The following is a 72,089-nucleotide window of genomic DNA, read 5'->3' as shown; positions in this document are numbered from 1 at the left end:
GAAGATCTTCACCAACCAAACAATGGACAAAGGCCTCATATCTAAAATATATCAACAGCTCAAAAAATTGAATCACTCCAAAACTAATCTCCAAAGTAACAACCATCCCATTAAAAAAATGGGCCAAAGACTTAAAGAGAGTCTTCTCTGAAGAAGAAACAAAAATGGCCTATAGACACATGAAGAAATGCTCAACATCTCTGGTCATAAAAGAAATGCAGGGGCCGAGAGTTTGGCCAATGGTTAAAGTGCTTGCCTAGCATGCATGAAGACCCAGGTTCGATTCCTCGGTACCACATACATAGAAAAAAAAGCCAGAAGTGGTGCTGAGGCTCAAGTGGTAGAGCTCTAGCCTTGAGAAAGTCCAAGGACAGTGTTCAGGCCCTGAGCTCAAGCCCAGGACTGGCAAAAAAAATAAATAAAATAAATAAAAAAATAAAAGAAATGCAAATCAAAACAACTCTAAGATTCCACCTCATTCCAGTTAGAATGGCCAGGTTCAGGAAAACGAATAACAACAGGTGCTGGAGGGGATGTGGCCAGGAGGGATCACTACTACACTGTTGGTGGGAGTGCAAACTCGTTCAACCACTTTGGAAAGCAGTATGGCAGTTCCTCAAAAGACTAAACATAGAGCTCCCCTACGACCCAGCAATTCCACTACTTGGCATTTACCCAACCATCCAGAAACTAGGGCATACTAAATCCATTACCACAACAATGTTCATTGCAGCATTATTCACCATAGCAAAAATATGGAACCAACCTAGATGTCCCTCAGTTGATGAGTGGATCAACAAGTTGTGGTATTTATACACAATGGAATTCTATGCTGCTGTCAGAAAAAACAACATCGCCCCATTTGTTAGGAAATGGAAAGTCTTAGAAAAAATCATATTAAGTAAGTCAGACTCAAAGGAACATGGGCTCAATGGTTTCCCTCATTTGTCCTAATCAGTAGAATCCTTGGGCTCTCCTAGCAGAGATTTACAATAGAACAAAATCTAGAGGCATTAGGCCAAATAGTATGACACTAAATGTAAGGACCTCCAGGATAAGGAAACAAAAGCCATATAATGAATGATTGTTGTCCTTAATGTACTATGTTATCTCTCATCTCTTTTGCTGTCCCTTGGTTATCTCATATTGTTACAGTATCTCACTTTGTTATCTTATATATTGGATTTATTTGTAATTGGTTATTTGAAATTGGATAGGGAAGAGGGGAAAACCAAGACGGGAGGGAGGGAGGGAGGGTAATGGGGACCAAGACATGTGAAAGGGAATCAATGTATGTGAATTAATGCACCTTCTATCTGGCAAATATCATGTAACCCTTTTATTAATTACAATAAAAAAAATATATATATATATATATATAAAAGAATGAAAGAGGAAGTAGACTTTCTGGAGAGCTCAAATAGTGTAATTGTTTAACAAGACTAACTCAGAGCCCAACAAAAGAAGTACTAGAAAATGAGTACTTGCAAGAGGGTAGTGTGGGGCGAAGGGGAGAGAAGTAGAAGAATGAAAGTGAGCAGTTGCAAGAATTCAGGAAAGAATTCATTGTGTATACCACACACCACAGAAATGAGAACTACAAGGGACAGGTAGGAAAAAAGAGTGGTGAAGATATTGTAATGACACATATCAAAGTGTATTATATATGCAAACTGCTTTGATAAATGACAAAAATATATACTCTCAAGTTAAGTAACAGAATGGATGGGTTAGGAGGGGGTGGGTGAGGATGTTGAAAGAGCTGACATTGATCAAGATACACTGCATTTATAAGCTGCCTTGTTGAATGGCAACTCCTTTGTACAACTACATAAAGATGATAAAAAAAATTCAAAAAAGAAAAAATAATCTAGTTGGTGTTCCTACAGGAAGAAGTTAAAAGTGCTAACATATTGTGTAATTATCCAGCAGAGAGGAAGAAGCAGACAATGAGACAGAGGTAGAGATTAGTGGCAAAATCTGAAGTTAATAAAGCATATGAATCTGTACATAGTCTACTTATTTATTTGGTTTTCTTTTTTTGTGTTTTAGTTTTATTTTGTTCATTTGTTTTCATTGATATTATAGAAATACGCAAGGCTGAAATTTCAAGGAAGCTAATTCTGAAGTTCTTAAGAGCTTGACTAAGAGGAAATCATATCCTGCAAGTGAGGTAGCAAAGAGAATATACAAACTATGAGGAAATTATTATGGAGGAAAGTAGATTAAGAAAACGATGACATTACTTTGCAAGGAGAAACTAAACTAAGTAAACTAAACTGATGATTTATAATTTTATAATGACACTACATGAAATACTGATGAAAGCATATTGCCTTTACTGACAGGAAGATGTGGATTTAAGTTTTAAACCACAGTGTTACATTAAGAAAATTAATCGTGTTCAGACTCTGATTTTTCATCTGTACAATTGGAACTACTGGGCCTGTCTGCTACAACTGTACAAAAGTTGCTTTTGGCAGACAGTACCTATCATTTTTTTTGCCAGTCCTGGGCCTTGAACTCAGGGCCTGGGCACTATACTTGGGCTTTCTCAAGGCAAGAGCTCTACCACTTGAGGCACAGCACCATTCCTGGATTTTTGCTATGTATGTGGTACCAAGGAATCGAACCTGGGTCTTCGTGCATGCTAGGCAAGCACTCTACCACTAGGCCAAACTCCCGGCCCCGTGTACCTATCATTTTTATTTTACATTATTTATCCTTTGGATGAATACACAAGTACATACCACTCCAAGGTTTAAAAATTGTTGCTTCTCCAAAGTATTGAAGTTGTTTTATTTTTTCCATATAATTAGAAATTAGCTGTCACTGTTTCTCAATGTATGCTCTGCAGAAATAGTAACTTCATGATGTTACTCAAGCAAAAAACAATTTAAGTAGTAAGATATTTAAAGAATATTGACATTCACATAACAAATGTATGCCTTTATTCAAAGACGTAGCAGTGTCTTTAACATTTCAGTATACATTATGAATTTTCATAAGAACTTAGACTGTGCAATAGCATCCAAGAATATTGGACTCCAGTTTCCTTCTCTCTGTGAAAAAATACAAGAGATTAGTGTTCTGCAGAAAAATTCAGTGACGTTTCCTTCTGGTTATGGATAAAGTATTGCAACAACCAATAGACAGATGCTTCCAGGCAGCCTCTTGACACTGAGAATCTCTGATGTGAATCATTAATTTATTTACATGTTTTTCCCATGTTTATTATTTCATATTTTCTCCTTTGCACATCTCCTTGGTGGTTTACTGGAGCTAGTTCACATCACCTCATGAGAGATCATTACTAAATTTTTAGGAATTTTGCAAGCCAGATACCATTATGTTGATACCTTGGAAAGAACTGTAGCAATACAGAAACTGGCAAATCCTATTAATCTGAGCTTCCTTATTTGGGAGAACCAGTTGCTGAATAGTTAACAACAGGCTTCTAAAATCTGTACTTGGAATGTATGATATATGAAGGCAAATCTATCATGTTTTCTGAATACAAGGAGCTAGCTTTAGACTTAAGAAAGCAAAACAAAAGACTATAAAACATAAATATTCTTAATAATTACAATAAGTAGAACTTATTAACCAACTTGTTACATGTTGGGCATTACTCCAAATGTTTCTTGTGAACTAGCTAACAAATCAAATGAACAAGCCTTGAGGTGGTAGATGTCATTAAACTACCAGAGTAGTAGATTAATATCTCCACTCTGTGGAGTGGAGAAATGTTTTCTCAGTGTGCTGTTAGGTGTTGGCATTCCAATTCTAACTATGACTACTTAAACTCTAGAACTCAAGCCACCAACATTTTGCTTGATCCTTTTACCCCCATGCCTTAAGTTAGAGAGAGTCAAATAAAATAGTGTTGGGTGGGTGTTCTGATGAAGGAACATGACAGCCTTTTGCAATAAGTAAAGTCAGTCCCTCACCCTTTGTCCACCTGCACTCGTTCCTTATATCTACCCAAGCACAAAAAAGTATGCTGACAAGAACCATGTCATTAGAGGCCTAAATTACAATTGTCCTTCTCCCTGGCCTGGAGCCAGATCTCTGCTTCAGTTCATGTCATTTTTCTCCAAAGTATGCATAAAGTAGAGGTTACTTGTGTCACATCTGTTCCTGCTTTGTGGGTTCACTGGGAAAAAAATCACTGACTTTATTTTCCAAGGGAGACCCTTTGTAAGAAAGACCGGATGCAGGGTGGCCAAGAGGGAAACCTGTGCAGGTCCTTAAAAGCAAGTCATTCATAAAGCATACCTTGGCATATGTGCTCAGACTCTAATGACTCCCCCTGACCTCTGTCCAGGTTTAGAATTTCAGAAACGTCACACTGCATTCCTTCTCTGCAGAAGAAATCCAACCCCTATGTCTATAATATATACTCATATGCAAAAATCTTCGACTTGGATAGGACTTTCTCTGGGTTTTCAATGAAACAGATTTCAATTTTTAAAAGCCTCTGTATTTTATTTTTTGAGTTCCTTTTAACAAAAAGGTTTTCTTCTACTAGGAGCCCTTGTTTGAAATAAATAGTATGATTAGGCATCATTATTTCTATGATCATTTCATAGCACCTTGTCTGTTCCTCCTTTGAAAATACTTGTGGAATCCAGTGAGAGAGGGTTATAAGAGAATTCTACATAAAAAAGCATACTTGCAAGAACATCCTTTGAAAAAGGTCAGGCCATTCTCAGGACATTATGCACAAGAGTCTTTGAGATAGGATATGTTGGATGTAATTTTACTTTTCCTATCCCATAATGATAGATTAGTGATGATTTGATTAGTAAGTTAACGGGAAAAATTAAAACCTCATAGCTGCGTGCACCAAGGCTATTGCTTGGATGAGCTAAACATGAAGTGTCAACAGTGTGACCTATAATTTTAGGATGTCTTCTCAGAAAATTCCACAGAGAACCAGATGATCAGTACACCCTGGAAGTGGAGATCAGAGAATGGATGTGTAAACTGAACATTTGTCATATTTATCATCAAATGAATTAAGAGTGGAGACTGATCTTCCTTACGATAATTTTTTACTAGCCCATGTGGGTTGATAGGCTCTGTGCTTTGAACATATGGAGAGGATGTATTCTTTCCTTTAGATTTCATGGCCTAATTCTTTCATATGTCATGTCATGTTTCCTCAAATATTTACTGTATGCTTTGGGGAAGTAAAACCTATGCTTTCAATTATACACAGCCTCTGTTTCCCCCAATACATATTTGAACATATTTGATTACTATATGATGAACATATTTGATTACTATTTAATTATTCTATAATGAATAACGATACCTCCCAACTTCTTTCTTCCTCTCTCTCTCCTATCTTTCCCTCTCCCTCTCCCTCTCTTGTCTTCCCCCCTCTCTTTTCTGTTCACCTATTTCTCTATTTGTCTGTCTCCCCTAATCTTATCATTTAGACAATCTATACTGGCCACCACTGATGATCTGGTAGGCAACACCAAGTTTTCTCTCTACGTTAATTTCTTGAAACCAGTCCATTTATTGGAGGTCAAAAAAATGTCCTACATTTCTAAGGTTCTATTTCTAATGCTGTGGTCATTCCTTAAGGATGTAGGTCAAAATATTAACTGATAATCTCTACAGATTCTCATCTATAAAATATAAGTATTAAATAGACTAGAATATATGCACAGGACTTACAATAGTACCTGGTGTAAATTAAGCATTCATGAATTTAATATTCATTCATTTTTCAAATTCTTTTATCTGCTTTTGGCCTGTCTCATCCTAGCTATTTTAATACCTTTGTCTTTTGGCATCCTCCATTCTTGGTCCCATACCAGGTAATCAAAGCAAAAAAGTACAAAGCAACAGTAATTTCATTTCAAAGAAGACATGCTTGGTTGGGAAAAGAATGATATTTTCTTCATGTTTTCCTATTTGACTATGACAGGTGATTACAATACATTGTGTATCTTCATTTACTGGGCCAGTTATTTAGTCATGTTTATGTCCTACAGCAATTCATTTGAAAACAAATTGATCTCCACTAAATGGGATACTATTTCCACAACGAGGAAGCTGACTGAAGCACGGGTTATACAGTATAATCTATCATGCATGCATTATGTACTTCTAGATCAGGCTAATTCCAGAGTGCTAATAGGAGTTTATTTATTGCACATAATTCATACCTTTACAGCTTCTGGTCAAAAGTGGGTGTTGGCAGGTAGTTTAAGGTGAGGGATATTGTCTTTGACTCAGAGACATCAAGTACAGAAAACAAATCTGAAAATTGAAAAGAGACAGGCCCAGTGCAATGGTTCGTATTGTTCTGAGTGAACAATGCCATTTACCAGTAATCGATATTGCCCAAGGATGAGGGAAGGTGTAGGACTGACAGTGGGGAACATCATACAGGCTGGATTCATTCCCCTGGATTCAGAGGAATGAAGCAAAGCAACTCCCCTTATAATAAAGGGACTGAGACTTTATACCCTGCCCAAATTAGTTTCTAGATGCATGCTGTACCAGGCCAGAAATCAGTGATGAAGTCCTTTGTGTGATCATGTGAAACCTGAAGGGTTTTTTTTTTTTTGCTGGTGAAAGCTATCTACTGATTGTATTCCACACACCTGGGTAGCACACCCTTCCTTTAAGAGGAACTGGATGGCTCCTCTCTGTGCCAGAGAAGAACTAATGTTTATGTGCCATGTATTGCATTAAGGTATTTTATATACATTGTCTTTGATGTCTTCTCAACGGATCGGGATCTTCTGCAAAATTCACTAGCCCATTTCTTCACAGCCAGGGAATATCAGGAGAAAGACCATCTTTCCTGGGCCATCCTGTGCAGTCTGATGACATCTCTAATGCCATTTACATGGCAGAAGAGGAAGGGGCATTGAATCCGCCTTTGATACCAGGAGGGAGCTCAGAAAGACTCCCGGCCATGGCATTCATGAGACTCTTTTATTATTTATATTTTTTTTTTACCAGTCCTGGGCTTGAACTCAGGGCCTGAGCACTATCCTTGGGTTTCTCAAGGCTAGAGCACTACCACTTGAGCCACAGCACCACTTCTGGCTTTTTTTTTCCTTTTTCTATATATGAGGTACTTAGGAATCGAACCTGGCTCTTCGTGCATGCTGGGCAAGTGCTCTATCACTAGGCCAAACTCCTGGCCGGCCCCCTGCCATGGTATTTTTAATGAAGTTCTTCCATCTGAATCAAATCTTTCATGTTTGGGTAGGTTTAACAGTCATAAGTGATCAGTGAGTAAACAGACATATTTTTGCATCCGATGTATTTCCTATGGTTAATCTTGGCTTTGGCATTAACTCTAAGCTTGGTGCACCCACCCAGTCTTGCCAAAATGTTTTTTCTCTTCCATATGGAAGATAGTCTAATATCTAAAAGGGCTAAACAAAACACCTGTGTACATGGCACTGATCAAGTCATTTTGATCAGTGCCTTTAACATTGTGCTTATACTTTAACTGTGGGGATTGGGATGAATAAATTCCGATCAGTGTCTTCATGTAAATGTAACATTTTGCTTATAAAAAATTACCAAGACTTAGAAATTCATTATGATTATGTCTGCTTGTCTCCCAAATGGAAAAAAATGCAATGAATCCAGGCTAATGAACTGGTCTCTGTTTATATCTGAATATTTCTGGGATACAGATATCCTATATTCTATGAGTCTATACAAATATATACATATATATATATACATTGTATAGAAGAAAAATTAGGTTGCTGTGATTATCTTATTTCCATCCCCCTCTAGGTCAAGTCATTGGGCTGAAATCGCCAAGTACTTCCCTAACTTATCGGGAGTACTTCATATTATGGATTTTCTCCCTGGAGGGAAAACTGCTTCAAACAAAGGTATGCATAACTTCTGTTTAATGGCAAGGGATATACATACCGTAAAAGCAGAACTACTCAGAGACAATAGTCTCCACACTTCAGAAATAAAACTGCATGGTAAGTATTCACTTCTGTGATCTGGCTCTTGGGTAATGAAAGTAGGACTTGCAGAAAAGTAAAAAGAAGGAAGGAAGGAAGGAAGGAAGGAAGGAAGGAAGGAAGGAAGGAAGGAAGGAAAGAAGGAAGGAAAGAAAGAAAGAAAGAAAAGAAAGAAAGAAAAGAAAAGAAAGAAAAAAAGACTAATTGGGTAGTAGATGCATTGTGAATCAGTGTAATAATGCAAAACTCCACATCTCTTCTCTATTAAGAAAAGCTAATATTCTTAAAACGAAGAATGAAATCACAGAGAGCACAGAGCGCCTAATTGTAAAGCTAATGCCTGTTCTATTAGCTGCATATGTCAGAATGCTCTGATTCATAGCTCTGTGAGGCACAGAGCTATCTTTCCCAAGGGACAGCAATAGAAGAGAGACAGAAAAAAAAGAGGTTTTGTTGTGTCTTTGTCCAGCCCTAGGCATGTGGAAGTATTTGCTTTCTTCGTATAAGTTGCAGTGTTTTCCATCTGCTATCATCTATGTATAAACATGCTCTTAGGACATGAATGTGTTTCCTTTTGGGGGCAGAAAAAGTTCTTGTTTCTTGCCTCTGGGGCATATCTCTTCCCTTACCTCCTCCAGACTAATCTTCCTCAACTCAGGTACTCAGAGACCAGTCACCTCTAGAACTACTTGAAAAAAATATAGAGAGACAGATTCCAAGATCAGACCATTGGGGGCCGGGAGTTTGGCCTAGTGGTTAAAGTGCTTGCCTAGCATGCACGAAGACCCGGGTTCGATTCCTCGGTACCACATATATAGAAAAAAGCCAGAAGTGGTGCTGAGGCTCAAGTGGTAGAGCTCTAGCCTTGAGAAAGTCCAAGGACAGTGCTCAGGCCCTGAGCTCAAGCCCAGGACTAGCAAAAAAAAAAAAAAGATCAGACCATTGAAAACCCATGTTCCATATAGTTTGACAATGAGATTGGACATTTGCCTATAGAATTAGCTATTTCATTTATTATGCATCTGGGTTGTACTTAAGCAGGTTCTCAAAGATCTATCATTTAGAGATTCGCATTATTCTAATCCAAATTATACGAGTTGTATGGTTCCTATTTAGTCTCATGAAACACCTATCACAAATATCTTTTTTTTCATGAGATTATACAAGAAATCCCTTTGCAGTAAATATCTTTTTTTCTTTTGTAAATGCTTTCCTGAAAATTTATGTAGTGCTAAAGAAGAATACAACACAACAGGAATATTCATTTAAAATAAACCCGCTGGATGTGTCTCTTCTTTGGAAAATCATTCTCTCACCTTAGTCCTTTCTGGGTGAATTTCAGCCCTTTTTGTCTACTGTTCTTAAAAAAAATGTCTGAATTCTGGGTTAACTCTGACCCCAATGATTCACAATTAGTACTAACTTCCTCATGATACTCAGGAACTCAAGCCTGACTTCAGTTAGAAAGTGCATTATAAAAAAAAAAGCAGCTAAATGTTGGTAGTGCATGCTTATCATCCTAACTACTAAGGAGGCTAAGATTTGAGGATGACAGTTCAAAGCCAGCCCAGGAAAGAAAATATTGTGAGATTCTTCTCTCTAATCACCAAAAAAAAATGCTGTAAGTGGAGCTGTGGCTGAAAAGGCAGAGCACTGTGGTTGAGGAGGAAAAGCTAAGGGATATTGCTTAGGGCTTGACCAGAGCAAGTACACACACACACACACACACACACACACACACACACACACACACACACACACGCCAAATTATGTTGTCTGTGTTTGTCATAATTTTATAGGTTTTCCTACTTCCCCAACTACTGCTCCTCCATTTTCTACCCATCCTTCAAGCACCAGGTAAGATACTGCACCTCCATGATGCCATGGTGTCCCACTGTTTACCATGTGAAAGCACCCTCTTCACTTCTGAAAGAATTCTATTCTATCCATGTCCCACCCATCGGGATGTTATATTAGTGCCCTCACCATTAAACCATAAGCATTCTTTATTGCAATGCATTGCAATTAGCATACATTCTATTTTAGGAGCTGCATAATATATTCTGTATTAAATGAATAGTCTTACTAATGGGAAATGTAAACATTTATTATATTACATTGGTAACATAGCTTTCTGTGATTCAAAATGACAGTAAAACAGTTCTCCTGACACTAAAACTCAAAAAATAGGTGGCTTTTAAAAATGACAGGAATCTGAATGTGGAAACTTAACAAATCTTTTTTTAATATGTCACTGCCCTCTATCATTTTACTCTACATTTCAAAGCATCAAAGACCGAGGGTTGGAAAAGCACCTTGCTAATAGACTTATAGTGTAGATCTCCAGATGTTCTGCTGTGAATGTTGATAATCTTGTTGAACAATTCTCATTGACATACTCCAAAACCCATGGTGCTTAATTGAAAAAAGCAACTAGAGGATATCATAACTCTGCTCAAGACTGCTGGGAAAAGGTAGATATGATAGGCATGCAGCTTTATACCCTTGTACTTCAAGCCCAAGGTACTTTTTATGAAATCCTCGTATGGATACAACCTAACTCATCAGAAGCAACTCTGAATGAATTGGATATAGAAGCACCCAAGGCTGACCTTTGATGAATGCTTTGAGATAATTCCTCAGAATCCAGCCAGCTTTTTATTCATGTGATTCAAGAACTTGATTTAGCATGGAAGAAATGATACTGATGAGAACCCAGATTACAAATGGGATGGTAGATATTTTAAGGAAACTTGAGATGCCTGTGCCATATCTAGCCTTATTTGTGAAACATCAGTGCAAATATCCAACTGGATTAATTAAGTCAGGCAACAAGCCAATGTAAGAATAAATTGTCTATGAGGATGTGTAGGGAAGCGAAATTTGACATTTGAAACCAATATTTCCTTCTCAAGAGAGTGGGACCCTTCAGAGTATCTCATTTCCTTTAGCTATAGATAGATAGATAGATAGATAGATAGATAGATAGATAGATAGATGAGTAGAGCTGAGATCAGGTGTAGGAACCATAATGATACAATTCACCCAATCCTAGAGAACACTGTTCTTATCCAGATTGCTGCGCTTCTTATTTTTCTTCTTTGTGGGTGTCTTATCACAAGTCGCAGGATGTGCTTTATTATTTCTGGACCACCATAAGGAAGCAAGAGAAGTAGGAACATTATTTTAGGCTTCAGACAAACACAGTAAAATTTGAAGTTCTTGCTCGAACTGGCTACTACAAGAAAGTCTCCTACAAGGAAAAGTCTTCCTTTCTTGGGCAGTAATTATCTACGATGTGTCCTCTCTAATGATCTCAATAAAAGCCTCTGCTTTGTGCACAGGGATTTAGTCATGGCTGAACGCACTCTATGGAAATTGTGGTGGTGTTTTTTCTATACTTCCATTACCATTTATCTTTTCTTTTACTGCTCTGAGAGGTTGCTAACGTGACTTTTAGTGAAAGGGCAATTTTTCTTCTCTGGGTTTAAGTTGTTAATGCAAAAGATTAGGGTGGTGTTAAATTATTTCACTTCTTTAAAAAAATGACACATAAAAGGGTATGTCACATGGCAGTACCAGCCAAATCATATCTGCCCCACCCAAGTAGTGACATTTATGGCTAAACAGAGCTATTGTTGGCTGTCTGCAGAGAGGAAATTGTCTTTTTCATATAATTGATATTCCTAAATCCTATAAACATCATGCTTTACAGAGAGTTATATTTTATGGTTCAGTGAGGTCATGTTTTGTTCAAAAATGTTAAGGACTTCACAAAAGAAAAAAAAAGGCAGGATTTCTAAACATGCAGCTCCTAAACACCAAATATTCCCAACTAGGTGTCTGATTTCCTGTGTCTCTGTGAACTGTGAATTCAGCTTCAAATCTGCAGCAAATACATCTGAAGGATGATTTCAGTTCTTGAAATAAGATAGAATAGTGATTGTCAATCTCTCACATGAGTCAGAATCATTCAGAGACTTCACTGAAACTTGTATTCTTGGGCCCAAACCATCAAGGTTCTGATTCAGTGAGTTTGTTTTGGGGGGTAAGAATCTAGGATTTTAGAAAGCATTTTGTGGTTCACATGTGCTGATTCATACATATAAATATTAATTCAGACTAATAATGATCAATATAAAAGGTTCCTCTGAGGCACATTGTCTATTTTATCATTTTTCCAGTAATAAAACATATTTTTTTGGTAAGAGTTACTTTCTTTCAGTTTCTCAACCTAATCAGTCTTATGGAAGCATCTGATTTTGTACTCATTGCTTCCTTTGTGTGAAACCTACCTCTTGGTCTTGTGTGGTTCAGTTTTATTTCACACCTCAGGTCAAAGGACATTGCCAATGAAAAGTATTCCTTATTTTTTTTTCTTGGCTGAGTTCCTTCTACTGTGTAGAGCATTCTGAATCATCTCCATTGTTCAGCACCTTTACCTAGGGTTGATCATTGTCCCTCTTTCTTGGAATCTCTCTAAAGGCCCAGACCTTCTTTAGCAAGTTTATTAATATATTTTCAGAGCAACATGATTAGCATAGGATGGTTACATTATAACTATTAATTGTACAAAGACCTCAGAGCTCTGAGAAATTGAACACTAAGAGCAGAGCCATAGAAATCTTCAGAAATCATCTGGTTCAATTAATTATTTTACTAGTAAGTGTTTTTGGCCCAGTGAAAAAAAAATAGTGCTGACTTACCACAGACTAGAGCTTAGTCCTTTCTCTTTTTTCCCTTAGCACAAAGTTAATAAATGTCAGCACATTCAACAAGAAGACTTGATTCGGTGCCTCGGTAGCAACTGAAATAGAAACCACTAAACATTTATTTGTTCCAAAATTCTTCCTTTAAAAATTGTGAAGTGAGGATACCTTGAAATCTCTGCTTGAATCTGAGTATGTCATCGTTCTTTCCTATCTTAATTTCAGGATTTCTATTAATTTCTCCTCACAAATCTCCACATTAATTCTCATTTTCCTAGATGTAGTTTCTCCCAATATAGTCATTAGGTAGAGGTCGCTATACAGGCAGCATATTGAGGAGTGAACTTGAACATTGAGGTGAAGCATGTAGATAGAACTGCAACTCTACAAGATACAAAGAAAAATTGGAAGCTAAGATTCTACAGGTGATTATAAAAAATAAACAAATCATTGCTACTGGTTGTGTACTCTTACTTTTTCTTATTTAACTAGATATTCACAAGATAGGCCCAAATGATACTAGTCTGAAATAGATTCCTACAGATGAGGAATGATGCCTTATGATATAATTTATAATCAGCAGTACTTTAGGTATATTGTGTTTTTTCTTGCTAAACTTTTATGGGACTGCTTTGATAAAATATGAGTCAGGTAAGGAAATAGAGGTTTACAAAGACCCTGTGCTTTTCAAAAACTTCAGGTCTTTCTGAGGGAGTACTTCTGACCTGGTTTTGTTGAAATTACATAATGAGGTATGGATTAAACAAGAATTAGTTGCTGGAATGCAATGAGGACTTGAAAGTGTGATAGATAAGAAGCAATAATGAAGGACCTGGGAATACGTGAAAGGGTAGAGAGATGTCAACATTTTTAATGGGCCTTCATCTATACAGAGAAAATGGAGAAGACTATGATTATAGTAAGTTGGAGCTGACTGTGAAAAGTGGTGTTCTGGTGATTAGAATTACTGAATCATATGGCAAGATTCCTTTAGAGTATCAATCACATAAGAATTGAAACTTTAATTTCATTAACAATAATGTGCTCTGAGAATTTATTATTTGATAAAGAGGGATCGGGCCAAGTTAGCATTCCATTATTATAAGCCCAAGCTGGAAACATATAAATCTTTTAATGAGGAAACAAAATAGAGTCAAACCCAGAGCTTCAAATATTTTTCAGAAACCATATGCTCCTCCCCTGGCCCACAGCATGTGAATAGGAGGCCAGAAAGAAATGATTTTTTAGTCAAATGAGTTAAATACTTAAATTCAAATTACTTCATTTCCCTTGACAGTTTGTACAGCCTTAAAAACAGGGATCATTGATCTCCAAGAAACAAATACAGTAGTCATGGATGCACAAACTTACATGACCCATGAAACCTCTTTTACATGGAAACAGTAGTATTACAATTATAGGACTTTTAGTGAGGTAACGATCCTTGAATTTTTTCCCTCATCTTGAAATTCTGTAGGTCCTTGGGCTCGAAATGGGTCAAGGCACTTAGAATTTAGTGCTCATCTTGGAACAAACCACCGTGTTTTCTTAAACAATTTCCTTCCCTTTTCTAAGCTTCAGTTTAGTGTCTCTGGCTGAAGAAAAATTATTGCTAGGACTTTTCACCTCCCAATATTATGTGGTTTGTATGAAGGCTCCAGGGCATCAAAGAGTTGTTTCACCTACTTGACAGATCTCCTGGGCTTTCCTTCTTCTAATGCTAGCAAGTTTCCAACCTGGTGGCTTTGAGTAAATGCATATTGTTTCTGGTTCCTATTCTGCTGGATAGCAGCTTGAGGACAGGAAGCCAAAAAGGACCTCCCATTCTGGAGGTTTCCAAATTACTTTTGCAGACCTCAGCAATTCAGATTGTTTGAAGACACTGCAGAGATGTGCAGATCTGCGGTTGACCCCTCTCAAACAGTACATAATTCTGAAAAGCTTGGATCTCCTCCATGAAACCATATTTCTTCAGCCAAAAGCCATAATATAGCACTGCTGAGGATTTTTCTGTTGTCATTGTTGTTGCAAAAAATATGTGTTTGGACAAAACTTAGGAATGTAAAATTGCAGGAATTGAATGTACCTCCAGTGTTAACCTAACTGTTAAAGACCAGATGATCGTGGAAATACAGACACTGATGTCTTCTTGAGATTTCTTAGTCAAAAATCCCATGGAAGATCAGACTTTCCTATATACCTGGAAAGTCTTTGCTTAGATACTTGATCACACATGGGAAATCCATGCTATTTCTTTCATAGAGCAATCGAATATCATACATATCTCACAATGAAGATGGCCCTGTGAAAGTATATAATCACCCACATTTCTTCTTCCCCTTTCTGAAGACATAGGAGGGAAATATTTTCTCTCCTGTGTGAAATGGTCTCCAGTTTTGAGTGCAATGAAAGCCTCTCCATCTATCATTGCTAAACTGTCCTCAGGCTCCCTGCACAAATATTCCCTTTTTCTTAGTTGGAAGAATTGTCAGCAGGCAAGAAAATAATGTCTAGGATTTGAATTCAGAACATAGCAGAGCTCTAATTTCTTGGTCATCTACCTATACACAGATGACCTAAAGCTGTTTTCTTAAGGGTTACTGACCCTTGGCTTCCCTATTTTATAATAATGGCAATGCCAGATTTCACAGGATAGTGAAAAGGAATTTGTTAGGAAATTCCAAAAAGTCTTCTTCATGGTAAGTAATCAGTATCCCCTACCTTATTCTCCTACTTCTCATGGGCTTTTCTGCTCTCTGTGTACAAATAGGATATGAGATGAAATGAGATGTCATCATAACCTTTTGAAATATGGTATTCTTGCTTATCACCCCAGAAAATGGAATTCTGAAATGAACATAATTCTAGAGAGTTTTCTTACTTCCCTAATTTGAGCCATTACATGCTATTAATAAAACTAGTCTATAGTGTGAAAGCCTGTCATTGTGCTTCAGATATTGTATTAGAGACCAAAAAAAGAAGACTTCTAACGTTTCAATATGATATTAATATTGATGCGAGTGCATCTGAGGAAATCAAAGCAGACGGTATGCTTGGACAATAACTAATTTCCTTAAGGATTATTTTATTATGCACTCAGTGTTCTGAAATGCCAATATCTGCAGATGCAGAGCGATTACTTTGCCTCTCCCATTTCAATTATTCTTCCAAAAGTGTGATTATTTTTCATTTATGAAGTAAACACTTGTGAGCGCTGAACTAACACAATAGGACAACCACAAAACATCATTTCTCTGTGGCGTCTGGTGTCAGATTTAATCACCTTGGAGAAAATTCAGGTCACTAGGCTAGAATGGAAGCCTGGATCTGGAGGGACATTCTGAATCCAACTGATGTGTGGGTTGAGGAGGCCAAAGCTCGTCCTATAGTCCTCAGTGCTTCCACTGAGCACTAAGGTAGAACAAACAAGGTGATATTCGGGCATTATTTCAGGGTTTATGATTGACCAGAGCCTGTTCAGGAAAGCTGTGCTCAATGGCCAGGCTAAAGAATTCCTCCATAATAGGGGAAAATTATAAACCCATTTGGAATGGAATGTGAAAGCTGGGGCTGCAATCAGGGGAGGCAAGTATAATCTCCTTTCACTATGAGAGGAGAAATCAACTTGTTCAAAATCTGCCTACCAATGTCTCTTCCTTACTGGCAAATTTCTTTCCATCCTATCATTAAATTCCCAGTCACTGTTCCAATCTGTCTGGTTCTTTGTCTCTCAATTGTTTACAATTCTGTTGCTAATAGATAAAGAGTAGCAAAAGGCAATATGTCATTTATATCATGTCATCTTAAGGTTACCTTGAGAGGAGGAATGATGACTTGGCATTTAACTTATACATTAAGTAAGCAACAATATTATCCCATGACGTTATGAATGACAATTCTATAGAAAACACATTTCTCATGAATTGCATTGCTATATATCTGTATTTTGAATTTTTCTCTATTTCCTTCTGTACATTAACTGTTAAAAGCTTTATTAAAAAATATAGCCACTGGTTGAATATGGTAGATTTGGTAATAGGTATCTAGCATTTGCTTTTACATTGCAGCCTAAACTTTCTGGGATTTTAAGGTCATTTAGACTTTAGGGTAGAGTAGCCCTTCTTTCTTTTAGATTTTTAAATTTTTATTGTAAAGGTGATTTACAAAGGGATTACAGTTACATGATTCAGGTAATGAGAACATTTCCTTTTGAACAATGCCATTCCTCCCTCAGTTTCTCTCAGGTTTTCCCTCCAGGACTGCCTCCCACACCAAGTTATATAGTTCATTTCCAACATAGTGTCTAGTGGATTTCACTGCTGAATTGGTTCACTCTTTGCCCCACTTTTCCTGTACTCCCCCTTTCTCTCCCCAAATCCAGTAAAATTACATCTTATATAAAATACAAAGGGTAAAGAAATAAAAAAACACCTACAGAAGAGAAGAAACCAAAGAAAAACAGAAGGAAGGAGAAAAATGAAATAAAGAATCACAAATAGTACATCATATAACACCTCTTCCTTTCATCTCCTGCAGTTCATTTTGATAATTTTTTTATGATCGTCTGCACATAGCTATTGGGCCCTTGTGATCCTCTCCTAAGACTATCCTCCTTTGTTCCCATTGTCAGAATATTTAGACTGCTTTTTAATTAACTGTTTTATTATAGAATCTGTTTGACTAAAAGTATGCAATATTATGATGCAATAGAAGAATATGGTATAAGGATTCAGAGCTTGATTATTGACTCTTGGATTGTAGACATTCTGAGAATCTGAGCAAAAAATATTATTCCTCAGATTTTTCTTATATATAAATGACATAAAAATAATTTTAATATGAAAATGTTTTGATATCACAGTTAGGATATGAAAATACCTTCAAGATATTAAAATACCTGTTATAATGACTGGAATGTAGAGTTTAAATAACAAAGCAAATATACCTTAAGTAGTACTCCACGTACATATGTGAAAAATAGATGATAGGGTGATGACAATGATGAAAGAGATGACATTATTCAAGAGGCAATGTTCACCCAAATTGAAATGTTGCAATGAAATCCCATGGTACAACCACTTAAAGATAATAAAAATGTATTTTTTAAGGAGTGATACATACTCAAGTCAGTTTTAGGTAGCATTCTTGATTCCAAAATATATCTAAAAAATCTTTAAGTGGCTTGAACTTATATATGAACAAATCAGATTCACTCACTTTTTCTAAAGTTACCTCACAAAATAGTTTAATTGCACATCCATTTTTACATCTCCATTATTCACCCATAAAAAATGGCAAAAACTTCATAATTGCAATGACAGTCCATAAATTCCTTAAACACAGAAAGATATTCTCAGGAACGATGGTTGAATCTAATTCATGTCACTTCATTCTTTGCACCAACAGAGAAGTAAGTAAAACAGTCTTAGTAATTCTAAATATAAGTGAGTATAAACTCTTATCAGGGGCCAGGAGTTTGATGTAGTGGTAGAGTGCTTGCCTGCCACGCACAAAATCCCAGGTTTGTTTTGATACCAGATATATAGAAAAAAAAAAAAACAGAAGTGGTGCTGTGGCTCAAGTGGTAGAGCTCTAGCCTTGAGAAAGCCCAAGGACTGTGCTCAGGCCCTGAGTTCAAATCCCAGAACTGGCAAAAACAAAACAAATTTGTCAGTTTTTAAGCAAGGACTTGAGTATGGACACTGAAAATGCCAACAGGTGGATGGTGGCCTACAGCTTTCTGCATTATTTGTGCAATTAATGCCTCTTCATAGCAAAACATTTAGTATCCCTTTATTATTTAATACTAGAAAAGTTTCAAGAGAATGAAAAGGCCCACAAACACAGTCCTAGCTCCATGTCAGGCTGTGAAAGATTATGACTGAGCCAAAGTGAAGTTATTAGCTGTCCTGAATTAAATTGATAAATGCCTCATGATAGCTTTTCTCATTGGAGCCACAAAGTCCATCTATTACTCCATCCTCGCCCAGAAATCATGTCATTTGGAACACTGAGTATTGTCTGTCCTGGGCATATAGTTACCCAGATCATCTCCTCCAGCCCAAATGTCCTTTGGGCTCAACATCTTTTAAATGCGTAGTAAAAATATTTGGCCTTTTTCTTTGATAGAAAAAAATCCCTTTGATCTGCCAAAAATGATTGTTTTCAGACTCACAAAATGACAGGGTGAGTTGACCAGTCACAAACATATCATTCTAGGGTGTTTGTCTGTAACAGTCTCATGCCACATCATTTAAGTGTGTGGGAAAAGAAAAGGAAAAGGAAAAGGAAAGAGCATGTGTGTGATACCTACTCTGTTCAGTCATGTTACATCGATTAAGTCCTAGGTTCATCAAAATTCTTTAAAGTACATGTCATTATACACAGTTTTATAGGTGACAAAACTGAGATTCTGTGGTTTAGATTCTTCCACACTAATTAGAAAGAACATGGTAGAAGCAGACTTTGAACTTAGGTTTGTTGCATTGTCCAGTGGTCTTTTCTCTCAGAATGTACAAGTATGCTCAAATCCTTGTTTCTTTCATTTTCCTGTGAGTATCTCCCAGGAACCATAAACAATGTGGTCTTCCAGTAACTATTCCATAAACTTACTAGAAGGGCCACAAGTGGTCTATTCAGTGATGGAGTTTAAATATGATTTTAAAAAAGAAGTACCATGAAACCACAGACAATCGATACATGATCTTAAGAGAAAACCCAAAACTGAACACGGTGTTCAACATTTTAAAAATATTCTCCTCTTGAAAATGAAATGATGCCTGTCTCACAGCTTTCTTCTTTTGGTTACCTTTACTTCCTAAACTCTTCTGGAAATTCTGCCACAAAGAACTGCTCATATTTTATCTTCATCGCAATTGTCAGCTACTAATATGGCAGTCTTATCCTTCATCCTATTTGGTCAACTTAAATAATTTTCCTTCAGAGTACACTGAAAGGTAATTCAGAATGATATCCCAGTAAGTTATTCCCTAAAGGGCTATTGGGGTGGGAGAGCAATCATCATATTTCCATTTGTAGAATATTCCAGTCATGTTACTCGCATTGCTTCTTAGCCTAATTTTACTTTGTCTTTCTTTTGAATGAGTAAGTAAACCAATTATTAGGGTATGGAATTAGGTCAACTTGTCTCAACCAAGTGGAGATAATCTGACACTACTGAAATGAAGAATTGACTGGAACTATCTAGGGGCCTGTGGAATGGATTGTGTAACATCTTAACTCTAAAGCAAGAATGTGTGCATAGTAGAATTACAGTTTTCTTCTGTTCTCATTGTACCAGTCAGTATTTGTTTTATTGCCATGAAAGCCATACCCCTCGCCTCACAATTTCTCAGTGACTTCAAATAATAAGCATATATTTCTCACTTATCCTGTATGTGCATATCCAGTCCCCTGCAAAGGCTCAGCTCCATGTCATTCTCACCAAAAGAGACAAGTGGATGGTTTACTATGGATCTAGCTCATGACTGGCCATCAAGACAGTGATGAAGATGCACTGATTCTCTCACTAGCCCTAAACTTTCTTCTCAGACCCATGTCATCTCTGCTATTTCCCAACAGAGAAATTAAACAAACCGGGCCATACTTACCTTAGGAAGATCAGAGAGGAATATCCTAGCATAAGTAAAGAGGAATCTCAAATAAAAGTGAACGCAATAACCGCAACTGAATCATTTCCCAAATGAAACTAGAGTATAAAAAAAATCACTATCAAGGAAACTTGATATTATAGTTTTAACCAAGGGGTCCAATTCAGTATTAATTAATTACAAAGAAAATTCTGATACGTTGAGCTAATACTGAGCAAGGAAAGATTATTTCCCTCTTCAAAGCATGTGAGTTTTGCAACAAGGACTAGAAGACAGATGTTTTTCCACGAAGCCAGGTAGTCTCTCGAGCCTTGTTGTGTATGCCTAGCAAAAAGTAATTTCCCAGAGCAATACTTATAGATTTGAATCAAATTTACCTGAATCACTGGTCAATCTTTCTGAAAAGTGCATTTTTTACTTCAATGAACACAAATTTCATCTGTAGCCTATGGGTTAGGAAACTTTCTCCACTCTTAATGCGTGAGTTTCATAATAAACATGTCCCTGCCTGTTCACTCAGCCTATCTGTCCATACATGCACCATGATTACTTTGTAGCTGTTCGATCACCAGATTCCCAAAAGAAGAAATGAAAGACAAATGTCTTACAAATAGGAATTGCCTCCATGTGCCACCCCTTATTCTTGGTTTAATTTTAATCCAGTTCCTTATTTCTAGGCCAACTATTTTCTCCCTCCAAGTGCAGTCCCTTTTCTCGTTGGAGGAAAAACAAGGTATTTCTTGAATTTATTTAATGTGTTTTTCCTTTTCTTCAGTCATCTTTGCTAGTAACGTCTTCCATATGTCTGTGAACCACTCTCTTAAAGAGCTCTGCCCAACATCCTTATTTATTCTGAGCGAATTGGAATGGCAGCCTTAAGTCTGGTATTTTCTCACGTTTGACAGCTTGAATTACAGACTTTGGGTACATTTAACGTAATCCATTCATGTGGAATGGCTGTTGTTCCTCTCATAGTAGTTTGAAAAAAATAAATATTTACAAACCCCAAAGACAAAAGCTCTTACTGACAAGAGCTCTAAAGCAACAATTCCCACATCAGGAACCTTTCCACTTGGAGATTTCCACTGACAGAATCTCAATTCTCCTGGGCTGTGTGCACTTCATTTATGCTAATGGAGCCTTCATGAAATGGTTCAAATGTATCTCTTGTACATCCAAAAAGGAAAGAGATCAGAGGAGGAGTATGGAAGACAGCTTGCTGTCAGCTCCTTTAAACCTAGTGAGACATAAAGGCCCAGCCAGAATCTAGGGAGATTCCTACCACTTGGATTTCTTCTCTTTGAAGGCACTGTAAAAACGTTGTATGCAATAGTTTGTATCTCATACCTATATCACTAATGTAGTAAAAATAAGATTTTGAGAGATAGATGAGTTCAGGCAATACCAAATATCTAGCAAGAGGAGATTACAGAGGTCTGATTACAGACCTTGTCTGTATGCATCACCTTGGAAGGACTAGGAAATATATTATATGTAATTTGTTTGCATGCAGATATACCAAGTAATGGTGGAAGAATCTGCATTTCTGAAATGTTTTCCCTTAACTACATTTAAAATTTTCAATATCTGCATTAGATTGCTTCCATACATGCCAAATTTCTTAATTCTGTCAACATTTAACTCTTTCTTGTCATTCTCTTAAAGATCTATTCATATGTATCCATTGAGATTGCTTTCAGTTGCATATACATGAAATAAATACCTTAAAACAAGAAAGATGAATCTTCATTAATTTGAAAGGTGTGGTGAGGGGGTGGTAGGAATTTGGAATGGTAGCTCTTTCATATTACTAATATAGGGGCCTTTTACCTCCTTATTCTGAAATCAATGAAATATAGACATCAATTTCATATGACAAAATGTTTGCTTCAATGAAAACCCTCCCTCAAGCAAATGGAAAGAATACAGAGGAAAGGAAGGGATCATAAATTCACTTTTAACAAGGATAACTTCTTGCATACAACTTCAGCTTGTCGTTTTTGTTAGAATCCTGTGCCATGACAGAAGAATTAAAAGGTTGGTCAATGCAATCTTTTACATCAGTGGTGGTTTTGCTTAGCTAAAATTGTCACTCAGTGTTACTGGGAATTGGGACTGTCAAAATCGAATTGACTTATATTGAGGCCACTAAAATTAGACATTCTAACTATTTTTCTAGAATATATATCTTAGCTAAAGATAAACTTGGCAAAAGAGACTTGGGAATCAATTAGAAGTCTTTGGAACATCCCATTTCAAACCTGTTTCAATATCATACTCATATAATAAAAGGAAATATTGACTTTTGCCTTAAACAGACATGGGTTCAATCCTATTTCTCTTTAAATAGATCATTATGATGCAGAAATGTGTGTGTGTGTGTGTGTGTGTGTGCGTGTTCATCTTCTTGAAAACTGACACTAAATATGAAGCTCTTTCTATCCCATACAAATTATTATATCACTGCACACAATTGATTGCAAAATAGCAACAATTTTCTCCCTATAATTGCAACGAATCAAAGGGTCTAACTTGTACTGTCTGCCAGAGTTAAAGCTCAGTGCTCCAGAGAGAGAGAGACAAGAAAGACCTAAAAGAAAGTAAAAACATAAGAGCAGAGGTCACACCAGTGCTTGTCCTTCTCAAAAACAAACATGTTAAAACATGGGGAAATAAAGGCAACTGATGATAAATAAACCTTCATCAACAATGGAGAGAAGACATAGAAAAAAAACAGAGTCATTTGTTCAATAGAAATCCCTAATACCCTACTGATAAGATTTAAACTTGTTCAACCACTCTGGAAAGAAAGCACAGAGATTCCTTAACAAACTAAACATAGATACAAGTAAAGGCATTTGCACACCCATATCCATTACATCATTATCCACCATAGCCCAAGTAAGGGATCGACCCAGATGCACTCCAATGAATGAATGGATCAAAAAAAAATTCTGATGGGAGAGAAGTGGGAAAGCAAGATGATTAGGAGGGATATGGGGGAAGGGAGACAAAAACATGAGAAGGGATATCAAGATTCGAGAAGTAATGTACCCACTACCTGATGAATGTAACTGTAATCCCTCTATACATTACCCCAACAGTAAAATACAATAAAAAATGAAACAAAAAAAATGTGATAGGCATGCACAATGGAACTCTACGCATCCATTTGTATCATTTGCAACAAAATGGAAAGAACTGGAAAAAAACATGTTAAGTGAAGTAAGTAAGGCTCAGAGAGACAAAGGATGCATGTTTTCCCTCATATGTAGAAGCTAGAATTCATTTAAAACATATAAGTAGATATGTCAGGTGGTATGCAAGTATATACAGATGTGTTGAGTGAAATATGATAGATTCCAAGGAGAACTCAAATAGTATAATTCTTTAGAAAGGCAAAGCGAAAGTGCAACAAAATGAACACCAGGAAAAGGGTATTTGGAAGCAGTAAGATGAAGGTCAAATGGTAACAGACAAGTAGATGAGAAGCAGAGGAAAATGCAGTCAAGAATTCAATGCATATTCTACAAAATTAAGAAAAGTGAGGGAAGGGGTGGATTCGGCTGGGTTGAGAATGTTGATAGCAGAGACATTGATCTAGATGCATTGTATTCAGAAACTGCTTTGCTCAATAGCAGCTTCTTTCTACAGCTATTTAACATCAGAGTCTTTGAAACATCTGAAAGTGTTCCATGTCTTTAATGTTCATATAAAAAAATGTCCCAGGTATGAAGGTCAAGGCCAATGTATGAAGTAATTCAAGCTCTAAGAGGAGATCTTCCTGCTGGAGAAGATGAGGATGCATGGCTCACAGCTGAGAACAGCAAGTTTAGCTACATCCTTGAGAATCTGTGGTCACTGATACATTCACCAGCTTTGGAATCACCAAGTTTATATTGGAGTTACTTCCCATGAATGTGGCCAAGAAAATTGTCAAAACAAAGGGAGACAAAAATGAAGAAAAATCCGAGTCATTCATTGGAGGCCAAGTAAATTCTAGGATTCAAGCATTCACAAGAAACCCACAGGATTTTTAACCCTTTCTGAGCTGGTAGTATCCTTGGTCGATTAGTATAATGTGTTGGACTTAGATTCTAGAGTTGTCTTTAATCCTCTAAAGTCAGGATTAATACTCAAGTCCCATTTCTTGCTAATTCTGGACCCTTGGTGCATTTTGGTATATGTCCAGTCCTTACTTTTGTAATACTGTCAAAAAGAATATCTGTCTCATAAAGTGATTGTACAGATTAAATTAAGTGTACTTGAAAAATCTTTACAAACTGCAGGGTACAATGTACATGAGTAAAGAAATCTGAGCTTTAAGTATAGAAGAGTTTTGCAATACTCTTTCTAATTTTGATGATTCAGTATCCATTCAGCTCCCAGTCTATCCTCATTCTCTTTCAGCCAATTTATATATTCCATTATTGGTGGTTTCATAACAGTAGCAAAGTTTTATTGAGCTCCTATAGCCAAATGATGATACATTATTGCTTAATACATTTGCTTTTAAATAGCTTTTATAGGAATGGAGCTGAGAGTGATTGCTACACCATAGCTATTGAGAATATAAGAAAATTCCATATTCTGTGTTTCATGTCTTGAAGAACATTGATTTTTTAGGACTCTCTACCAGGTTTGATGGTACTTCTCCGTGTGATTGCAAAATTTATCAATAAGAAACAATAAAAGCTCAGAATCCTTAATCCTAACTTTAAAAGTTTGGAATAATGGGCCGGGAGTTTGGTCTAGTGGTTAAAGTGCTTGCCTAGCATGCACGAAGACCTAGGTTCGATTCCTCGGTACCACATATATAGAAAAAAAGCCAGAAGTGGTGCTGAGGCTCAAGTGGTAGAGCTCTAGCCTTGAGAAAGTCCAAGGACAGTGCTCAGGCCCTGAGCTCAAGCCCAGGACAGGCAAAAAAAAAATGGCAATAAAAGTTTGGAATAAGCAAATGTGACATGCTATGTAAAGGGGACATAATAATGATGTGAATGCTGTTATGATGTGTTACTAATTAAAGATATTAATTTGATCACGAAGATGTCAAAATTTAAAAAAAGGAATCTTCAGGATTACATTATGCAATGTATTTGTAAGTTGATAGGCTACTTGAGCGGCATGCCCTCATGGCATTACTCCGCCAATTTCCATAAAAGTAATATCAAGTTACAATGTACCTAGTGATCTAAGGTTCACCCATTTAGCCACTATTATAAGTCATGCAAATGTCACTCAGAAGAAGGATGAGAATGTTACAGGGACACAATATGAATGAAAAATGGAAATAGTTAATAAATGAGGATTATATTCCAATGTAGTGTGAACTAAAAGATAACAAAAATCTTGTAGCTAACTGTTGGGTTTGAGGTGCTTTTACTGGTTCACAGGATGATTTGAGAAAGTTAGAAATACCCTGAAAGTACTGTGGTTTGAATATTTTTCTCTGCTCTAAAATTGACCACTGATAACTAATGCCTCTAATAAAGCCCATTTCGTAGATGGAAAAACTAAGCATTCGTAGTAGCTTAGAGATAGTTGAATCCCATATACACGTGAGAATATAACCTCAGATTTTTTAAATTCCAAAGTATCATTCCTTATAAAGTATTTCAAGAATCAGCCAGAACCTCTGGTTTCTCAAAGAACATGCTATTCTCATTATAGCTTTCCTCATTCCAAATTTCAATCCCCAGACTGAAAAGGAAAGTTAACTGCTATAAACTGACAGTTTGGAATTCATTCCACTTGTCCACGTTCTTGAGTTTCAAATACACGTATATGGAAGTTAAATATATTTTCTTGAATGTGATTTATGAGGACTTTCTAACAAGGTTCAAGAGGATCATTCCGCATGTAATCCTGGACTGTGTGCCATAATGTAAACATTGGAAGGAAAGTTTGAGAAAGCAATTCCCCAAAGGCTCACTCTCATTGAAATCACAGTATCTTGTACTTGAAATGTTGGCCCCAAACATTCCACTTGTCTTAGAATTGAAACTGACTAAACTTATTATAATTCTGTGGCTTATCTGGTTTACATTAAATACCTAAAGGGAAATGAATACATTCATGGTGTCAGTGGGAGAGTAAACTTGGTGTTGGCCTTCCCAGCCTAGGGGAGGAAGCTTTTCTCAAGGAGAGATAAGTAGAATTACTTCCTTTTACTCTTCTGGGAGACAGATACAGAAGTCAAATGGCTGAGCAGAGCATGAGATTGAAACAAGGCTAATCTCAATTTAAGATTGCCTGACTCACTGACCTTCCTTTCCAACTACCCTGATTTAAAGTTGTGTTCTTTGTTGCCTACTATAATAATTCAGTAAATTATGACACTGAGTCCACAAATATCATTGGACCCCCTTATTTTCCCATCAAAATCTTAAGGTGGCTTTCAAAGCAATGGTAAATCCAAGTCAAATTGGCTTCAATCATATAGGGGATTTACTGACTCATGCATTTGAAAGTCCAGAAATAATACTCACCTGATGTGGGGGCCTAATGCATTGGCTCAAAGGAAATTATCATCAGGCTGTAGTTTTCCTCTTTATTTTCAGTCTTGCTTACTTACTACTAGGTATTGTTTTATTCATTTATTTTCCCTCTGTTCCAGGAGCTTCAGATTTCCATACTCACAAATGATTGGGTCAAAATGTGAATGAAGAATTCACTATAGAACACATTGAAAATGAAGAGATTTGCTTGTTCAAAATTAATTGTAGAATACCTTCATTACTTCCACAAACTGTGATTCAGGAAAAAAACCACTTCTAGCATGGGAATGAGGTATAAAGATAAATGCAACAAAACATAGCTCTACAGGATTAGAAACTAGGCTAATCTCATCAAATCTTTAAGACTCAGAAATGCAGAGGAAATGTGTCAGAGGAAATGTATGATGGAATATTATACATCCACAAAGAAAAATGAACTGATGTCATATTTAGGAAAATGAATAGAAATAAGTGAGGTAAACCAAGCTCAGGAAGACAAATACCACATGTTGTTGCTCATATGTAAACTCCAGAAAAAAAAATACAGCTTGTGGGCCGGGAGTTTGGTCTAGTGGTTAAAGTGCTTGCCTAGCATGCATGAAGACCCGGGTTCGATTCCTTGGTATCACATACATAGAAAAAAGCCGGAAGTGGTGCTGAGGCTCAAGTGGTAGAGCTCTAGCCTTGAGAAAGTCCAAGGACAGTGCTCAGGCCCTGAGCTCAAGCCCAGGACTGGCAAAAAAAAAAAAATACAGCGTGAAAATGAAAGGAAGACTGTTCAGAGGGTAAACAATGGATTAGGGGGAAAGGAAAGAAAAATATGATGGGAATGAATGTGATGAAAGTAACACATTATATATATGAATATATATTACATTATATACATCATATATATAAATTACATATATATTCATGAAAATAACGATACAATCCATTAAAACTCTTATGAAGGAGTGAGAAAAGTAACAGGGATTAAAATGTGTTATAATAATGGGATGGATTTAATCAGGTTATAGCATATATAAGTATATGTGCTTATGTGTAAAGACTACAATGAAATCCTTTGCAATGTTAATTATGGTGATAAAATGAGAGAAAAATAAATGTGGATGTTGGTGGGTTAGGTACTGAAAAGGAATTCAGAAGGCTTTCAATTTGGGGACTGTATTTTTCCCTCAAGGAACAGAATTGAGCAAAAACTTCTTTTGTTTTTTTACCCTTCCATGACATCACTCTATTTAGATTTTATTTTATTTAGTGTATAGTAAGAAAACAGGCTACTATTTTTTTTGCCACCCCTGGGCTTGAGCTCAGAGGCTGAGCATTTTCCTTGGACTTTCTCAAGGCTAGAGCTCTACCACTTGAGCCTCAGCACCAATTCCAGCTTTTTCCTATGTATGTGGTACTGAGGAACCGAACCTGGGTCTTCGTGCATGCTAGGCAAGCACTCTACCACTAGGCCAAACTCCTGGCCCCTCTATATTTTTATGAATTAATCATTTATTAACTAAGAAATTGCATGGAAGGCAAGTGAGCTAAAAAGGAGACATGGCAGAGAGGATGTCAAGGTCAGTATCAAGGTCATTATCCAGCAGATACAGTGACACTCTTGTGAATTAGACTCCAAACGACAAGGTAGCATTTTTGTTAATTTTGTTGTGTGTCCCATCAATATTTTTTAATATGGGGAAAGAATCTGCTATTGACTTCAAATTGCACATTCAAAACAAAACTGAATTTTGTTCCCGAAACGTGGTACTATCTCATTGTTTCTCTGAAAATGTCATTCCTGACTCTTCTATACTTTGGGCTCTAAACAACAATTCATAACTAAGCTCTGTGTTGTGTTCTGTCTCCATGTATGGCATTGAGTCCATCCATCATTCCCTTAGTCCAACAGCTACAGGTGGCTGTGATAGTGATCCATTGAAATTACCCATCCAAAATCATCTACAAGACAATCTGGCCTACAACCCGTTTTCCAACTTTAATTCTTTCCACTGCTGCCTTTGTAAATGCCATTTACCTTGTTCAGGCTATTTAGAAGGCCCTTCAATTCATGTTTACATCTCAGACAAAATACAATCTCCTCAGAATTTTTTTTCCATCACTACCCTAGCTAAATCTGAATCGTCTCTGAGTCTCTAACATTTTCCTTGTTTACATATTTTAGAGTGTGTTTCTCTAGTGTCTTTACTTTATACTGCTTGCGTACGTAAGAGCTTCTCTTGTTATGGTGTAAGTTTACAGAGTAAGGATTGTGTTCTTGTTCTGTATTATTCTGTAACTTTGTTACCATGTCAGAGATGGATTAAACACCTACTGAACAGAAGAAATTTTACAAAATTTCAGCCCCAATACTGAATTTTGAAAGATGTTTATTGAGTCTAAGCTCCCTGTGAATATGAGAGTAGATTAAATTCTTTTACTATATAAATAACTAATGTCTTTTCTTAATATTCATTTTTATTAGCTTTAAGTAGGTGTACAAAGGGGTTTCAATTCAGCAAGTCAGTTTGTGAGTAAAATTCATCTGAATCAACATCAAACATTTGACTATTCTCCTTCATCTCCCACCCCATCCAACTCCTCAATTTTCCTGGTGCCACTTTTACATAGATACACTGAAAATATTATGATTACAGTTTGTCTCCCCTTTTCTTCATTAATCTACCCCCTTCCCTTAACCTCAGTGTCTCTGACACCCCACACTCTAGCTTCTTGGTACTCATCTTGTTAGATAGTTGTTCAGATGAGTTCTACCATTGGAATTCTCCCCTGCATGCACCATATGTTAATTAGTACATTTGTATTATATATGCATATGATTTTATATGTTTATATATATAATTATACATGATCCTTATTTCCTGTTATTGTTATATCTGACTTCGATAACTTGTGTATTATATATACATTTATTTATTTGAATTAGGGAAAGGAAGGGGGAAAATTAGATGATGAGGCAAAGGACAAAGGGTGAATAAATGTAACAAGCAATATTCACAATATGTCAGAAATGAACTTTTCAACTTGGGAGGGGTGGGAGGAAGGAAAGTAGGAGAAAAACATGGGAAAGGGTAACAATGTTCAAGAAGTAATGTACTACCTTAGGAATGTATCTGTAACTCCTCTGCATGTACCTCACCCTGACAATAAAACAAAATTTAAACAAATGACTTTGCAGTATTTAAATTTCCTTCCCTTAGTTGGAGTTATCTCTGATGGAATTGAGTACATTTGAGGCATATCTTAAGAAATGAAACATAGACTATGGTTTTAAAAAACGTGGAGGGGGGATTCATGACCTTATATGGCAAACCAGACTTTGCCAAACGAAGATACTCAAAACCACAGATCTTTGTGGTCTGTGATATGCCACTGCAGTTTGCCCAGTGACACTGAACACAATCTGCTAGAGGTGAGTCTATTGCTTCTAGCTCTTGTTATAGTCTCTCTTACTTCTTACCCTAATCTTCTTCCTTAATCCTGGGGTTTGCCAAGGTCTAATTCCATACCCATATTGTTTCTAATCTACTTTTATGCTCTACTTCTAACAAAATAACAACCCATCTCATCTTGCTAGGTTTTCCAATTCTATTAGCCAATCTTAAATCCAAATTTCCAATCCCAGTGTCACCTTGTAATTAGTGATGTTTTTCAATTTGTTTGCATCATGGATTCCAAATTCTGCTCTACAGACTGGATTTGTATCTGAGCCTCACAAACCTAAATCAATCACACCTGCTTTAAGGTTCAGTTGCTTCCTACATAATCTTTTATTGCTCACCTTATTATATCCCTCTGTTAGCACACAAAAAGAATGTTTCTCTGTCTCATTTTGCACCCTTGTGAAGAGGGTGCACAATTTTAGAGGGTGCCATGGAGACTGGAGCCTTTGTGAATGGTGCCATCTGGAGTTGTAACTGGAAATATCTCTCAGTCTTTTTCACTTTTCCACATTCTGTGCCAAATGAAAGCCTCTGTACATTAAGGGCATCAGGTAAAAGTTGTTGATACGCTATTTTTGCCAAGAGAGAAGACCAAAAAGTGTCAGAGAATGTCACATCCACACCCTAAATCTTCTTTTCTTGTTTCCGGAAAATACTTGTCATGTCACCCATCTCAGGTAATTTGTTCCATTCTAAAAAGAACTTGTTTGTGTTAAGTGTTGTCAACCTATCTCTTGCTTCCTCATATAATCCACCTATTGTGTGGGTATAGAGCTCATGGAAGAAACTCAAAGCTAAATACGAGTCATTTCCTGATGGCTCTGCCCAGAGATTGGTCATGGTGGTTAGAAAATTGGAACATAAATTTCCTATGCTGAGCACTTAGATAATATATTTACGATACTAATTGGCACAGGACTCACAGCAGAGTCCCTCCATGAAGAAATTCAGGAACAGACTCCATGCCCTTTAGCCTGAATGAAATTGGGATTAACCATTGCAACAGTGAGCATGTCCTGAGATGATTGCACAAAATTCAGTCTGATTCAGTGCAAAGGATCTTGTGTGATGCTAAGCAGATATATAACAACAAGCACTATGGAGTTCTAGAGCCCAAAGTTACATTTTACACGCACGCTGATTTTACACACTTAGATTCGTTTCTTCGCATAGCTTGGATTTTATGACTCCAAATTATTAGAAACCATTTTGGAACATCTAGAATAAAATGAGACATTGGTCCACTCATTTAGTATGGTATCTGTTAAACATGTCATTGAAAGATTGAACACAGCCAACCTTGTGTAAAGTGTTCCATATTTTTTCCCTGTTTGGTGCTCTTAGTAAATATGTTGGCAAATGATAGATGTTTTAAATGAATCATTGAGAGTAAAGTGCATCATCCAAGTAATCAGGTCTTCTACAACTAAACTATGGAAGTCCCTAGGGCATGATTTATAACTATTCTGACAATTAGATATTGTATGAATAAGCTCTGAGCATTCTAGTGGTCAAGCCAGAAGGTATGGCAGAACAAATAAGAAGATCTCCATGTCTGCTACACAAACATTATGGAGGGTGCAGGAGATATGGAGAGATTAAGGAAAGAAGCTAGTATTGAAAAGCCTCCAAGGACTTTTCTAGCAACCACTCTCTATGCTAACACACTCTATGATTTAGAATGTGTCTGTTTCTACAGTGGAACCAGTCTGAGCAGCCTTTGGTGAAAGATATCACTGTCAGCCTCAATGGAACCCAGCAGAATTATCCATCCCTCTGCTCTAGCACCTCCCAGCATCTTAACATTGGTCCATGAAGTTGATTCCCAGAATTATCCATACTTGTCTGTTTTCTCACCCCCAAGTCTACTCCTTTCCTCCTTTGGTTCTTTCTCCTCTTCCAATCTTTTACCAACAATTATTGCATATCATCCATACAGCAGGCTCTACCACAGAAAATATATCAACCATCAGTGATAGAGAAGCCAGTGTACTGTATGCCCAGTATTGATCCTCACACTGCAACTTGAATGCTCATGCCTGTACACTACGTCTGACACAGTAAGCTATGTGAAAACAGGCTCTATTGGAATACCAGCCACAACAGTGTGATATATCATTGTTGAATTAATAGATCTAGTTAATGTCTTAATTCCATAGAACACTAATCTGAGAACTGCATCCTTAATTAAAGAAGTATGTTGGCTGTAATAGGTCTAGGCAATACATCATCCTCCCTCATTTATTAAATAGTTAGAAATCATATTAATTTACTAAGGACACTCAAGAAGTCCTAGAAGGTTGTAGCGTGTTTTACCTAATTCATGCCATCGCTTTTCACATTTTTGACACATTTAAAAAAAATACAGCATCTCATAGGAACAGTCATCTGTAGAAAATATTTGATGAGAACCTTCTTTTTAAGAAAGCAAGCAAGAGATGGAGAACTCATTTGTGGTGACTGGATTTTAGGATAGAGGGAGCTAAACAGGTGAAGACTGCAAGGCTTACATGGCTTTTCCTACCTCTCCATCTTTCCTTTGAATTCAAACAAGCAAAAGCACCTGCAAGCTATTTTCCAAAGACCTGAGCTGCAATCACTGTCTTCGTCCTTTTGTCTCTGCTGTTTGCCCGTGAATTGGTCACTCTTATCTTCTTGATTCTAGCATTTTCAGCCGCTTCCTTTCCAATTTGTTCACAATGTAAAAACTTCTTTTGACTGAACAAATAGAATCATGATATTCATTATACACTATGTGGAACATGACCTTAGTAACTTGTAGGCAGGGATGGGAGTGGGAAACTGGGGAAAGAAAAAAATTAGCAGACTTATGAAATGATAGTCCCTTTGTATAACACACTAATAGTAACAATAAAATTTTTTAAAAGCCTTTTTAAGACTTATATCAAATATCTCTACTTTTTGAAGAATTCTAGTTATTTTCCTTTTTTAATCATCTTCACTTCTACTCACTCCCTCAAAGAGAAATCCATCCACCTGCAGTAGGTGACATAGTAGTTTTTCTCTATGTCTTCACAATCTCCACAGCTCTTTCTGTCACTGGTTGTAAGCAGAAGTTTGTCATGAATGTGGATGCTGGGCTGGAAGCTTTTATCTTCTGTATACTAGATTTACAAGGTTCAGCAATACACAAGAATTCCTTAGACAATTTCTAAAACTTTTACCAGCTCTAAGGTGATTGTACTAATAGCCAAAAACCAATTTTGAATCTGTCTTGTACAGTTTTCCAAGTTCTTCTCTGTTATAGTCAATAAATGCATGTAATGATGTGCTGTTTTCAAAGAATAGGGCAAAATTCAAGGGGACATTTTTTATACCCTGTCTTTATGCCTTATGTCCTGAAGTTATTATGTTCTTTGAAAATTTAATTTTTAGAAGAGGGATGCTATGGAGAATGTATGATATATATAAATGTACATCTATATGTATATATCATGCACACATGCACACATATATGTAGCTTAAACTGTTTTCTTCTTTTTTTGGCAAGTCCTGGGGATGGAACTCAAGGACTGAGCACTGTCCTTGGACACTTTTTCCTCAAGCTTAGTGCTCTGCCTCTTGAGCCACAGAGCCATTTCCAGCATTTTTTTCTGAGTATGTGTTACCAAGGAATTGAGCCCAGGGCTTTGTGCCTGCTAGGTGAGCACTGGACCACTAGGCTATGCTCCTGGCCACAAATATTTTCTTTAAGAACAAAAAGGAAAGGATCTTTGACTTTTTTTGGAGGCAGAATCTTCTTAATCTAACCACCACCATTTTGCTCCCATCAGGTCTTATCTCCTCATATCTCATAATGTGGATTAAACTTCCATGGGAGTTGAAATTTATTTGGGTGGGGACACTAAAACTATAGTCTCTAGTCCTAGTCAATCAAAACTCATGACATTCTTGCAGACAAAATACATTCATTCTAGTCCAGTAGCCCCAAAATATTAACTCATTAGAGTATCATTGCAAAAGTCTAAAGTCTGAAGTCTCACCCGAGACTCATAACAAACTCTTTTCTTTTGTGAGCTTATGAAATCAAAACAAGTTATTAACTTTTAATATATATGGTGGGACAGGCATATGATATATCACTCCATTCAAAACAACTACTTTAAACTCTTTACACATGAAAATGGCTTCTATAATTTCATATTATTTGCTTACCCACAAGTTGTTTTTCTAATATTACAAAGAGGGAATATTTAGAAGAAAGCATTCAAATACTCATTACAAGTAAGTATTCAAACACTCAAATCTACAAACTGATTTGAACAAGGCATTTTAAACAATATTTACTATGAAATTGAATTTGAAGGTATTTTGGAAAGAATGTCCTCTAAATGGCATGACTTTTTCTTTGAGATACTTAGCTTATGACCCCAGCTGGATTTGGGAACAAGAGGGCACATTTTCCCCTAGTTTTAAATTTTAAAAAGCATATTTATTTTACTGTCTTCATTTTCCATTAGTATGTTGAAGTCTACAAACTGTTCTTCTTGGAGGTTTAAGTGGTAGGCACAGGAATAAAAAATAACTATCATTTCAAAGATGTTCTGTTCTCAAGAGAAGTTCTGAATTCTGTTATTATCATCATTGCAAAAATAGGGAAAAATGAGGTACTATTATTTTGGTTTAGGGATGAGTTGCAAATCCAGACAGGCAAGGCCCACAATTTGTAGTCGTCACCAATACAGTATATTAAACTTAACCAATGACCTCTGCCATGTTGTTCTGAAACAACTTGGAAATGAATCATGGGTTCAAAGAGGTGATACGTTAACCCCTACTTAGCCCCGAAGTACAATCCTTTGAAGCTCCATCCTCAGCACCAGTAGAACAATGTGGAGGATCAGATACTTCCAACACAGAAACTGTTAAGTCTTTCTCAGCCTAGCTGAACTTCTGCTATGAACATGGCAACCTAAATTTGGACCTTCTCAAAGAGCCATATTTTAAAATAGAAGTGTCCCTATGATTTCCATCTGCAGAAATATAAACAAGAAATAAAAGCCTGGAAAAAATCAAATGGCTTATCCAAGACTTCTAAGCTTAAACATAGGAGAGTTAGAGGATAGTTAAATTTGTGGTTCTCCAAGTCTGGTTTCTTCCCTGCTATTCCTTTCTATGGAAACCACTTCCAGCTTTCACCGAACTCTTCTTGGTTGTTCAACCCTCATTCTGCTCCTAGGTGGACATAGAGGTTCCCTGGGGACATGGACTAATTCCTACATCAAGTTTTTCATTAAATTAAAAATAAAAAGGCAAGTATTGATGACCCACACCTGTAATCCTACCTACTCAGGTGGCTGAGAACTGAAGATCATGGTTTGAAAACAATCCATGAGATGCACACTTATCTCCAATAAATAGAAACAGTTGTGAATAGTACTGTGGATCAAGTAACAGAGTGCTAGCCTTAAGTACAAAGTAACTAAGGGATAAAGCCTAGGCACTAAGTTCAGGCCCCAAGACCAGCCAAAAAACAAAAGCAAAAGGAAACAAAAAACAGGTGTGGGGGGGTGAGTGCATTGTCAACTTGTTAAACACACACACAAACACACACACACACACACACACACACACACACACAAAGATCATGGTACTAAGAAACATAAACCATTTTGGAGATTGCATTATATATGCTTCCAAGGTATTTTATTCAGTTATGCATCTTTGATGTGGTAGTATTTTTTTAACATAGACTATTTCTCTGTTATTTAATTTTTTGCAGCATTTTTCCAGAGTTACTGTGCCATGGAATTTCCATAGGAGCAGACTTTCCACATTGCTGAGATACTTAGACTATATCATATATTCCAATGTTTCCTAAACCTTTCATGGGCTGCCTATCTGAACTACACCTGTGTACCCTAAAATAGAATAGATAGGAAACTACAGATTCTCTATCTAGCTTCAAGATGTTCAGACCTCAGCATCAGTAGACCAGTCAGGAGTTGATATAGTGGTCAGCAGGGGCCACTCAAGAAACTTACTAAGAAAAGAGAAAAAAGTACAAATTAGATTTTTGACCTAGAGAAAAAGAAAAGGTGGTTTCAAGAAAGAAATCACACACACACACACACACAAACAAACAGATTTGAAACCTACCTAAACACTCTGGATGGTGATGATGAGGGCAAAAGCTATTCATTCCAAATAGATGAGCTACATAGGTTACAGGTAGGGTAATGCAAAATTTCAAAGCATATTTGAAGACTAAAGAAAAGAAAGGATGCTCTAGATTCCTGTGGTATCCAGTAATAGAAAGCAAGCATCTAGTTCTCATAAAACCTTGTACAAGAGGGTATGATGTGTGGACCGTTGTGTTTTGCACAGGCAGGAATTGAGAACAACACACTTGCTTCTCTAGTTGTACCGTGGTATTGTGAAGGCATGGAAATCTCTATAAGAAAGCAGTAGTATACACACACACACACACACACACACACACACACACACACACACACACACAGATTGGGACAATGAGACTAGGTACACAGAACTGCATACAGTAAAATGTAGCCCAGAAGTAAGGCAAAGGAGATCAGCTTACAAATGAGATAGAAGGAAACTGATCTTTCAAGCCACCCTCCAAATGGAGGAACAATGATGTGAGGTAGGGCTCAAAAGACAAACTCCTGTGAGTGCGAGATTTAGTGTATGCGCCTGCATGTTGCATGCATGTGTTCATGAATATGCAATGAAAATGGAGGGAGAGGCAGCTTCCATTTATTTTGACATAAGGATCATTTCATGTAGAAGGTCTGGATACATTAGATCACCACCAATTATTTGTCTGGCTCCTTTTCTAAGCTTCGTATAAGCTGTGTATCATCTGCTTCTCCATAACTTGTTTCTCTTCTGTCATCCCCAACTCAACCCTAAAATTAAACAAAATCATAATTAATTTTGTGGCACATAGAAAAATAAAGTGCAGGGAAACGTTCTTCATTTCCTGCAGGGCAATGACTCTCAAACTGCCTGAAGAAATGGAAAATGATTTTTACCATCACAGGGAGCAGAAAAACAGCAATTTCCAATTAAGATGTTTGCTCTCTGTGTTCAAAAAGAGGAATTGGATTGCTTTGGAACTCTTTCTGTAAAGTAGAATTAAAATTATGGTACACACTAGCGGACAGGAAAATGACATGATGTGAAATACTGAGCAACACAGGGATGTAAATAAAGGGGCCAGCAAAGGATGTGTTAGTTTTATTTTTTTTTCTGTTTGCACTGTCGCAAAATTCTGAATACGAATCTGTTGATTCTAGGCTGCTAATGGATGTCAGACACAAAAACCATTTAAATTATATAGCACAACCAAACATTTCCCCATGCTTCTCATGAGCCTGCCTGTCTCTCTCCTTCCCTCCCTCCTTCCCTCTTTCCTTCCTTCCTTCCTTCCTTCCTTCCTTCCTTCCTTCCTTCCTTCCTTCCTTCCCATCTTATCTTGTTCTTTCTTTGTTTTTCTTTTTTTCTCCTTCCCCCTTTCTTCTTATCTCCCTTTTTTTCTTTTCCTTTCTTTCTTTTTGTTTTTTTGCCAGTCCTGGGCTTGAGCTCAGGGCCTGAGCACTGTCTTTGGACTTTCTCAAAGCTAGAGCTCTACCACCTGAACCTCAGAACCACTTCTGGCTTTTCTATGCATGTGGTACAGAGGAATCGAACCAGGGACTTTGTGCATGCTAGGCAAGCACTCTGCCACTAGGCCAAACTGCTCGTCCTCTCCCTCTTTTTCTATTCTTCCTTGCTTTCTAAGAAAAAAATTACAATGAAGCCAAAGAAAATTACGTAAAATCTATACATTTTGCATATCTAAACTTGTTACACAAACTTGGTAAGATGGTTAAATTTATTAAATTTACCTGGATATGATTCTATAACCTAACATACTGACCTTACAGACCTTACCTAAAAGTTTCCAGTCATCTTCCTGATATCTTTGACAGTCCAATCTCAGTGCAGGTTGTTTCAAGTTTCTTGGATCCTCCGTGTCCTCTAATCTGGGATAGATAGGCAGTTTTTTTTATTTTCATTTTAATATTTCTAGTTTCCATTTGCTACGGTGACCTTTGCGAAAATGCAAATTACTTGATAGAACCTCTATAATCTTCCCTCCTCTAAAATTGAAATTCAGATCATATGTTTTGGGCAGTATTATAAGAATGACATTTTTTGTATTTTATTTTTTATTATTGAGATAATGTATAGAGGGGTTACAGTTACATTCACCAGATAGTAGTGCATTACTTCTCACACATTAATGTCCTTTCTTATGTTTTTTTCCCATTTCCCTCTCCCCCCCTTGCAATCATCTTGTTTCCCCCCTTCCCTTTCCTATTCCAAATAACCAAATAAACATATATACAAAATACCAAATATACAAAATAACAAAGTCAGATACAGTAACAACATGAGATTAACCAAACGGCAGCAAAAAAGAAGAGAAATATCATAGTATGTTAAGAACAACAATCATAAGATAAAGCTCTTTTTTCTATATCCTAGAGATCCTTTCATTTAGTCTCATCCTATATGACCTTATGTATCTAGGTTTTGAGCTATTGTAATCCTCTGCTATGAGAGTCCTTGATGTGTACTAAATATTACAAGCATGTTCCTTTGGGTTTGGCTTTCATCATTGTATATGATTTTTTCCAAGTTTTTCATTTCCTTACAAATGGGGAAATGTAGAATGACATTCTTTTCTCAGTGCATTGCACTTGGTAATAACATGTATGTTTGATGACTGACCATGTAACATTTCATTTTGGTTATAATGTGGCTTCTCCCTGGTATAACAATGGAAGGTAATCCTTTCCTCCTTTATATTTAGTATTTTTTGAAAAAGATTTTATATAGATATGCACAGAATGTGAGGAACATAATTTTATAAAACTATGTGATATAGTATTCTGTACTATAGTGCTATTTTATAATGCTATCTTATCGCATTCTATACCACATTCTTTTTCAGTTTGGGGGCTTGAACTCTGGGCTTGGGCACTGACCCTGACTTCCTTATTGCTAAACTGGATTTGCTCAAGGCTAGCACTCTACCACTGGAGCCATACTGCCACTTCCAGCCTTTTCTGTACTTATTTGGAGATAAGTGTCTCATGGACTTTCCTGTCCTGGGCTGGCTTCAAATCAAGATCCTCAGATCTCAGTCTGATGAGTAGCTAGGGTTATAGGTATGAGCTCCTGAAGCCTGGCCAATATTCTTAAACTACTTTTGAGTAATTTAACACTTTGGAATCGTAGGATCATGTAATAACTTAGAGAGTGAGACATATAGCATTACCATTTGCTCCAGGACCTCATTGTGAGACTGATAATATTCCTTCTATGTCTTTCTGTCTTTCCTCTTACTTGTTTTCTCCCACCCCCCCTGCTCCATGCACTCATACATGCACTCATATGCACATGTGTGCATGCATGCACACACACATGCACATATACACACACATACACATGGATACATATTCTACACTCATTCTTACGTTAAAATCCTAACTTCCTGTTTGAATAAATAGGGTCTTTAGGAGACAAAATTAGAGACGATCATAAATTCATAATGTGAGGATCCTATCCTGATAAAAGCATGGTCTTACAAGAATGATGTGAGGATTCTGTCTCTGTCTCCTTCTCTCTCTCTCTCTCTCTCTCTCTCTCTCTCTCTCTCTCTCTCTCTCTCTCTCTCTCTTTCTCTCTCTCTGTCTCTGATGTGAGGACACATGGAAAATATGACTATCTGATGATCTGCAGGTCAGGATAATAATCCTTGCCAAAACTCAATTTGTCTCTGACTTCAAATCTATAATCTCAAAAATTGTGAGAAAAATAACATCCCATCATTGAAGGTACTCACCCCTACTATTTTTTTATGGCAAAGGTGATTGTTATGTGCCCATATGCAATGAGATCCATTTTAAGTCTTTAACAAGGGCAATGCGAAGTTGACTTCTTAGAGTCTAGGGATTAGGGTATGAATAGGCACAGACATATTTTCCATCTGTAATTCTGCTCGAATCAACATAAGTGAGACCAGAAGGAAATGCCAGGGTAGAGGTGGGATGGGAAAGAGAGAAGCTCAGAAAGAGTATGAATTTGTATTCTCATGGAGACAATCAATGTTTGAGAGGGAAATCTTCCCGATTGGAGAGTCATCTAGTTCAACCACGGGCATCTTCTTGTATTCTGGCAGCAAATGGACATGACATTTCTTCTATACTCCCACTGGGACAGAGTAGATCCCAGTGGGATGCTGGGATTGTCGCTTTGGTCTAATTTTAAGTAAATCAAATGAGGCAGCACATTGCCACATCCCTCTGGAAACTATTCCAAAATTGAGCAGATCTCATCTTTTGAAAATGTTCCCTGAGTAATGGAAACATGAGGAAGGGGAATATTCTACAGACCCCAAAAGCATCTCTCAACCACAGTGGAATGCAGCCTACCAGACACACTTTTATAGCGGTCAGGGTGGACATGGGAAAGATTTGAGAGACAGAATGATAAGTCCTGCTGTCATTTAAAATCATTTCCATTGTTTAACGCTCCCAAGGATTAAATGACACACAGGACTGGGCACACAGAGACAGGATCAATCTCATTTAAATTTGTAACATGTAGTTACTGTTATTTTGATTGGCAAGTACTACGCGTTAACAAACTACGGTGCTACTTTTCCTAGTTCTCACAAGGTGGAAAGAGAATAAATTCAGTTAGGAGCATCCTACATTCTACTCATCAACTAACACAAAAACCTTGGATAAAAAACAGGGCTTCCCTGAATCTTAAGACCACCATCACATTTATCTATATCCCAGATTTGCATTCATTTCATAACTGATACTAAGAGATCCAGAATCTGTAGCAAGATTTTGCTCTCAAATCATTTTTCCACCTTCAGCGTCTTTGTGTCTTTGTGTATTTCTTCTGTCCTTCCACACAATGTTAAATAAATCACTTTTTATTTATCCCAATTCCTGTGGAAAAAGCTCATATCCCAAGACTCTCTAATGTTTGATACTTAACTCTCTGTGGGAATAAAAATACATATTCAAAAGGCAGCACAATAAATGGTTTCTAATTGTATGCTAGTTTATTTTCATTAACCATTTTTTTTCAGTTGACTAAATACCACATCATTTTCCCTATGCCATGGATCTTATAATCTCAACTTTTGGTCTACCTACCACTAGCTCTAGCCTTCCATCTACAAATGCCCTGAATTTATTTATCCAGTCATTTTAATTGGAGATAGAGTGTTCCCCTAACGATTCATGTATGGAAATGTCGGGCCCAATGCCAACAGTGTTATTTTCAGATATTCTGGAATGTGGAACCTTTTTGAGGAAGTAGGTCATGCAGGGCAGTGTCTGTGGGACAGAGATTGCATCCTGGATTTTCTGATTGTCTTTCTTTCAGCTTCTTGTTTTCACCAAGGGAAACACATTCCTTTCCCTCGTGCTCCTAATGCCATCGTGAATCACCTCACATTGGAATCAAAGACATGGAGCCAAGTCGTTCACACTGAAACTTCGGAGGCTGTGACCCAAATAAATTTTTCTTCCATTAGATGGCTCCACACAGGTACCTTGTGATGGCCATGAGAAAGAGAATTAATACACAAGAAAACAAATGGAATGCTGATTCAGTACACTATTAATTGATGCATGGAAACATTTCTTCTTGGATCTTTCCCTTCACAAGGTCATTCCAAGGGACTTATCCAAATTTTTTCCCATAAAAAATATAGCTTCGGGGCCGGGAGTTTGGCCTAGTGGTGGAGTGCTTGCCTAGCATGCACGAAGACCCGGGTTCGGTTCCTTGGTACCACATAGTTAGAAAAAGCCAGAAGTGGTGCTGAGGCTCAAGTGACAGAGTTCTAGCCTTGAGAAAAATCCAAGGACAGTGCTCAGGCCCTGGTAGCTTAAGCCCAGGACTGGCAAAAAAAAATAACAGCTTTATCCCTGTGAAAGAAATCTGACATTAGAACTAAATATGAAGCAAGCAATCAATTCTGCTATAAATTTTACTGTTTCTTATTCTGTTCTCCATTGAGTAGTGATGCTATTATCTGTATCTCTGAATAGGTTCAGCACATCACCGACAAGACACCAAAAATCATAGGGATATTATTAACCTCCTTCTAATGCTACTGAGCCTTCAGTGAAGTCACCTTCACTGACCTTTTTTTAATGTGATGATTCCAAAACTTCTAGTAAGTGTGGGTGTCAGTTGGAAATCTGATGTGGCATAATGGAATGCCATGTGAGTATTAAAGACAATTGTATTAAATGTCTTGTTTTCTTTAGTATCTGAAATACAGGATTTGTTTTAGCAATTTTTACTTAAGTATTTGTACACAGAAGTTGCCATTAACCACAAAGCAAATTATGAGTAAATTGCATCTTGATTAATGTCATCCATTTCAACCTTCTCAATACTCAGCATCCTTGCTCATCCTCACTCCTCATGTTTCTTAATTTTATAGGACTGCAGTATGACCAAAACACTAGGATTTTTGGAACTCTTGAATAATGGCTTAGAAAAATGCTTCATAGATATTTAATTATGTGGATAACGTCCTGTATTATGGCTTCACTGTCAATCCTTATTATCATCTTAATTGGATTTGTTTAGTAAGCCTTTGAATAGAAATTTCACATGTGCCCACATGTGACTATGTAAGCCAATATTTTACTAATTTAATTTCAATGGCCAATATGCAAGGCAATTATTATCATCTGCAATCAACAGGTGAGAATAAGAATCTCTAGAAAGATTTTCCTATTTTCCTATTTTCAGAAGACATTAGTTGCACAATTGCTGTCGAACAGTTAGAATCAGAGATTTTGGCACCAATCTGAATGCAATTTTCAATCTTAATATTCTAGTTTTTAGCTAAATGTCTATGGCCTCAGAGTTCTTTTTCTAGCTTGAAAAGAAAAAAGTTAGACAATACCAAGCAACAAAAAACAGATTTTAATAATGATACAGCCTGTCTTCGTGAATTGTATTCCATGGTGCCTTAAATAACAGTAACTTTTCAGTGATATTTATGGTTTCATGTGATGTATTCATATCATATTGGCCTGTTTCTCTGATCCTTGGTTTTCCATAGCATGACATAGAAGATTCCTGACCTTGTAGTATTCTCTATGGCTTTCATAGGCAATATAGGATATCTATGCTTGTGCTCAGCACTCTTTCACTATAAAGGTGAATGAATCTGCTATGAAGCTGAATCTAATACAGATAGACAAGACAGTTTCTGCAGAAGCTGCAACCTTCACTCATTCCAGAATTTCATGTGAGAAATGGCTCTTTTCTTCTGCCTCATCCTGCGACTTCATTGGAGTATAAATAAAATTCTTTATGTACAGTGCCTCAAATACAAACCAAGCTTTAGCCAAACAAACAGAGGCATTAGTATGCCCCACTTGTCAAGATTTCTGCTCCTGCTATCTTGCAGAGATAGGTGCTTCTAGTTAGGGTGAGTGACAAGTGTGTCTGATGAGTGGGAGAGAGGAGTCCTCTGCTCCTTGTGTTTCATTCACTCGCTGCCAAGAAGAGAATCCCAGTCAAAAGTAAAAACAATCCTGCCTCTGGTTGCACCTAATTGTCCAGCAGCAGAAAGGAATGGGATGTGGGTGCCTGCCAATGTCTGAAAGCTGAGCAGATGTTTTCAATTACTCTCCCTTTTGTAATTCTACCCTACGAATAAGCATTTCAAACCTGGAAAATAATAGACCTACATGAACCTAACAAAAGGACAGGCATAGCTAAAATGAGACAGAACAGATAAAGCAAATGCATTTAGAAGCATCCAATGGGAGTATTTAGGAATTATTTTTATATCAGAAAACAATTTTACCCCTAAATATCTTCTAATGGTGGGTTTTTGGATTGCATGTTCTGGTAAATATACTTTCTTTATATGATGGAAAGTTTTCCCTTTCTTTCCTTCTTTCCTTCCTTCCTTGCTTCTTTCTTTCTTTCTTTCTTTCTTTCTTTCTTTCTTTCTTTCTTTCCTTCTTTCTTTCTTTCTTTCCTTCGTTATGCTATTCCTGGCAATTAAATCTAGGGTCTCACATTTTTTACTTGGCTTCTTTTTTGTTCAATGCTTGCTCTTTACTACTTGAGCCACAGCTCTACTTCTGGATTTTGGCTCCTTGTTTAGAGATGTGAATCTCACAGATTTTTGACTCTCGACTGATTTTGAACCACAATTTTCAGATCTTCCTGAGTAGCTTATGATTGCAGTTGTGAACTATCAACACTAGCCAGAAATTTTAAGTTGGTTCAGGACTAAACACTGTTAATACTGTTGTGAGAAGCTGTGATATTAAAATAAATTTGGTTGACATTTAGGAAATGTTGGTAAATCACATTGAAGCAAGCCTAAAGAGATATACATTTTGCTTTAGTAGAATTCTAAGATCATTGTAGATTACTTGTAATCAGTTATCAAAAGTAAGGTATAGTAAAAGCTGTAAAATGGAACTATTATGTGAATTTTTCATATTGGTTTTTCACATATAAATTGAGATACCAAAGCTGTTATCTTTGGTGAGATTAGAGAATAAATCAGACAAAATAGAACCATGAGATAATTGACATGTATGGGTGCCTAATTGTACTTCTAGTTGCATGTTTTAAGTTCAAGTGTGATTGAAATAATTTCATTCTATTGTTCACATTAAAGGTACATTAAAGGCAGAGAGCACTAGTTACAGAATATAGACCATATACCACCACTTACTTTCTTCAGTCTTATTCTAGCATAATAATGTAAAAGGGTCAGCCTACAAGAATTATTAGGCAAGAATTAGTACTTTAGAAAACAAACATTCCCAACAGGAAAAAGTAAAACATTAACAACAACAAAACAACAAAAGCAAATTGTTCATATTTGCTTCTGGTAAGGAGGCACTCAGATGCTTCATGCTGGGAAAGTACATCGGTGGGTAAAGAACTTGGTTGCCCAAAGGGACTCACAGTGATCTCCTTGACATCAGACCATTCCAAGATTGAGGTGTTCAGTAGAGCTATCATCCTCAGACATGGCATTGCCTCCCTGGGCAGTATTCCTCATTCACAGCAGCTCAGTGTGGGTTTGAAGACTTCACTAACAAAGTTCTTAGCACTCAACCCTCAAGCCAAAACAGCTAGCCTTAAGAGCCACACTCTTTGGTCTTTGGTAGGTGATTAACTGCACTTAGCAAATGCCTTTTAGATGCTAGAGATGAGTGATCATGTATTTCCTATCTTTTTGTTTCTATCACCTAGTCCTTCTCATTTAGAAATCCTCTATGGCAAGTTTACAGCCATGAAAGTTAAGCTTATGGTCAATTTGTCTAAGACACACCCCAGTCTAGATCTTACCTTGGAAGATGATTTTTACATGTGATGTATATTTAGATCAGCATACATTCAGCATAGCAGATTATCCTACATTAGGTGATTCAGCCTCATCAGATCATTTGAAGGTATTAAGGGCAAAGAGTTTCATTGTGTTTCTCTGGAGAGTCCTGAGTACTTTCATTATAAGATCTCCATTCTACTTTGGAAACAGCATCTGTGAGTGAAATAGAGAGATGCTATGAATCACTATGACTGATGCTGAGCATAGAAACCAAGGGCTTGAAGATGATAAGTACATTGTCCCCAGACTTTTCCACTTGGATTCTTAGGATCTCCTTCTCAGCTGAGCAGCTTTAACTTCTCCCAGCAATACAAAATATTTCTGGATATTTTATAAGGTAAATATATTTGGAGACTTCAATTAAAAAAAATCAATTCAATGTCTTTTTTCCAGCCTACTTCCTAAAGTGGAGATTATATGAATTAACATGATAAAATTATAGGAATGAAGATGATAACATTTTTCCAGTGACAGTGATAGTATGAACAACAAATCTCTCATAGCTTCAGAGATTTAAGGCTTATAACCCAGCTTCGCAAATACTTTCTCATGAGATTCTCACTTCAGTGCGATAAACTAGACAATGACTTCATTTTATAGGCATAATAGAAGGCTGGGAACTATCAAATGATTTTTCCCAAGACTTCAATACTCATAAATACTAAATTCATGTCTGATGCTCAGCCCATTTTCCCTTTTCCATGGCTTCCTATTGGGAAGGAGACAGAATAGATATCCGTAAGATGATTCCATGGGTATACTATGTACTCATGGGATTGGAACCCGTTTTGACCAGGAAATACAAAGGAAAAGTCCTCTGCTAGGGCCAGACCATCCTTTGCCTGAGGCTATTTTTGTTCATTGAAGCCTCAAGAACACTAAAACTTCAATGGAAGCATACATCGGGAAATAAAAGACGTGGGAAAAGTTCTCAAACTGGCTAGCTTACATTTCCTGTTGGCTTTTTCCAACACATTCTTGGCACCAGATGAGAGTAATGTGGTAAAGTGTCTCTGTGAGTTTTGAACCATTTTGAGACAGGGGACAGTAAGATACCCCCAACCCACTATGCCCCAAGGGCTTATTTGGACATCCTGAGGTTTTCCCTGTAGCCTCTCTGGTGGTCTATCGGTCATTTCAAGTATATTTGCTTTGCAGGGACTCTCATAGCATTAACATGACAGGACTTTCTCTATTTCCCTTGCTGGCTGTCATTGGAAATGCCAATAAAATAGATTTGCTTCATGTATACTTGATCTCTAAAGAGAAAGCACAAGCTAGTTCTTGTCTTGTCCTGACATAATTACCAATCATAGTATGGGCTTCATAGGATTAGTACCAGCTACAAGAAGTTACATTGTGTCCTACCTTACAGGAAACAAGTGGCCAGGCCTTGAACACAGTAAACAAATTCAACAAAGGAGGTAACTCACACATTTGAAAAAGATTGACATGTTGTTATGTAAGATCCAAAGCTGTAATTTATTGGGCACCTACTATGAACCAAGTGTTTTTATGGATGTGATGTAAATTTCTCATGACAATCCTGCAAATTCTTGGAGAGAAAAACTGATATTTAGTGAAAGAAGTGACTAAGATCACATAGAGGAAAAAAATATTTAGTCAAGGAAAGATTCTCTAACAGCTGTTTCTGCTACTTATCCTGAAGTATTTGTCTTTAAATCATATATAAAACATATTATTTATAAAGGAGAAATCTCTTTCTACTTATCTATCTATCTATCCACTCCCTCCATACCCTTCTTTCCTACTGAAATGGGATTAAAATGACATTTATGAAAAAGGAATCTCATTGGGATTCAAAGCACAGCTAATTTTTAGTAACTACTAGTGTTGTTGCTTTCTAATAGGTGTTTAATATTTCTGAAATTAGAAATGCATCGTTTGTTCTAACTGCTCTCCCATGTTGCTTCTAGGATCTTATTATTCCTTCCATCAGATACACTTTCAAAAGTATTCATTTTATTGTCCTTAAATAGCTATACCAAGGGATTTTAATTCAATGTCAGCTTATGTCTATGATGCATCATGATCATGATCCGTGCTACTCTTCCAGCATCCTCCTCCTCCTGTCCATCCCAACTCCACTTATCCCTCTTTAAGACACTTCAAGAAAAAGTCATTGATTTTTCCAGTAAACATGTACAGAGCATATACCCTCGTAGTGGATGTAGTGCTAGGAAATGTGTACTAAATGCTCTAATGCTCTGTTGTGTTCACAAAGAAGACCCAACAGATTGCTCAGGAGACAGAAAAAGAGTGGACAAGTGCTTTGCCAAACCACGAGTCCTTTTTTATTGTTATCTTCTCTTTCATCCTAAGAGAATTTCAGTTGTGGGCAATTCTAGATTGTTCCCTCAGAACCACAGGCACATGAGTTTTATACAAGATTTTTTTGTGAAAGTCAGATATTGTCTGAATCTTGCTATAGAATAGGTTAGAGAACTGAAAACCCCACTGCTAAGCAACATTTACAAACCTTAGATCTAAGAACACACAGAATTTACAAAGAAACAGGACACATCTTCAAGTCCCAAAAGTCCAGTGAATGAATTGTTTGAAATCCAGGTCCTGAGCTAGTGAGGATGCCGTAGGTCCTTGAGGTCAGAGTATGAAAAACGTGGGCCTGGTGGAGTCTTAAGAATGAACAGATTAAGGTTCACACTCTAGCAATCAGGATAGGAAGGTTTGGACATGCGTATGGATGAGACTTGAAGTGTGTATTCCTGTACTATCCCAAAGCTTCCAAGCAGCCACACTGTTAGTGGAAGACAAGTGAATGAGAATCTCATCTTTCTGAACAATGTAGTTGCTTTCCCAGTGGGATGCTTGGAGCCCAAGAAATTACACTTCACTCTAAGATGTGCAATGGTATCATATTTTTATGTAAATATCTCTCCTTGTCCTATACAACTTTATCATTTTCTGTGTTTAAAAAGTCCATCTCATTTAATCTTGGCCCTTGAAATTTTGAGAGATTCCATAATTATTCGGAACACTTTGTAAATAAATGTGCCCAAAGGCTCATTAAAATAGTTTATTTAAACTCAAATTTTCTCCAGAGGTATATCACAATGAATATTCTAATACTTTGTTATTAACTTCAAGATAACACATAAAGGTTGTTTAACCTTTATGAATCCAATAGGATAAAATCAGCATATCTTTTTATATTTATGTTGTGTTTGTTTATTTTCCCCTTTAAGTCAGAGACCTTTCCATGCATGAATTAACTCTGCTGTTTCATCTGTGAATTGCTATTCTGTGTTCAATACTTCAATACCTAACTTTCAGTCCAGTAATTTAATGAAAATTTTGTAGAGGGAAAGGAGAGATTAAATGGGGATTGAATATCATAGAAGTACTTTATATGTGAATATAAAAAATAGCATAATGAAGCCTGTAATCCTAGCTACTCAGGAGGCTGAGATCTAAGGATAGTGATTCAAAGCCAGCTGGAGCAGGGAAGTCCATGAGACGCTTATCTCCAATAAACTACTCAAGCAGAAAGTGGCACTGTGGCTCAAGTGGTAGAATGCTAGGCTTGAACAAAAAGAAGCTCAGGGAAAACATCCAGGCCTATAGTTCAAGGACTCTCTCTCTCTCTCTCTCTCTCTCTCTCTCTCTCTCTCTCTCTCTCTCTCTCTCTCTCTCTGTATGTATGTATATATATATATATTTATATATTTATATATGTGTGTGTATGTGTGTGAGTGTGTATCATAATGATACCATCAAGGAGGAGAGAGGTACAAGGAGTAAACAGCAGGCATCCATGGGGTAGCATTTTAAATTCTGTTATAAAATATTTCCTTTCCTACTAGCATTTACTTATATGTAACATTTATACAGTGTGCATTTATACAGGTAACATTTTCATACAGGTAACATTTTCAATGTTTGGCTTACTACTATTTGTTGTATCTTTATGATATATATAACCTAGAAAGGGACACAGAAAGACTAAGTAACAGAGTCAGAAAACAGATTGTCAGTGCTTATAATTTATGATTGGTATATCCAAAGACTCTCAATCCTGTTCAATTATTTTGTTGAATTATTCTGAATTGTAATTAAAGACTAAGAGCTTATTTTCAGAGAGATTTTTGCATGAGATGAATCCCTTGGGACCAGAGATGAAAGCATGTTGTTTCAAAAGGGATTTTCATTTGCCCATATTACACATTCTGGAAATTTTATTGGAAATTTGCAACAGGTTTATTGAGATAGAATTTATATGCCATAAAATTTACTTGTTTAAAGTATACAATTCAAAGGTTTTTAGTATATTTATGAATTTATACAACCAACAGCATAATCTGATTTCTCAATATTTTTGTTATGTCTAAAGACATTCTTGTATGCACTAGACATTATTCCCATTCTTTCCAGACCACTCATCTATTTTATATCTCTATGTATTTGCCTACTTAGGATATTTCATATGACTGGTATCCTACTTTGTGATTTTTTGTGACTGTCTTCTTTTACTTAGCAAAATATTTTGTTACTTTCTCAGCAGGAGGCTTAATGAGAACTGCTAGTTTTATAAATTACACATTCAAACCACATAATATACGAGTTCAACATACCCTCTATTTTACCTAGAGAAGAGGCTGTGGATTAGCAATATTTCCAAATTGATTTGGTGCCTTTTCAAAGCTCAAAATGAGAGAGAGAGAGAAAGAGAGAGAGAGAGAGAGAGAGAGAGAGAGAGAGAGAGAGAGAGAGACAGAGACAGAGACAGAGACAGAGACAGAGACAGACAGAGACAGAGAGACAGAGACAAAGAGACAGAGAGTAGAGAGACCGAGAGACAGAGAGAGACAGAGAGACAGAGAGAGGGAGAAAGAGAGTATTGCTCTTAGCAATCTGTCTGATGTTATACTTTGGTCTAGGAAGGACTCTTGCTATCTCCTTCCTTAAACAAATATTTCTGAAGGTGTGCATGTTAGTTTCACAGAAGTAATAATTTCATTTTCTGGGGTCATTGATATCTTCCCAACAAGCACACCGCAATTATTTGTATGGAAAGCACCTTATAACAGAAACTAGTACAATGTTATCATTAGTAGATTCGTACAGCAGTCATGAATCAAAGGGTTACAGACTACACACGTGTCCTCAATTCATTTTACTTTTTTATGGTATTTATAAGTTCTACCAGATAGAGATAGTTAGATAGATAGATAGATAGATAGATAGATAGATAGATAGATAGACAGACAGACAGATAAACAGATGGTTACTTCAGAATTGAGGATAATATATAGGAAAGTAGCAAGCCATGCCCAGAGACATAAAAATAAACTATCAAATCTTCATTTGTTCCTTCTCAAAGCACTACCCAGGAAGAGTCAGCTAGAAAGTTTCTTGCTGGGTGGCAAGACAGGATGCTTAGAGACAGGATGCTATAGTGTGAGAGGTCAAATTCATTTGACTTGAATAAGAGCAGATTGAGAAATACCCAACTCGGACACTTCCTGTGGATTCAGTTGATTTCACCCCAAGTCACATTCCTGGCTGTTTTTGTCCATCTTTCTCCTACTTGTCCTTGTCTCTCCTAGAAGTATTCTTCAGTCATTGAAAATATTGCCTTACGAGAAGCTGACCCCAATGTAGCCATTAATACATCGCAGAGCCAGAATTTCTGTCCCCATATTTTAGACCGTTGAGAGGAGGTAAGTAAGAGTTTGAGGTTTTAAGGGCATGAGGATTGTGATGTCCCTGAATCAAGTATTCTAAAATCTATTGAAACAAAGGGTACACATTGTTTTTAAAGATTATTATAAAGATGATGTACAGAGAGGTTACAGTTACATAAGTATTGAGTATATTTTGTTTTGAACAATGCACCTCACTCACTGATTTTCTCCTTGTTCTTCTCCTCCCAACTTTCTTCCCGCCAAGTTGTACAATTTATTTCCAACTTAGTGTCTGGTGAATATCACTGCACCCTTTGTCCCACAGTTTCTCTGTGTTTCTCTTTCCTCTCCCCAAATCAGATAAATTACATTGCCTTGTTAAAAGTTACACAGAGAACTACATTTGTAACAATGAGCTTCCAAAGATTTCTTAGAACTGTGCTTATGTTTTTCGTTGGTGGTGGTGTATTTGGTTTGACTTTTGTTTTAACTTGACACTGAGTCTCACTCTGTTACTCAGGCTGGCCCTTGAGACAAGATCTTTCTGTCTGTTTTCCCCAGCAGCTAGAATTACAGTAGTGTACATGGCTATAATCATATTCAGAATCTCAATTTCTCTATCTAAATTATACCAAGGAATGATTTTGCTCAATGTCCTTTTTCTTTCCTTTTACACAGTATCTCACTTTGTTACCTGATATATTGGATATATTTGTATTTGGTTATTTGAAATTGGGTAGGGAAGGGGGGAAAACAAGATGACGGGTGGGGGGGGAGGGAAATGGGGACCAAGACATGTGAAAGGGTATCAATGTATAGGAATTAATGCACCATCTATCTGGCAAATATCATGTAACCCTTCTATTAATTACAATAAAAATCTATGAAAAAAAAGATTCAATGAAATAGCACTAGACTTGTTTTTGTACACAACTTACTAAGTATATGCTTGATTTTTATTGAAAATTCAGGATAAAAATAATCTAATCAAATAAGGCCTCAAATGGTCCAAATTGTTTTTACTCACCACAGTGTTTCCTTAAAGTAAAACCTCTGTTTCAGAAAAATGCTGAGAAACAACAAATAATTTTGACATCAACTGTAACAATTTCTCCACAGATCTGAAAGTTTTTATTTTTTAATGTTGGCTTGTGTAGTCAATAGGTTTCTTAATAAAATCCAGTGCCTCTTCCCAAGGAAGAGAAGCCACAGAAGCTAGAAATACCACATTGAATCCGTAGTGACCCAGCTAGCCTTTCCTAACTGCTAACTAGGCAATTCTCAGGAGCCCAGGAAGGAAATCCAAAAGGAAATAAACATGAAATAAATCAGGCATCCCATTGTTTTTGTTGTTGTTGTTGTTCTTTAATCTTTTTCTTTCAGTATGTTTTGTTTGGGTGCCTGACTATATGTGGAGTGTGTGCTTGTGTGTGTGTGTGTGTGTGTGAGAGAGAGAGAGAGAGAGAGAGAGAGAGAGAGAGAGAGAGAGAGAGACAGAGACAGAGAGAGAGAGACAGAGAGAGAGAGAGACAGAGAGACAGAGAGAGAGAGAGAGAGAGAGAGAGAGAGAGAGAAATTTTTTAATCATCATCAGGACATTAGTATTCAGAGGCAGGAAAATGCCTCCTGAATGAGATGTTTGTAGGGAAAATTACAAGGGAGAGGAGTGGACTTTGACCGGGCAATGCCCTCTGAAGATTGGGGTGGATCAGAATGGTTTTGAGTGTTTTTTTCTGCTCCCCTAATGGAAGTAAAATAAAAACATGAAATAGAGGGGGTGTAACAGCAAGCAGGAGGATAAATACCAAGGAAGTGATGTAAACACAGCCCCCAATTTCCCCAGCGAGTAAGAGAATGAGGAATGTGTTATTTATCTGTCTTTGAAATCTACTAGGCAGTGTATGGAGCTACCCTCTGCGGGAATAACTTCTATAAATAATCAAAGAATTCTAGGATAGAAGTTGGAGGTGAGGTGAAAAAGAATCTAGGAAATGAAATTTCCCTAAATTCTGGGTCTTGGCACACCTTTCCACAAGCTTCACATTGTATTCTTCCCTAGCAGTGAATGAGCAGGCCCCTTACAACCGACCAGAGGTCTCTAAGGCTGCTCCACCCTTGATGTAGGATAGAAAAATGAAGCAAACTATGGTTAATGACTTGATTGCCCACATTTACTGATGAATAGGTAGTGTGGGCTCTGGAATTAAACCAACCAGCTCCAGTACTGCATTCATTATTGATTTATTTTTTTAATTTTTAAAATATATTTTTATTGTAATTAATAGAAGGGTTACATTATATTCACCAGATAGGCGGTGCATTACTTCACAAACATTGATACTCTTTCTCATGTTTTGGTTCCTCTTTTCCTTCCCCAAACCCCTCCCCTCATCTTGTTTTCCCCCTTCCCTATCTTATTTCAAATAACCAAATAAACATATATATTTGTGGCCAAGCTTTGTTTCTCTCATCCATAGAATTGGGTAAGACCAATAATAATTCTTACTTAGTGTGATTGCTATAAGAAATGAACACTGGAAATCTTCACATGAGTAGAATAGCCAAAAAATTCTATAAAGCTGGAACACTGGTCCTGTTTGTTGTTATTACTTTTACTATTGTGAATATTAGTTGAGAAAGAAATGTAGAAACCAAATGCATATATTAGAGCATTTTGTGGTTCTAATACAGAAGGGTAGAGGTCTGATGTAATAACACCTGTAGAACTTTCAGGATCATTAGCCTCAGCTAATGTCAACAAAACACATCTCATTAAAGGTTACTGAAAGATAGATGAAGCTGTCTGTCTCATCCTGATATGAAAGAAGAGAGATGTAGTTGCCATAACATATACAACTATCAGAGATAGTATATGTTGACTCTGAGTCAGTAATTAAAGTCTATTTTAGTATTAAAAAAACTTGGATCTCATTTATAATGGACCAGGAGGGTGGAAAAGGCAGAACTTTTGCCATCAGCAGGACCAGTACTGGAGGAATGTGTCATCCTGAGGTGAAGGAAGAAGGTAAGAGAGGACATTCTATGTGAGTTAACCACATGGCAAGCTTGACATATCCTCATGTCAAGAATAATCCTTAGCACAAATAGCAGATACACTAGGCCTCCTTGGCACAGGTCGAAACTTTCTCAATAAGGACCAAGAAACACAACAAATCAGAGAAAGGTTTTATAAGTGGAACTGCATTGAACTGCAGAGCTTTTGTATGGCAAAGGACATAACTAGTAAATTAATTAGGAATCCTACAGAGTGGGAGAAGATCTTCACCAACCAAACAACAGACAAAGGCCTCATATCTAAAATATATCAGCAGCTCAAAAAATTGAATCACTCCAAAACTCATCTCCAAAGAAACAACCATCCCATTAAAAGATAGCATTTACCCAATCATCCAGAAAAAAGGGCATACTAAATCCACTAGCACAACGATGTTCATTGCAGCACTATTCACCATAGCAAAGATATGGAACCAACCTAGATGTCCCTCAGTTGATGAGTGGATTAACAAGATGTGGTATTTATGCACAATGGAATTCTTTTTTTTTAAATTTTTTTATTGTAATTAATAAAAGGGTTACATGATATTTGCCAGATAGAAGGTGCATTAATTCACATACATTGATACCCTTTCACATGTCTTGGTACCCATTTCCCTCCCCCCCCACACCCCGCACCCGTCTTGGTTTTCCCCCCTTCCCTATCAAATTTCAAATATCCAAATACAAATAAATTCAATATATCAGATAACAAAGTGACATACTATACCAATATGAGATAACCAAGGGACAGCAAAGGAGATGAGAGACAACATAGTACATTAAGGACAACAATCATTCATTATATGGCTTTTGTTTCAATATCCTGGAGGTCCTTTCAATTAGCTTCACATTATATGGCCTTATGTATCAAGATTTTGCTCTATTGCAAATCTCTGTTAGTAGAGCCCAAGGTTTCTACTGATTATGACGAATGAGGGAAACCATTGAGCCTAAGTTCCTTTGAGTCTGGCTTACTTCACGTAATATGATTTTTTCTAAGTCTTTCCATTTCCTAACAAATGGGACGATGTCATTCTTTCTGACAGCAGCATAGAATTCCATTGTGTACAAATACCACAACTTGTTGATCCACTCATCAACTGAGGGACATCTAGGTTGGTTCCATATCTTTGCTATGGTGAATAGTGCTGCAATGAACATTGTTGTGTTAGTGGGTTTCGTATGTCCTTGTTTCTGGATGGTTGGGTAAATGCCAAGTAGTGGAATTGCTGGGTCGTAGGGGAGTTCTATGTTTAGCCTTTTGAGGCACTGCCACACTGCTTTGCATAGTGGTTGAATGAGTTTGCACTCCCACCAACAGTGTAGTAGTGATCCCTCCTGGCCACATCCCCTTAAGCATCTGTTGTCATTCGTTTTCCTGATCCTGGCCATTCTAACTGGAGTGAGGTGGAATCTTAGGGTTGTTTTGATTTGCATTTCTTTTATGACCAGAGATGTTGAGCATTTCTTCATGTGTCTATAGGCCTTTTTTGTTTCTTCTTCAGAGAAGACTCTCTTTAAGTCTTTGGCCCATTTTTTAATGGGATGGTTGTTACTTTGGAGGTTAGTTTTGGAGTGATTCAATTTTTTGAGCTGTTGATATATTTCAGATATGAGGCCTTTGTCCGTTGTTTGGTTGGTGAAGATCTTCTCCCACTCTGTAGGCTTCCTGATTAGTTTACTAGCTATGTCCTTTGCCATACAAAAGCTCTGCAGTTTAATGCAGTCCCACTTATCCAGCCTTTCTCTGATTTGTTGTGATTCTTGGTCCTTATTAAGAAAGTTTCGACCTGTGCCAAGCAGGCCTAGTGTATCTCCTATTCCTTCCTGTAAAATTTTCAGTGTGTCAGCTTTTACCTCCAGGTCTTTGATCCATTTGGAGTTAATTCTAGTGCAAGGTGACAAAGAAGGATCCAGCTTTAGTTTTCTGCAGGTGCTTAACCAGTTCTGCCAGCACAACTTGTTGAAGAGGCTGTCTTTCTTCCATTCTATTTTTTTGGCTCCCTTGTCAAAGATTAGGTGGCCATAGGTCTGTGGTTTAATATCTGGGTCCTCAGTTCTATTCCATGCACAATGGAATTCTATGCTGCTGTCAGAAAGAATGACATTGTCCCATTTCTAAGGAAATGGAAAAGACATAGAAAAAATCATATTAAGTGAAGTAAGCCAGACTCAAACGAACATGGGCTCAATGGCTTCCCTCACTTGTCCTAATCAGTAGAAACCTTGGGCTCTCCTAGCAGAGATTTACAATAGAACAAAATCTAGAGACATTAGGCCAAATAGTATGACACTAAATGTAAGGACTTCCAGGATAAGGAAACAAAAGCCATATAATGAATGATTGTTGTTCTTAATGTACTATGTTATCTCTCATCTCTTTTGCCATCCCTTGGTTATCTCATATTGTTACAATATTTCATCTTGTTATCTGATATATTTTATATGTTCTAAATTGGTTATTTGAAATTGGATAGGGAAGGGGGGAAATCAAGATAAGTGGGGGGAGGGTGGGAGGGAAATGGGGACCATGTCATGAGAAAGAGTATCAATGTTTGTGAAGTTATGCACCTTTTATCTGGTGAATATAATGTAACCCTTCTATTAATCACAATAGAAAATAAATAAAAAAAAGAATATTCCTTAGCACAAGAATGGAGGAGCCACAGGTGAACAGATGCAGCAGTATGTTGAAAATTACCTATACAATTTGTGAGTGGGAATAGGAGGGAAAAACTGGAGGAGATCAAAGGAAGAGGTGACATTGTTCCAAATATATACACACATTACCTGACTAAGAAACTGTCACTCCTCTGTCAAAATAACAATAAAGATAACATTTAACTTAAAGACTATTCTTTAGCCTTTAAGATTTCTTCAAAAAGTATTTTCTTTATTTTTAAAGAAAAAAAAGCTCCTTCTTTCTTGTAATCCTCCAATTTCCCTTTGAAACATGTGCTTCCGGCTAAAACAATATTTGTTTCGGCATGATGATGAAGCAGAATAAAATGGCCATATGCTGAATGCTTAGTAGTCTTCTTTGGTAGGCTCTAAATTTGCTCTAGGAAGATAGAAGTCAGTTCGGTGTCACTAGCAATTTTATCCCTAGTGTCAAGTGCCATGAGTAGGTGAAAATTAGGAAGTATCATTAAATATTTTTTGAATGAATGCTGAGAAGGATGGATGGATGGATGGATACATGAATACATTGTGGAGTCTCACCTGTATAGAAGAAAGTGATATTCTTAGGATATAGATGGATGATGAACACCCTGTTGCTGCCTCTAAGAAGTCTGACCCTATCCTAGTTCTCCAGGACAAAGTCAATGCTAAGAGTACCTATCCTAGCATTGAAGTTGTAACTTTCTAATTATTCACTTAGAAGTGTTTACATTGTACTAACTACTGACTATGAGCAAGAACATAAATACAACAATGCATTGAACTATGCAAATAACATATTGAAGATTTTCTTTGTAATGTAAATATCCATTGCATCTACATGCAAGGCCTTAGGAGATGCACAGGTAAGTAGGATATGCTTTCGCTGAGTAGCAGTAATGGAGAATGAAAGTGGAGGGAAAGAATGATAAGAAAGAGAAAAAGGAGAAAAGGTTTAAGGAGAAGAAAGATAATAAAGAAGAAATTAAAGATAAATTGGGCATGATTTGCTGAGCATAGTGACAAATATTTTCTGTATCTTATCTTGTTTTACTGATGTTGAAACTAAGGATTTAACCAAATAACTATGAAGTGTCAAACCTGATAGGAGATCAGATCATTCATGGTCCTGATACTGGAATCCCTGTATCTCCTTGCTTGGTAGAAATGCAGAGAAGAAACACAGGCTGTAATAATGATTTGTCAGGAACACACTTTCCATATTTTCTTTCCATTTGCAGCCCAGTAGTTATTCCTCTGGGATCTCCCTTTCAGAGCCCTGACATACTTTCCTTGTCCCTGCCCTTGCCCATTAAAAAAAAGAAAAGAAAAGAAAAGAAAAAGTAACCACAGCAAGCCACAGGTAGAAAATCTGTTTTCCCAAGTAGGTACAAAACAAAAGAAAGCATGCAGAGGCATGGAGTGAAAACAGGGCAGGGAGATGGCAGGAGACCATCAAATGGAAGCCTAAAGCATTTTGGCTCCTCTTCTCAATTCTTCCTTCTTTCCTCTTGCAGCTTTTAGGTTTCATTCACTATTTCAGTGGGATTTGGAGATTGAATTGAAGTTGCAATAATAGAGATGCTGCAGGCAAATTTTGATTCTTCAGCTTCCAAGGAAAACAATTATCCTAATCTGGTTTGCCATCCCTGTTTTTCTTCTCACAGTGGAAATTCACTGGGCTCAGAGAGCAACATGTTTCAGGAGGAGACATGTATGATGTTTCCGTCACATTGAATTATATGACTGTACTTTTCCTCAATTTCTCTCTGTTCCCTACTCATTTTAGTTTTCGTACTTTATGAAACAGCTACCAAGGTTTTGGAACTCAACAGTGGGTGGTAGTCTTTAATTCAGCCTCCACAATCACCCACAGTTATTCTTATAATCTTTATGTATGCTAGAGAAACAAAGTCACTTGCTCAAAATCATGGCTGGTAAGAAGAGCCAAAGTTTAAACTCAATTGTCTGACTTCAGATCCTAGATTATTATACATCAACATGTCTTCCCACCACAAGTGGGAAGCGAGCATGGTCACGGGAGATTTACATTTCATAAGGAGAATTCTGCTTGGCATATTGAACCATGGTTTGGAGGTGAGGACTTGAAGTTAGTTGTCCTCATGTCCACACCAGGTCAGCACGAGGAGTATCTCTTTTGGACCCATTCCTCGCGTAGGATGACCCTACACAGCCACCTAAGTATGATTTCCATTGTTAGGGCAGAAGATGGAAACACAGTGTTTTGCCACAAAACACCACTCTTCCCTGGGGAACAGAACTGGTCCAATTCGAGGCTCATGCATATCAATGTTTGCTAAAGGGTGTGTTTTGATGGCCTCTGAAATATCAGACATTGACCTACCTGTCCTCAACGCTGTTACTTAAATCACACTAGACATTTAGAGAGCTCACTTTCTGATTCTGAGTTTCAGTTTCTGGGGATGAGATCAGATTCAAGAAATGTGGCTCTGAATAGGTTCTAGCTCTTTTCCTTTTTTTCTTTCTTCTTCCCCTCTGTTTCTACATGACTCCATCTTGTGCAGGCCCATAGTTTGCTCTCCCCCCAATAAACTCTTTTCTTCCTGAAAAGAAAAAAAAGCAAATAGGTTCTAGAATCACTGCACTTATGGGGTGTATGTGTGTGTGCATGTGTGTCTGTGGGAATACATGCTTATGTGGACATATAAGCGTGTGTGTTTGTGTTTGGGTAAAGGAGATGTTTATACATATGAGTGTGTATGTGCATTGATGTGCATGCACATGTTTGTGTGTGCACGTTTTCATGTATATGTATGCATCCACCACATGTGGACTCCTGTAACATTAATGCAACCTACTCATTAGGGATAAGGTATAAAACCCTGCTTTTCAAGGAAGCAGCCAAGTGATGCCAGCAGATTCTGGAAAAGATCATTCAAATTGGTTAATGCTTACAGAAAGTACCAAAAAGGAAGAGAAGGAAGGAAGAATAAAGCTATTGTTTGTTTGTTTCCAAATAAAAAACAAGACTTTGGTTTCTCTATCATTTCATCCATGTATCTATCTATCTATCTTTTTTGTCTTCAGATATTGATAAACTCTCAAGGTGATAGGAAGATGGGTATATTTTAATCCTTCTATGAAATTAAAACTAGAATTTTGAGCTATATTGTCTCTAGCTTTAAGACTTGAAAGCAGCCTGGGTAATAATAACTCATAATGACTTCGTGTTCCTCCCAATACTATATGTCACTTGTAAGCAGGAAATGGTTGATTTGGGGTTGACATGAAATGGAAATTATATCATGTCAATTGAGGCTATATGTCTCCATTTTCACTAAGCAGATGCAAAATGACTCAGGAAACATTCAGCTCTAAGCGAGCTGACATCGATTTGGCTGGAAGGTCAGAGGTCCAATAGAATTGTGGGAATTGAAAACGCCAAAGGAAGAACAAGTTGTCACATCAGATGAAGTCAGCATGCTTGTCTTTTAGTCACAAATTCCTGTGGCATGCCATGGTGGAAGGAAATGAAGAATCTCGGTTCTGAGGCTACTTGTGGAATGGCAGAGGCAGCAGGTGTGGAATTTTGTTCTTGCTGACATTCTCCCTTCAAATTCCCATATGATCGTGTAATCTGGTCTGAGATTTGCCATTAACACACTGAATAACATTGTGCCAATTGTTTCTCATTTGTGCACCTATTAGTTCCTTTTTGTAATATAGGGATTCAAGTTGCACCATTTTGTGTATCATAAACATTTATGCATCCGCATATAGCTATAGATGTTATTTACATACACGTGTAAGTTCTATCTGCTCAATAAATGTCTTCCTTCTCACCAAAAATCCTGCCATGTCTGACCAAGGCTCTACAATGTATAGATGTGAACACTGGGCTCCAGAGAGTAAAATGATTTGTCTAGTATCCTATAACTAGTTCTGGAAAGAACAGGCCTTTGAATCGATGTATGTGCATCATAGAGATTTTAATATTTTCAATATATTGCTCTACTCTGATGAGAGTGGCTGCCTTCCTTCATGTTTTTTTCATTTTTATTGCAATTACTGTTGTTAGAAATCTTGCTCTTGACAAATTTGATTTATTTATTTTTTGTTTTAAAGGGGTCACAGGTACATATGTCAGGTAATGAGTACCTTTTATTTGAAGTGTCAGCTGGTCCCTCATTTTCTCTCAGTTTTTCCCTTCTTGATCCCCACCTCTCTCACCAGTTGTAAAGTTCATTTCCGACATAGTGTCTACTGAGTATCACTGCAGCATTTGGTCACCTTTTGTGCTACCATTTCTGTGCTCCCACTCATCCTCTCACCCTCTTCAAAACATAGAAACTTACAAACAAGACAAAAGATATAGGAATCAAAAACAGCAACAAACAGAAAAACATTAGAAAAAGTATCAATGTGTGAGAAATAATGTACCTTCTAACTGGTAAATATAACTGTAACTCCTCTATTAATTACAATAAAAAATTTAAAAAAAAACAGCAACAAAGAACAGGGGGTCAAAAAACAAAATTAAAATTAAAACCTCATATTGAGTGGTGAATTGGAGATAAGAGTCTGCTGAACTTTCCTGTCCAGGCTGGTTTTCTTTTTTTTTTTTTGGTGGTGGGGGGTTGGGGTGCAGGGGAATCATGGGGCTTGAACTCTGAGCCTGGGTGCTGTCCTTGACCGCTTCAGGTCAAGGCTACCACCCTACTCTTGAGTCACAACCCCACTTCCAATTTTCTAGTGATTAATTGTTGAGAAGAGTCTCCCTGTTTTATAGTGCCCAGGCTGGCTTTGAACAGCGATCCTCAGACTTCAGCCTCCTGAGTAGTAGGATTACAGGCATTAGCCAGGCCGATTTTGAACCAGGATCCTTAGATCTCAGCTTCTTGAGTACCCAGGATTCCAGGTGTGAACCCCCAGTGCTCAGCTTGTTTGACTTGGTTTTTTTTCTACTACCATGGACAAAGCACCAGGGTTTCCTCTCTGTCAAGTACTCCAGACAGATGATTGTCCCCACAGATGGCTATGCTTTGATATCCAGACACCATGAATAGATTAACTTACACGGCAAAAAGAGACTTTACCAATGTGGCCACCGCTATAGATTTTGAGATGCCGAGGTTACCCTGGATGATCTGGGCAAACCTAATCTAGACATAAGTCCTGAAAAAATAAGAGTGGATAAAAGCATGGGTCCTGACTGCAATGGCGATGTTTATATTACTATAATGAAGTATTTAGGACAGATTAATTCTTACAAAGAAAAGAAGCACATTAATCTCACAGTCCTAGAGATTGAAATTCACAATACTGGCATCACTCAGCTTGGATGAAGACCCGGTGATGAATAATGTCACAACAATGGGAAAGTGGGTGGAAGTAAGAGATCATGTGGACAGACAGGGATCCAGCCTGCCTTGGTCCCACAATCCCTTGGAGCACATGTCCTTAGGGAGCTAAATCCTCAGGCTACATTTTACTTTTGTGTGTGTGTGCATCATGGGACTTGAATGCTGAGCTGGACACTGTCCCTGAGCTCTTCACCTCAAGGGTATTGCTCTACCACTTGAGCCACAACAGTATTCTGGCTTTCTGGTGGTTAATTGGAGATAAGAATGTCATGGACTTTCTTGTGCACAGGCTGGCTTTGAAGTACAGTCCTCATATCTCAGCCTCCTAAGAGCTAGGATTACAGGCCTGAGCCACCAGCGCCTGGTCGTTTGTTTCTTTGCTTGTTGTTTTTTAAATACCTACCACCTGCATACAGAAGACCAACCAGCCCCAAACCCTAGCAACAAGTTCTAACTTGTTGGAAGGTTGTTCCACAATCTTCTCATGGTGTACTTTTAGCATCTTGGGAGTCACACCAAACTACTAACCTATAGGCTGTCATAAAGGAAATTTGAGTTTTTTTAAACCATTGTTTATAGTAACTTACTATAGCAGTGATCAAAAAGTAACATGCCAACAATAACTTAAAAGCATCAAATTAATGTCAGGAAGGAGGCAATGACAGAAAGGACATTAAAAAAAACACCTCTGCCTATACAGTAGTAGATTACAAAGACACAGCAAGAGCCTAAAATTTGATATAATACAGATCTCGAGGGTTCCGTGAAGACTGTGTTGGTAAGAGCATTTGCTTCTGGGCAAAGTCTACAAGAAAGACATCATGTTTTATTTTTGGAATTGAATACAAATTTTTAAAAGCTTAGAAACAAAATCAAAAATCTTGGCCAAAAGACAAATGTGACAAGGAATCTCTAAATTGCTTATAATCTACCCTACTAGATTGCTTAGAATCTACCCTAGTCTCCTGGGTTGTGATACTGAAAGCTGAGCTAGATTACACTACATGTGATTGCCAGACTTGGAAAAAGACAAACCCTAATTAATTCAATGTTATTTGGGGGAAAGGGGGGCGTTTCCTCTAGTTTGAGAGGAAAAAATAAAGAACTTATTGGCTCAATTCATATCCCCAAGTAAACTACCTCTACTCCTTGACTGGTTTTGAATCCAGTCCAGGAATTTGAGAAGTCCCATGAAGAAGTCCCTGGAGAGAAAAGTTACATTGTTACAGAGAGTGACACACCTGTCTGAGGCCTTCATGGCCCTGAGCCTGGTCAAATTAGTCTCTATCAGCCTCTCTTGTTCTACACTGCATTAGCTCCCTTCCATATCTCAGTTTTTGAACCCCACTCTACCTTCACGAATCAGTTCGTATGGTATCCCTCTCTGTTGCTTGTCATGTGCTCATCAAATGAAAATGAATTCTTTCCTAATTCTATATTCTAAACAAATTCATACCTTCCACCATCTGTTTGGTGTCCATCTTCACTGGTTATGGTCAATCCATTCATAAATTTGGAACTTATTTATTTATGTGTTTGGAGGTACTTGGAACTGCAATCAAGGTCTTGCCTGCAAATAAGCTATGCGTATAGTTCCTTTTTGTGTCAGCTGTTTTCAAGCTAAGATCTCACTCTATACAAGGGAAAGGCTAAGACCGTGAGCCTCTTCTATGTGCTTCTCTGTGTTTCTGGGATGACAGGTATGTACCAATGTGCACAGCAACTGTTTTTTTTAATTTTTTTTCTTTTTTATTGTAATTAGTAAAAGGGTTACATGATATTTGCCAGATAGAAGGTGCGTTAATTCACATACATTGATACCCTTTCACATGTCTTGGTCCCCATTTCCCTCCCCCCACCCCCACCCCTCATCTTGTTTTCCCCCCTTCCCTATCCAATTTCAAATAACCAAATACAAATATATCCGATATATCAGGTAACAAAGTGAGATACTGTAACAATATGATATAACCAAGGGACAGCAAAAGAGATGAGAGATAACATAGTACCTTAAGGACAACGATCATTCATTATATGGCTTATGTTTCTATATCCTAGAGGTCCTTTCATTTAGCGTCAGACTATATGGCCTTTTGTATCAACCACTATGGAAAGCAGTATGGCAGTTCCTCAAAAGACTAAACATAGAGCTCCCCTGTGACCCAGCAATTCCACTACTTGGCATTTACCCAATCACCCAGAAACAAGGACATACTAAATCCACCAGCACAACAATGTTCATTGCAGCACTATTTACCATAGCAAAGATATGGAACCAACCTAGATGTCTCTCAGTTGATGAGTGGATCAACAAGATGTGGTATTTGTACACAATGAAATTCTATGCTGCTGTCAGAAAGAATGACATCGCCCCATTTGTTAGAGAATGGAAAGACTTAGAAAAAATCATATTAAGTGAAGTAAGCCAGACTCAAAGGAACTTAGGCTCAATGGTTTCCCTCATTCGTCATAATCAGTAGAAACCTTGGGCTCTACTAGCAGAGATTTGCAATAGAGCAAAATCTTGATACACAGCAACTGTTTTACCTGAAGCTGGAATAATAATCATGAATCACTGTGTCCAACCATTGGTTGAGATGGAGTATTTGTGACGGTGGGTTGACCTCAAACCATAATATACCTGATCTCTATTTCCCAGGCAGCTATGATGAGAGGACTAAGTCACTGTAACTTGCTTCATTCATAACTTAGTTTTTCTTCTTTAAGTCTTTCTCTCAAATGACCAGAATTTGAAATCTCAACACCATAGTCCTGGATTTGAATAGTCTCATAATTGTTCCCTCACTTCCTCCAAGGACCCTATGATCTGTTACTTAAATTATATCCCCCTCATCAACTGAGGGACATCTAGGTTGGTTCCATATCTTTGCTATGGTGAATAGTGCTGTAATGAACATTGTTGTGCTAGTGGATTTAGTATGCCCTTGTTTCTGGATGGTTGGGTAAATGCCAAGTAGTGGAATTGCTGGGTCATAGGGGAGCTCTATGTTTAGACTTTTGAGGAACTGCCATACTGCTTTCCATAGTGGTTGAATGAGTTTGCACTCCCACCAACAGAGTAGTAGTGATCCCTCCTGGCCACATCCCCTCCAGCATCTGTTGTTATTAGTTTTCCTGATCCTGGCCATTCTAACTGGGAGTGAGGTGGAATCTTAGAGTTATTTTGATTTGCATTTCTTTTATGACCAGAGATGTTGAGCATTTCTTCATGTGTCTATAGGCCAAGTTGTGGTATTTGTATACAATGGAATTCTGTGCTGCTGTCAGAAAGAATGACATCGCCCCATTTGTTAGGAAATGGAAAGACTTAGAAAAAATCATATTAAGTGAAGTAAGCCACACTCAAAGGAACTTAGGCTCAATGGTTTCCCTCATTTGTCATAATCAATAGAAACCTTGGGCTCTACTAGCAGAGATCTGCAATAGAGCAAAATCTTGATACATAAGGCCATATAGTATGAAGCTAATTGAAAGGACCTCCAGGATATTGAAACAAAAGCCATATAACGAATGATTGTTGTCCTTAATGTACTATGTTGTCTCTCATCTCCTTTGCTGTCCCTTGGTTATCTCATATTGTTATAGTATCTCACTTTGTTATCTGATATATTGAATTTATTTGTATTTGGTTATTTGAAATTTAATAGGGAAGGGGGGAAAACCAAGACGGGTGGGGGGTGTGTGTGGGGATAATGGGTACCAAGACATGTGAAAGGGTATCAATGTTTGTGAATTAATGCACCTTCTATCTGGCAAATATCATGTAACCCTTTTACTAATTACAGTAAAAAAAAGTGAAAAAAAACAAAAAAATAAAAAAATAAATTATATCCCCCATCTGTAAATAGCCCTCCAAGTAAAATGGTGTCTTCTGTTACCTACAGAACTTTACTTTTGTTAACTATCCAACCTTAGCCTAGAAATACATTTCTACTATATTGGAGACTTTATAGAGAAATTTTCATCTTTTTCTAGATTCTACTGCTTTGTCCCAGTCTTGAGATTTGAACTCTGTGCCTAAGGGCTATCATTGAGCCTTGTTTTCCTAACAAGAGCAGACTTCTACCACTTGAGCTATGGCTCCAGTTCTAGTTTTAGATGGTAGTTCTGGGATAGAAGTCTCATGGACTTTTGTGACTGACTTGGAACCATGATCCTCTGATCTGACCTTCCTTAATAGCTGAGATTACAGGTATGAGCTACCAGCACGTTGGTCTAATTATAATTTTTGGATGCATTTGCACATGTCTATAGTGTGACTTTTTCAAAGTTGGTAGATATTCCTTGGAGGAAAGAACACTCAGGTTGGAGAAGTCTTGCTATAGAGATTAGATATCCAACAAGATTAAGCAATATGCTCGTGGTCCAGCAAAGAAATATCAGCTATATCCAAAATTGAATCCAGGTCTTCTGACTCTCAGACCAGTGCTCTCTCTCTGTGTCACCTCACTAACTCCTGGCCATAAAGGCATCAGGGACAGTCTTCATCTCAGGATGTGACATCACCTCTTAGTTCTAAGAGGTTCGCATGTCATTTCCTTCACCAAACACCCAATTCTGTACTAGTTTCCATTGCAACTAGACACTTGTCTGGAAATCATGAAAGAGTGGAAAATTTTTTCACAAGACCAGAACTCTAAGTTAGTGAAGGAGAATGTGTCCAAAGCACTTAGGTTGTCTGGGAAACATATGTAGGTGCTCAAATGTGTGTGTTTTAATGGTAAAAGGGGGATGATTGCAAGATTGCCTTTCCTACCAATGGTATCACTTTGTTAAATACAATATGGTGATCTATAAAATGTCACTCAAATGAATGTCTCAGGAGATCTTTGTTAATGACAGAGCACTAATATTATATGTGAAGTTTTTGAATATAGGAAATACCATTGCTGAGGTTCTAAGGATGTCCTCCAATGCCTCATAGAGGATGAGTTCACCTGATTCTGAATTTGTTCTATTCCATACTTGTGGGATCTTACAAAATAGGTTTAGTGTAGACAGGAATGAGAAAGAAGTACCAATGATATTACAGTAAATGGAAACATCATATGTAAATGGCATAAGAACATGCGTCAGACTCAAAGAAAATAATAGCACAAGAAACCCAGAGACTGGCCCCCAGTGTTGCTTCTACTTATCTACAACAAGAGGATCAAATCCTCATAATTTCTTATTCCTTATGTCTTTGGATTACATGAGAGCATATCTTCTGGGTTATGATTTCTTGAAATGCTGGCACAAGGGATCTAGAAAATGAATGTAAGAGATATTATAGAACACATTGTACTTCCTATTTTATAACACATTTTGGCCATCAAGAGTTCTGATGAGCCATTGGCAGTGAAAATCACTTTGTATAGAATCACTTAAGTGCATGCTGTAGTAACTGGGACCTACAGAATTTTTTGGACAAAACTGACACACTTTCAAACATGTTTTTGCACTCATTTTGCCGAGGGTTTGAAAGATCCAGACAAGTAGTTACTTGTCCAAGATGATCTTTCTTACTTTTCCCTCTCAAGTAACTATTATCCCACTCACAGCCTAACTCTGTGATCCTCAAGACACTTTTAGTCTCTAGTTATAAAAACTGTGTCCCCAAAGGGGTTGAAGATGAATATTTGGCCTGAAATATCTGAACCATTTAAAAAGGTAGTTCAACAAAATAGACTCTCTGAAAAGATGGGGTCAGAAACTCTTCCCATCTTTAAGCCTTCATGGTAGTATGTGTATCAGACTGTTGTATTTACCTGTCTTTCACACTAATTTAACCTTGGGAGTTATTTTGACCAACAAACTATGGTATAAGTGGTGATATTCTATCCTAAGGCCCACCCTTCTTAGGTTCTATTGCTTCTGTTCTTGGCACAGCTTTAACTAGACTTATTAGCAAACTTCTTTAGAAAGAGAGAAGAGATCACGAATGAATACTGAGATTCTGCAGCAGACATCTAGCCCTGTGGCTCCAGATGCTTGAGTAAATCCACTGGGACATTCAGCCAGCCTCTTGACTATGAACAATTCCCTTATTTTCCTTTACCCTAGTCAACACCATATGGTATTGACTAAAAACTCCCAGCTGTTACCCAAGCCATCAATTTGGGGAAAAATGTTGTTTTACACCACTGAACATCAGGACGAATTTTAGGTAGCAATATATAACTTTAAAAATAACCAAGTGCAACCATAACAAAAATAAAATTCATGGCTTTAGCTTCTGAACAAGGTTATAGGCAAAGACCAGGAGGGAGTTCAGGTCAGTGGAGAATAGCAGAGAGGCATGGAAATTGCTATTGCTGAGTAACCTGCATTATGAGTGGAAATATTATTACTTATAATAGAATAGAAACTTTAAGAAAAGTGAACCGAACAAACTTGTGAATTTTGCCAGCAGATTTTTCAGGAAAAAAATATTGACTTTGTCCATTGGTTCGTTTGTCTGCCTATTATGGGAATGGAGAAATAAATTCAGAAGATGTGTCTCATTTCTAAGCACAATTTAAGGCAAAATATTTCCAACTCAAGATTTACAAGGTTGGAAATGAAAGTGTTTTGAATTCTCCAGCACTGAATCTGGCATACAATTAGAAAAGCATGAAATAACCCCCAAGCAAATATCAAACCCTAAGCATTGCCAATGAAATGTGAGGATGGGATCAAGATCCAATCTAATGTGTGATGATGAGACTTCATATTATTTTAAGTTACTGACTTTAAAACTCTCAGGCCACAAAGCTTTAAGAATTTGAAGAGTACTAAGAATCCAAACCAGAGGGTACCTTGATTTGCAGAGATGTGTAAGAAATTATCTCATTAGGTAGACAGAAATTTGATATGTAGAGAGGCTACAGAGTTTTGTTGTTGATGATCTTTTTAATTCAATTACCTTCATATCCTTTTTGAATGATTACTGATGCAAAATTTACCTGTGTTCACCAATTTGGGCATGTAACTGCTTAGTAGAGGGAGCATAAGTGATAATATACTATATATTTTAAACACCTAAACACTGTGTGCTGAGCATATTTACCATAAAGAAATGAAAGATGCTTATGCTGTATCCATGAACATGGATATATGCTGTGTCTCTCCAACTACATTAGTAGTCTTAATATTAGTACTATTTTGTAGTTTTCAGTGAGTTTTTACATATCTTCATATATCCTTTAAATAGTTTATAATTAGTTATAATTTTAAATGGCACATTTAAGAAACCAATTTCAGTTGCCTGGATGGCTAGGACTGCCATCTTCCTTCCTGTTCTTCCAAATGACTCTGAGGATAACAGGAATATGCCATTGTGTGCCATTGTGCTTCCTCTAGCCATTATGCTGGCATACCAAGTGCATTCTACCATATGTAGTCTTTGCTTTAGATGGAATATAGAGAATTGTTTTTTTTTTTTCCTGTCTGGCTTTGAACCTTGATCCCTATTGTTTACCTCCCATAGAGCTAGGATTTACAGAATTGATCTATTTTGCCCAGCCTGACAGGAACATTCTCCACTTTCAGTACAATTCAAAAGGTAATGAACTGAGCTTAATTTGGCTGTTGTTTTGTTTTGTTTTGTTTATTCATGAAGCTTGAACCCTCGGCCTGGACTCTGTTCCTAGCTCTTCAGCTCAAGGCCAGTACTCTACCATATTGAGGCACAGCACCACTTCCAGTTTTCTGGTGGTTAATTGGAGATAAGAGTCTCACTGACTTTAGAGCCTGGGCTGGCTTTGAACCATGATCCACAGATCTTAGTCTTCTGCGTAGCTAGGATTCCAGGTGTAAGTCACCTGCAACTGGCTTTGAACTGGGTTTTTGAGTCAAGCACAAAAGTACTGAAGAATAAATAATACCAACTGGAAACGGTGAAGAACAGGTCTTGCTGAAATTTTGGATGGTAGCACAGGGCCAGTTAAATGCAGACCAGACAAAGTGAGCTGTCAAACTCACCTTATGAGGAAATCCACGTGTGCCCAAATAGCTCATTACACTAAAAACGGAACATTGAGAGTATGCCAAAGCCTACATCAGAAAGCCAAAGTAGTGAGGAAGGGGGCAAGAGATGGAATGGATAAGGAAAAGGAAATTATCCTGGTGCATCAAATGATGAAGATGGAACCTGAAAACTTAACACCATAGATGAAAGAAATACAAAGGATCCTGAAGAGCATGAAAAGGCTCCTTAAAGCACACAATAAATCAAGCTAAAACTACCATTTAGAATTTATTAGGCTATACCATTTCCTGGAAATGTTTGCCACTTCCTTTTATTGCCTATCCAAGAAATACTTTGTGCAGTACAGAATCTGAAAGAATGAGAACATTATCATTATTTGTTTCAGGAAAATGCACAAATAAAAAACATAGTTTAAAGACTTTTTAGAAAGTTGCTAAATGATGACTGTAATATTTTGATTTTAACTCATTTTTGCTTCTCATTGACATGTGTATTTATATGACAATTTTCTATTGGAGAGAGAGAGGAGAGAGAGAGAGAGAGAGAGAGAGAGAGAGAGAGAGAGAGAGAGAGAGAGAGAGAGAGAGAGAGAGAGAGAGAGAGAGAGAATGAATGAATTTAGGAATGATATGAGTAAAATTGTAAAATTCCAGGCAGGGTTATACTGTGACATCTCTCTTCATGGTTCCAAGGTAGAGCAATATATTTTCTTTGTGAATTCAGACCTATCAATTATACTACAGATGTCCAGAAGCAATAGATTGGATACTCATTCACTCATAGTCTTGCTCAAGTACCAAATATTTATTAAGTAAGTATAAAGTAAATCCATTTTATATTTAAAATAACCCAAGACCCTAATGCTAGGATCTATATATTGTTTGGTTTGAGACAGATCACATTATTTGCATGAACCTACATTATTTTTGCAGAAGTGAAAATAATCAGTCCTGTTTTATGGGATTATAATAAAAATTAAAATGAGGGGCCAGGAGTTTGGCCTAGTGGTAGAGTGCTTGCCTAGCATGAACGAAGACTCAGGCTCGATTCCTCGGTACCACATACATAGAAAAGCTGGAAGTAGTGGTGTGGCCCAAGTGGCAGAGAGTTAGCCTTGAGTAAAAAGCCCAAGGACAATGGTTAGGCCCTGAGTTCAAGCCCCAGAACTGGCCAAAAAAATTTTAAATGAAACAATTATTGCAGGTGCAAGTTCAAGGACAAACACATGTAAGCTAGGATGAGCTTATCTCTAATAGAGAAGTATGGATTCAAAGATGGATGAGATACTCACTTATCCCTGTGTATCATATACCCTGATGTGGAAGAAAACTCAGCTCAAAGAGAAGGAAGATGGTACTGTTTTAACTCAGGGATTTTTTGAACAGAGTTTAGCAGCCAATCATAGAAAAATGTATTGAAAATGTCAGGATGAGTCAATTGTATTTGCACATGGGAAGAAGACCTAAGGAGTCAAGGCTAGCTTGATCGTCAGACTGTGCCACTCTCTACAGGAAAGGAATCAAGAAAACAATTAAGGAGTGAAGTGACATGATCAGAAGTGTGTTATCAATATATTGGTGTGTCATATATGATGGCACATACCTGTTATCCCAGCTACATAGGAGATAGAAATCAGGTGGATGGTGGTTCTAGCAGAGATCAAAACTGTAATTCAAGGCCAGCTTGGTCATAATGTTCATCTCAACCA

General features: G+C 37.3%; 1 long non-coding RNA gene across 1 annotated transcript; it reads right to left on the bottom strand.

The window, feature by feature from the left end:
• Window positions 1-36,980: 36,980 nt before the first annotated feature.
• LOC150065834 (uncharacterized) lies at window positions 36,981-51,355 on the bottom strand. The gene is made up of 4 exons (XR_016534805.1): window positions 51,174-51,355; window positions 45,641-45,833; window positions 38,156-38,247; window positions 36,981-37,128 (listed from the first exon to the last, which is right to left on the bottom strand). It is a non-coding gene; the product is annotated as an uncharacterized LOC150065834 (long non-coding RNA).
• Window positions 51,356-72,089: the final 20,734 nt, after the last annotated feature.

This window comes from Megascapheus bottae, chromosome 3 (assembly GCF_031878675.1).
Source record: "Megascapheus bottae isolate mThoBot1 chromosome 3, mThoBot2.hap1, whole genome shotgun sequence".
NCBI classification, from domain to species: domain Eukaryota; kingdom Metazoa; phylum Chordata; class Mammalia; order Rodentia; family Geomyidae; genus Megascapheus; species Megascapheus bottae.
Note: the sequence above shows the minus strand (reverse complement) of the source record. Positions and strands in the feature narration are given on the sequence as shown.